At 40.3% G+C, this 72,089-nt stretch overlaps 1 protein-coding gene across 2 annotated transcripts; it reads right to left on the bottom strand.

The window, feature by feature from the left end:
* Positions 1 to 3,122: 3,122 nt before the first annotated feature.
* LOC131223899 (ubiquitin-conjugating enzyme E2-17 kDa) lies at positions 3,123 to 36,963 on the bottom strand. 2 transcript variants are annotated; one of them, XM_058219467.1, is made up of 5 exons: positions 36,808 to 36,963; positions 34,254 to 34,332; positions 15,669 to 15,796; positions 12,761 to 12,865; positions 3,123 to 3,538 (listed from the first exon to the last, which is right to left on the bottom strand). In XM_058219467.1, exons 2-5 carry the CDS (start codon positions 34,321 to 34,323, stop codon positions 3,395 to 3,397), a joined length of 447 nt encoding a protein of 148 aa, XP_058075450.1. In that variant the 5' UTR covers positions 34,324 to 34,332; positions 36,808 to 36,963; the 3' UTR covers positions 3,123 to 3,394. The 2 variants fall into 2 exon arrangements, with proteins under 2 accessions (XP_058075450.1, XP_058075451.1); XM_058219468.1 differs by lacking the exon at positions 3,123 to 3,538 and adding an exon at positions 11,539 to 11,616.
* Between the last annotated feature and the right edge of the window lie 35,126 nt (positions 36,964 to 72,089).

Genomic DNA, 72,089 nt, shown 5'->3' on the forward strand with positions numbered 1-72,089 from the left:
TATGATGATCACTATGTATGATGGACCGCACACACTATGCTAGACATGCATTCATGTAAAATAGTTGCGCATACTGATACCACTCATAGTAGTGGAGTATGAGATGTATCAGGACCCTTATTTGATCATTATAAATCATTTGAATTATTCTAAATCTTAAAAGATAATCATCACTATGAATATGACATTGACCCTCTCCAACCATACAGACATTACAGGTGAAGCACAAAACAAATATGCAGGTAATAATCACTATATGGAAGATTATTTTGAATAAATGAAAAGTATCATTTCTTTTATATTTATTTTCCACTGCCAATTTTGATAATATAATAAGCTCCCACTGGAAAGGACAATAGACAGTTAGGTGAATTTTATGTCTTGATTAAATAAGAAGTACAGTTGATTTTATTCTCGTGAATGGTTACCTTCATGAATGTAAGTAGATGCAATCTAAAAATATAAAATAATAAAATAATAAAAATGTGCGATTTTGAAGCATCCAATTATTACTTTATTAACACCCGAAATTCTCGGGCACAAATATGTACTCGAGCTGTGAAAGTTTGGGGTGTTATTATTATAATATTTAAAAATGGCATCAACTATATATATATATATATATATATATATATATATATATTGTTTATTTCAAATAAAAACTTTTTTCGATTTTGAAAATGTAATTTTACCAAACGAGCATATTTAAAATAAGAGTTTAAATAAAATAAGTTTATTAAAGTAACTCTTATTGAATTGGAGTAAAGATGTCAGACAAGCCCTTGGACACATCAATGATCATAGAGAAGTTTCCTTGTTCGTTCATATGCTAGGCACAATTGAATTTTTGAAGGCGAAAATCCTTACAAGAGAGTAATTGTAATAACCCCAAATTCTTATACACATTCATATAAGTATACATATATTCATACATGACTGTGTAAAGTTAAAATTACCTAATCTTGACCATAGATTATGTATTAAATTTGTCAAAAGTGTGACTTTTGATCTATATGTCAGATCTGTCCTATTGTTGAATTATGTCCAATAATGACCATGATTCGTGTATCAAATCTATCTAATTTTGATTGTTGATTTCTATCTTAAATCAATCCAATTATTACCTAAGACCCTTGATCAATATACTAAATCAGCTCAACTGTGACTGTTAATTTGTTAAATTTATTAAATTCAGACTATTGAATTGCGTATAAATTTCATCCAGTTTCTACCATTGATGTATGTGCCAAATCAGCAGATTGTAAGCATTAAATTATGTCAAATAATTGTGAACGTTGATTATTGTTGTACCAAATCTGTCCAACAATGATCATCTATTTGCATATTAAACCTATCTAATTACAACCATTGATTTGAGCATAGAATCTATCCAAAAATTAATTGTTGAATCCGACGCTGGAACCAATCAAATCACTTCAATATTGACCATCGATTAGCACCTTTAATCTGCCCACCTGTGATCCTTTGTATGTGCATTAAATCTATCCAATCATGAAACATTAATCCATGCCCTAAATCAATCCATTGATATGTGTCTTAAACCCACCTAAAGATGACCGTTGATCCAAGTGATTAACCTATCTAATTGTAACCGTTGAACAACATGTTTAACATGTTCGATTGTGATCATTAATCATGTGTTCAAAGCTGTCTAAATTTGATAGTTGGATCACGTGCCATAACTGTCCAACCATCCAATCATACCTGACCATCTACCAACTTATCCATCCATCCATCAAAGCGTCCGTCCACCATACATAGCATCCACTCGCCTCATGCATCCATCACACACGTTTGGCACACGTGCAATGCACAGCGAACACGTGTGCGTTGATTTCAACCTATGCAGTGTGCGTTGTACCAGCGCACTTTCTTAAATAAATAAATAAATGAAACAAGAGAGAAATCTGAAGGAGAGAGCAGTAGGGCGTGAGGGCCACGCATGTACACGTGCGTACGTGAGTGCTAGCAAGGGGGGGTTAAGGCGGTGCTTAAGGGTCGGTGGACACCCTCCCTTAATTTAATTGCAATTCCCTTTAAATTATTATTATTATTATTATTTACATGAAAATATATAAGCAATGGGATACTAAGATCTACTATGCAAAATTTGAATCACTGCACTGTAATTTCTTGCCATTACAATGACTTCATAATGTTCAGAAATTATAGGCACTTTATTATATTTATTCCAAAACCCTGCACATTGTATTGTTTGGATTCATGAACTCCTACACACTAGTGTAGGATTCTGAAATTTCAGAAATAATTGTGTAAAATTCCAAATTATAGATTTAATTTGTTATCTTAATTTATTTATTTTACTTTGGACTTTATAATGAAAATATGGATCTCATGCATATTACTTCAAATTAAAGTTTCAATCATCAATCAGGGAAAGAATGATTATTATTTTCAAGAATTTCATGATTTAGATAATTAATAAATTGGAAACACTAAAAATTAGGTGAGGCAATAAAATCCTTTATATATATATATATATATAATGCAAAACACATCTCCGGATTGAATGCAGTGAGGACCAACCAAAGCAAAGTTACGGATCATGGACATCATGCCACAAGTCCATCACGGATCATGGTCCGATTCACTCACTACATTATCCCCGCATTGTCTAGATCTAGAGCCTTGACTAAAACCAAGACGTTCCCAATCAAAGGCCCGTTGATGGATCCTAACCAACAACATCAAATGAGGACATTACCAATCGAGCCTGGCCCAACTACCTCAAATCAGAAGATTCTGGATCAGAGCCCCCTGGATGGAACCTGGCCCCAACAATCGAAATTACAGGCTATATTAACCATTCAACTAAAGATTTGGCCTGCTGCACGCACTTTTTAACCCCTGACCAATTATCAGATAGTTGGTATCAAAAGAGAATAGCAACATCACTGATATGACTATTCAAAGTTTGGAAACTATCATCTTTTCATAGGCAACCATGAAAATTACAAAAACCAAGGCGCGCTAGATCAATGGGGTCTATAATTTGGATTTGGCCACTTGAAATCTGCATACACAGCTGGGGTAATTTAGTAATCCGCCCCATTCATGAAAAGAAAATGTGCAGCTCTATGTAACGGTTTGGACAAAAGCCCCTTCCAAGCAAACACTAAATCAAAAACACGAATTAGCAAACACAGCATGAAAACCAACATATTCTCCCTACAAGTACAGTTTACAGTTTTGCATCAGTACTCTTTTTTCTTCCAAAGGTCTATGGGAATTAAATTTCACAGGAACATGAACGAACCAAACATCTTACCAACGGAACCAGCTTGCTCCCCCTTTCTGCACAGAACACCCAATTCCTACTTCCCCTCTTTGAGACAGTAACTGCCCCTGGGTTCTACCCCATGGCATATTTCTGGGTCCAGCTCCGAGCAGTCGTCTCATACTTGGACCTGTCGGTCTTGTACATGTGAGCAATCTCAGGCACCAGTGGGTCATCAGGGTTTGGATCCGTCAGGAGTGAGCATATAGAAAGTAGGACCTGATATCATTATGTCAACTGTTTAGAGAGAGAGAGAGAGAGAGAGATGAATCCATGTAGAAATAGCAGAACATGCATCCTGACAGGTCATACAAATCCAGTCCCCCTTACCATTGCTGTAGGATTTTGGGGTTAGCCATTTCTGGCAGTCCACCCAAATCAGTAGAGATTTTGGAGCACAGGAAGGTGTGAAAAGATAATTAAAAAAATTTTAAAAAAAAGTTTTTTGTGCTTCACAGGCCACCCAAACAACAAAGGCAACGTTCCCACCAATAAAACAGAGCCAATCTCATTTCAGCACATGGTTTAAGTTTCAAGAATATCAGTGATATTTCATGTGGAAAAAAACCCTCCATGCAATACATATTTTACAGAATATCATCGAAACCTGGGGGTTCAACTCAGGTGGGTTGGGTTGGGTTGGGTTGGGTTGAGTTGAGGGTCAACCAAAGCCCAATCCAATTTCCAGATGAGTCAGCCAAAGGCCCGACCCAACCCAAGGTATCGAATACTCAACCTGATGCAATGCAATTTAGTTTGGGTCAGAGGTTAACACCTGCAACTGTTAAACTAACTTACAAAATCAAACATCTAACCATCAAATAACACCGTTAAATATCTAATAGCATCAAATATACCTGTAACTACTGAAATAGACCTTGCTCAAATAATCAATATATAAGCCCTCCTTAAAACTAAATGTGGATGTGAGACCAACTTAATTTTTTACTGATTTGAATGATATGAACTCATTTTTAATTTTACCAAGTCATTTTTTAATGACTTAATGATATCATGTAAACTCATTTTGGATATAATTGCATTAGTCATGGCCGATAATGCATAATGTTGTCACCCGAACAACGGAAATAGCATTTCTTGGGAAATCTTATTTCTGGAAAACTGGAGGAAAAGAATCATTGTTTTCCTTGTTTGTTTTTCAACAAGATTTTCCTAGAAAACTAGGGATCTATTTTCAAATTTGTTGTTTGGCAAAATAAAAAAATTTCTGGATAATAAAATTCTAGATAGTTGCTAGCATGTGCCAGGCTAGCACATGTGGGATGCTTGAAAATGAAGTGGCACATGTGGCTGCTCAAAGCTGAATGGTGGCACAACTTCAAGTTGCTTGAAGTTGTACACTAGCACATGACACAAATCATGCATTGGCGCAGTTGATGTGGCCACTTGAAGCCAGATGGCGGCGCTTATGCTCGTTGGCACCATTGGCACATGGCATATTTGGAGAGATTGAAAATGGTCAATGGCACATGGGGTGCTTGCACATGTGGGTGCAATAGAAGAATGGTGGTACATGTGACATATTAGCACATGTGAGGCATAAAAAAAAAAGATGGATGGTGTCATGTGTGGCACATTGACACATGTGGAACACTTTACACGCGAGGCATGAGAAGATGAATGATGCCACATGGCACATTGGCACATGTGGCATAGTATCACATGCGAGGCACAACCGATGATGGACATTCACAAATATGGCACTTGTGAGGTGATTGAGATGGGTGGTGCCAGATTTGGGCTCAACTCTTGAGAAATCCATTTTCCCTCCATGCAAAAATGCCTTTCTTAGAGGTGGAGGTGGAAAAATAAATTGGTTTATTTTCCTACAAAGATAGAAAGTGGGAAATTGTGTTACTGAGGAAATATGAATTTCTCAAGAGTGGAGGTGTGGAAATAAATTGGTTTATTTTACAACAAAGAAAAGCAGGAAATGGTGTTTCCCACAAATTCCAACAAAAAAAGGGTTGACAAACAACATAAATTGAGTTTCATGGGAAACAATGTTTCCTTTTACTTTCTATGAATCCAAACAGGCCAGAAGTTTCCTTCGAAGCTTTAGTGCCATATCAAAACATTTTCTGATATTTCCAGAAAAATTCCCCTTTCTCGATGAAACGATATTTAAAACCTTTATTTTGTATACACACCAATAGTGCCCATTTATTCTTGTCAAATGCATCAGCTGTCAGCAACATGAAAGACTGTAACGGGTTGAACTAAAGCTCGAAAAGGAGCATACAAATACAACGGGTGCTCAACCAGTTGCAAGATCACACTCATCGAAAAACCCCATGCAATACGTATTTTACAAAAGTATCATCGGAACCAGGGATGCAACTCCTACAGGTTGGATTGGGTTGCGGGTCGATCAAAGCCAAACCTCAACAAAGTGTGCCATAATGGTATCGGTGGGCGTGACGGTTCCCCATTGATACCGTAACATGTATCCAGCCAAATAAGTTCAAACCTAGATCGGTTGGGCCACCAAATTTCTTCTAGCAGTTCTAACAGCAATTACGCCCTCCATATCAGCCATAAACGCCAATACTCATAACGGTATTGGTGGGGACCATTACGCCACCGATTCTGTTACGACACGACTTGGTCATGTAACTTTGGCATAGAAAAGTTAGGAGTATGACTCATCGACATCTGTCAAACATTGTATTGTGATAGCATTCTACGATTTTTTGTGTAAAAAAACCCAAAGATAAAATTATAAATACTAATAGACGTAAAACCTAATTACTTTATCTAAAAGGATGTCTTAAATAGAGGTCGAAATATAAAGTACCTAAACCTAATCATAGTTATGTGCATGGATGTCTCCGTTAAGGTAACATATAGTGTAACATGTTAAAACCATTTATGACTCTATTTCGTGTAGTCAGTTATACGGACCTGTACACACCTAGAAATGCATATTTACCTCATACGGAATATAGTGGAAACTTAGACACCGTGAGTTAGTATATCATCAATCATATACATGATCGAAGTAATTAAATTTCGAGGACGAAATTATTTAAGAGGGGTGGATTGTAACATCCCAGATGTTACCGTTTTAGCCTAAGTTCATCTTGTTGTGTTGTTTGATATATATATATATATATATATATATATATATATATATTCCCCTTAATTAATGAGAATTTTAACTTATTTGGTGAATAACTCTTTATCTCTAATGATTTAGATATGAGTTCTTTTCTAAAAACTGCTCAGCCTATAACCATGTATTATAATTAGATTTCACAAAACTCTTATATCAGCAAAAATTACAAAAATGTCATTAACCTAGACTCTTCAATTCTAAATCACATGTTTTCATAATCCGTTTGATGTGAAATTTTGTTTCATGCCTATCTATTATAAATTAAGCATACGTATCGAATTTCAACCCTTGGATCATAGTATAAGTGGTCCAATTGACAAATCAGTCCCTTAACCATTGATTTTGGTGTCCATCAAGTAAAGAAAGTCCATAAGTAGTCGTGGTGGGATATTTCTCTTCATATGAACAACTTGAATTGCCCATCATATGGACCGAGTGTGAAATGTGAGAATCCCACATTGGTAGGCTTTTCTTTAGGCGTGAAGTTAGCCGTTTTAGGCTTATCAACTCTTTATAAATCTGGACCTTCTGAATTCTCCACTTTCCACCATCAATCACAACTAAAATTTGGACTTCACTTTGGCCTCATATAACTACAAGATCATGCAAAATTTACACCCCGATCTATGATCCTACACCGTTGAGTGATGATCGCCTTGAAGCTAATTCCTTCCTTTCAGTGCGACAGATGAAATTTCAGATTTAGGCCTTTCCCATCATCGATCAACCACCAAATTTTGTCCAATCGTTTGCCTATCTTGACTGCACATTTTCCTTAAAATTGAATCATAATCATTACGCGTGGATCGTTAATTAAGATCAAGTCCGTTTTGGCACCCGCCAAGAGAATTTTCAAGATAGGTCAATCTAAATTTCGGGTTACCGGGAAAATCATGTACTCCGGTTCTATTCGACGACACCGACACCGTGAACGAGTTATATTTGAAGAAAGATTTCTGATTTAAGAAGAATTGATAATCACGATTTAAGTGGGATGCAACACACATCTTCTCACACCCACCCTTCTCTACTAAAAAACCCACGCACACCCACGTCCAAGGGAGAGAGAGAGAGAGAGAGAGAGAGAGAGAGAGAGAGAGAGATCCAAGCCTAGACACTCATCCCTTCTCCTCCTCCACACATGTAGTGTCTCCCTTTTGCTCGAGTAACGTCATGGTTCATGTAGAAGCTCTTCTACATCGAGATCTTCCTACGGTTTGTAGCTAAGGCTAAGGGGAGGGATTCCTTTACGCTTACACCAATTTAAGTTAAATTTATACATAGTTCTTTTATTTTCTCGTTAAAGTTGTGTATAGTTTGATTTTTTAATGTGATTTCCATGTTACTAAGTTGCTGGATAATTATGAATTATTTATCCACGTTGGAATTATGTTTGAGATATGATTTTGATCATGTTGGACATTTTGTAGGTCGGATCTCAAAATTATGCCTTAAATCATGAACCTACACGTGTTTGGGTCCCGAACGGTGCATAGTTTGCCCATACAATGGACCTGATAGTTATGTCAGCAAAACTTATGATTTTACGGATATTAATTTAACCTAAAATCCATATTTTAAACCTTACGGCAGCGGGACTCACTTTTGGAGTAATTTGGACTTATCGAGTGACCCGTCTGACACAAAATTGCACTGTTGTGCCTATGAATTCACTTTGAAGTGTATGGGATATTTTCTACATTATTGGGGCTTATTTTATTGTAATTCCAGATTAATTAGTCAATGAAAACACCGTTGGACTCTTTTATGAATTCATGAGTGATGGATACAAGCTTTGCCCTTCATCAATTTTGAGAGTGACGCGTGTTTCCACTCTGTATGAGTTGGCTTTTGCTCATCTTTCCTTATTTTTGTTAAGTTAGTTAAATGTTACTCTTCTCTTCTATTGAGTTAACTTATTGCTATATTTCTCCTTTATTAGGTTAGTCTTGTGCTACCTCCCTTATTTTATGGCTTGGGCATGTCTTGGAATTCCAAAACTCTCATGGTTCGAGTTATTTTCTTATTGATGCAAGTGATGTGTTGAAGGTTTCACAACTAGTGACTTATATGTATTTATTGTAGACGTAATGCACTCTAGATAGTAACCCTCTTGGTCGATGCATAAATCATTGGATGTGGTTAGTGGTGCACACATCGATGTAAGTAATCTGTAGGCGCGTGTTACATCAATTTCTCGGGATTGGATGTCGCAATTAGTCACTCCATAATCAAATCATGTTACATAATTCTTTCAATCTATATGTCGTACCATCTTGAGGTGTTACGTAAATCCAAGGTAGGATACGCCGATAAATCTCCGTAGTTATGGGATACAGAGCAAGCCGGATTTTTATAAATTATATTCCAAAATATAGTGGTCATCATGTATGATGAGCCACACACACTATGTTAAGCATACATTCATGTAGATTGGTTGTGCATATCAATACCACTCGTAATGGTGGAATATGATGCGTATCGGAACTCTTACATTGTTATTTTGATGAATCACTTGAATTATTGTTTATCTTAAGGAACAACAATCACTATGATAGGGTGTTGACCCTTTCCAACCATAGAAATGATACAGGTGATGCACAGGTTGAAGATATGGGAGATGCATGATCTCCCTGTGAAAGACTACGAGTGACGTGGGATTATGTTGTTGATACTTTCAGTTTAGTTTAGCCTTATTTAAGTTTCATATTGCGAATTTAGATATTTGTAATAAGCTCCCACCTGAGTGAGCATTAAATGATTACTTGAACTTTTATATTTAAATGGAATAATATTTATAATATGGTTGGTTTTATTCACGTGAATGGGTACTTTCACCAATGTGATCTGAAAAAGTTAGAAAAAAAATGCAATTATAAAGTATTCATTCATTCATTTCACTAACACCTGGAATTTTAGTTACATTCACAGAGGTACCCAATCACAAGAATAAACCAACCATATTATAAATCTTATTCCATTAAAATATAAAAGTTCAACTAATCATTTAATGCTCATTAAGGTGAGAGCTTATTACGAATACCCAAATTGCAGCATGAAATGTAAATAAAGTTAAACTAAAATGAAAGCATCAACAACATGATCGCACGTCACTCGTAGTTTTTCATAGGGAGGTCATGCATAGCCCATATCTTCAACCATAGCCCATATCTTCAACCTGATGCATCACCTGCATCATTTGTATGGTTGGAGAGGGTCAACGCCCTACTCATAGTGATGATTTTCCTTAAAGATTAACAATAATTCAAGTGATTCATCATAATAACAATGTAAGAGTTCCGATACACCTCGTATTCCACCATTATAAGTAGTATTAATATGTGCAACCAATCTACATAATTGCATGCCTAGCATAGTGTGTGTAGCTCATCATACATAGTGACTACTACATTGTGGAATATAATTCATAAAAATCCGGCTCACTCTGCATCTCATAACTACGGAGATTCGTCGGCGTGTCCAATACTGTCGTAGATTTACGTAACACATCAAGACAGAACAACACATGGATTGCAAGAATTACGTAATATGATTTGACCATGGAGCGACAAATTGCGACATCCAATCCCAAGAAAATGATGTAACACGCACTCGCAGATTACTTACATCGATGTGTGCACCACTAACCAAATCCAAGGATTTACACATCGACCATGAGGGTCACTATCCAGAGTGCATTACGTCCACGATAAATAATATATGTCATTAGTTGTGAGACCTTCAACACATCACTTGCATCAATAAAGAAATAAGTCAAACCATGCGAGTTTTGAAATTCCAAGGCACGCCCAAGCCATAAAATAAGGGAGGTAGAATAAAGTTAATCTAATAAAGGAGAAAAGTAGCAATAAGCTAACTCAATAAAAGAGAAGAATAGCATTAGGCTAACTCAACAAAAACAAGAAGAGATTATCGAAAGTCAACTCAATATAGAGTGGAAACATGCGTTGCTCTCAAAATTGACGAAAGGCAAGGCTTGTATCCATCACTCATGAATTTATAAAAAAGTCCAACATTTAACATTCAACGATGTAAGATCATATATCGGGGTCTAAAAGTTTGTATGATCTCGTAGTCATATGAGGCCAAAGTATGGTTAAAATTTTATTTGTAATTGACGATGGAAAGTGGGTAATTCGGAAGGTCCATATTTAGAAAGAGTTGATAAGCCTAAAACGGCTAACTTCGCGCCTAAGAAAAAGCCTACCAAGGTGGGGTTCTCACATTTCATACTCAGTCCATATGATGGGCAATCCAAGTCATTCATATGAAGGAAAATATTCGACTATGACTACCCACGATCTTTCATCACTCGATGGACACCAAAATCAATGGTTAAGGGGTTGATTTGTCAATTAGGTCACTTTTACAATGATCTAAGGGATGAAATTTGATGTGTGGTTAATTTATGATAGATAGGCATGGTATAAAATTTTTATCAAATAGATCATGAGAACCATGTGATCTAAAATTCAAGGGTCTAGGTTAATGGCATTTTCATAATTATTATTGATCTGAGAGTTTTGGGAAATCTAATGATTCTACATGATTATAGGCACGTTTCTAAGCAGTTCTTAAAAAAGAACTCATAAATAAATCATTACAGATAAAGAGTTACTTACCAAATGAGTTCAAATTCTCATTAATTAAGGGGAGATATATATATCAAACAACAGGATGAACCTAGGCTGAAATGGTAACTTCTGCGATGTTACAATTGGTCAGATTCTGTTTAGATTATATATGTAAGGTTATGATAAGCTAAATTGATAACATGTACATGTATATACTAAATTAAATTTCATGATGACACTCAAGAACTTTCAATACTTGAATATTGAAAAATTCGAGGTGTTACAATCTACCCCCTTTAAACAAAATTTCATCTCCAAAATTTAATTACTTCTACTATGCATATTGATTCATTATGTTTAAGTTTTCACTGCATTCCTCGTGAGGTAGATATATATGTCTAGGTGTGTATAAGTGTGTATAATTGGCTACACGAAATCAGGTCCATCTCCAAGTAATTGTCTCATACTTGGCCCTATCAGTCTTTGTACATGTGAGCAATCTAAGGCACCAGTGGGTCATCAAGGTTCGGATCCGTCGGGAGGGAACAGATAGAAAGGAGGACCTGATATCATTTAATTATGTCAACTGTTTAGAGAGAGAGAGAGAGAGAGAGAGAGAGAGAGTAATCCATGTAGAAATAGCAGAACACGCATCCTAACAGGTCCCGCAAATCCAGTACCCCTTACCATCGCTTTAGGATTTTGGGGTAGCCATTTTTGGCAGTCCACCCAAATCAGTAGAGATTTTGGAACAGAGGAAGTTGTGAAAAGATAATTAAAAAAAAAAAAAAAAAAACAAAGTGGTTTCTGCTTCACAGGCCACCCAAACAACAAAGGCGACGTTCCCACCAATAAAACGGAGCCAATCTCACTTCAGCACATGGTTTAAGTTTCAAGAATATCAGTGATATTTCATGTGGAAAAAAAACCCCCCATGCAATACATATTTTACAGAATATCATCAAAACCTGGGGGGTTCAACTCAGGTGGGTTGGGTTGGGTTGAGGGTCAACCAAAGCCCAATCCAATGTCCAGATGAGTCAACCAAAGGCCTGACCCAACCCAAGGTATTGAATACTTAACCTGATGCAATGCAATTTAGTTTGGGTCTGTGCATGGATGTCTCCGTTACCATTTGAGTTAAACCACTGGCCTCTTTTGACATGCTTTCAGTCCAGAAGATATATATTCAAACATTGTGCTCCTTTGGAATGCATATACCAATCAGTTCAGTCTCGGGTGAATGAATTCCATTAATTTGGATTCAAATTAGCTTCTAAAACATATGCTCCATGCATGTTTAATATTTCATCAAGACTTCACACATGATCATGTATCTGTAGGCTCTGAGCATGATTGTTGGCAGCAGATGGGCATTCATCAGAAGATCATGTATTGGAAACACGAATAAGAAAATCAGATTGTTCGGATGCAAGGCTGAATTGAGTAGTGAAAATTCAGTTGTATAAGCCAGAAATGAGCAAATTGTAATGGCATTTTACTGGTACTCAGGAGGAGCAAGTAGCCCTAAAGTGCTTCAAATCCAAGTGGAAAGCAATGTAATTGCAATTTACAGAATGATCGCTCAAAATATGATTACCAAGTTACCCATGATTTAATTATTTCATTCCTTGTCGAACTAAGTTGTTACAACTAAATTCAGTAGTGCATCCAAATGCAAAGTAAAATAAATAAACTGAAACAAACCTTTGAGATGGTCAGAGCTGGGCTCCATTGTTCCTTCAGGATATCTAGACAAATGCTTCCGTTGCTGTTGATGTTTGGATGGAAGACCTTAGTCCTAAATGCAACCTGAAACAGAAAACTATGATAATCCTCGTTCCATACTTGAAAGGAATTATCCAAAATAACAGGGGGGAAAAAAGAGCTTATAATTATCAGAACCAGAAAATATATAGGGAAGACGATTAACAACTGAAGATGCAGCCAGAAAAGAATTACTCGTAGGTGCCATCTCTATAGCGCATCGTATGCATGAGAACACATGACAACATTTGAAACTCATCACTGCATAGATGATTACAGACTAGTATAAATGAAAAAATGGTGTTGATTAACATTGAAATAGGCATCCACTATGCTCTAGCACAAACAATTCATACCCATCTAACAGACCATAAGTCCATAATACAAGAAAACTAATGGCTTGCTATACATCCATGATGCATACCCAAACTAATGGCTAAGTATACATCCATGATGCATACCCAAACTAATGGCTAAGTATACATCCATGACGCATACCCAAACTAATGGATCCATAAACATCCATGATACAATGCAAACCCTGAACAGACTGATAGAGGGTCTAATAATCAAGGTATCCCAGATCAGTTACGTATCGGCCGTTACGGCCGATACGTAACGGTAACGGTAGGGCCCGTTACGCGATACAGGGGCGTAACAGGCGATGGGCCGATATTGTAACCGTAACAGCCGTTATGGGGCCGTTACAGGCCATAACGGCCGTTACGAACCCGTAACGGCTGTTAAAACTTACCTTTTTCCTTTCTTTTCTTCTTCTTCTTCTTCTTCTTCCTCTTCTCAGACAGCTGCGGCAGCCTTCGTCTTCTTCCTCCTCCTCTCTCTCTCTCTCTCTCTCTCTCTCTCTCTCTCTCTCTCTGTTCTTTCCCTCTTTTTTCTTTTCGGTTTCCCTCTCTCCTCTTTCTCTTTTTTTTTTTTTTGCAGGTGCACCACACACCAGCTTAGCTGTTGTAGGTACGTGTCACGCTAAGACGAGCGCTTACACTCCTCGAGCTCCGAGTTGTACGAACGGTTCAAAGGAGATCAAAGTTATATGGGCTCCACGATGACGTATTTATTATATCTACACCGTTCATCTATTTTTAAATATCATTTTAGAGCATTACCCAAAAAATGAATCGTATCCAAAGATCGTCTGGACCACACCAAAAATAGCAGTGGAGATGATGATTTTCACCGTTAAACAATTTGTAGGCACACCATAACATTTATTTTCCATCCAATCTGTTCATAAGGTCAAAAAGACCTGAATGAAGAGGAAAAACAAATTTCATATTGATCCAAAAGTTCTGTGATCCCAAAAAAGGTTTCAATGGTAGACGTTCAATCCCCCACTGCTTTTTGCAGTCTGGTCCACTTGATAATTAGATCTGTATTATTTTTCGTGTCAAGCCTTAAGACGACCTCGTCAAATGAATGGACGGTTTAGATATAACACATTCATCACGGGTGGGGCCCAAAAAACTTTGACACGTGTGCTACACTTCACAATCCGAGTCCCGCCTAATTCGAGGCCTTAAAAAATTGTACACGAGACATATATTAACTTAAAATTTACCAATGAAACTATGAACTGCAATTGCTAACTCACAATGCCAAAATCAAATTATTTGAACAGTTTTAATTGTTATTTTGTGGACTTTTATTTTTTAAAATAGGGCCTTTTGATTTATTTTTTTTCATGATTCACTATCCAATAAATGTCCACCAATACATTAAGTGGGATAATGGTAATAAATTGCATGAATTTGAGGCTATTTTGGGGCATAGATTGGTCCTCAAGTCAGCCCGAAATTGGCAACGCCATCTACCTGAATTTAATTTCATTTTTTTAAAGAACTATTGGGAGAAGGATATTAAATTGTTAAGTATATAAATTAGATATTTAGAAAATTAAATATATGAATTTTGTAGTCAAATTCAGGTTACCTGGTTCAAAAATTAATCAGACAGTCCGATACAAGTTCTCACCAAGGAGTGGACCATTACACCACCATAAACATGTTCTAATTTATAAATGAATGCATATTTGGAATGTTTAAAACATTCCGGATTTAATCCATATTTTTTCATTTTTTTTGGCAAAAAAAAATAATTTGCGCCGTTACGGGCCGTTACGCCCCCGTATCGCCGTTACGCCCCCGTATCCGTATCGGTTTTGGAGGGCACCGTTACGCCAACCGATACCGATACGGGATACCTTGCTAATAATAGGAGCACTGGTAAGTTGAAGAGAGAAAGAAAGGTGCCAAAAAGAAGGGGCTTGTTCTGATAGACAAGATGAAGTACATGCAAAAGCAAAAGGCCATCCACCACAGCTATGGTGCTGAAATAATCTCTACACATGTCACAAAAATAACTGTTTTTCTTTTACGAAAAAAAAAAATCATGAATTCTACTCTTTTTAACTTAAGGTTTCTCAAAGAAATCCTGAATAATTTGTGAATTACTGAATAATCTTGCAAATTGTCTCGATTAACTAGTTATTTGCAAATAATATGAGAAGTATTTGTCTTTTTTTTAAAAGAAACTATATGTGAAGTATTCATGAATCATTTGATATTTTAAGAAACGCCCAAAAAACTGAGAACTTCTATTTATTTTGAAAAGAAATTTCCTCATTATTCCTTTTTGTTTTTCTGGATTCATTCCAGAACTTTCTTAATAGAGAATAATTGCCTTGACGAGTAATTCCTGAATCAAAACCTTGTAACGGTGCTCACACCAGTTTTCAAACTGAAAAGTGGAGAAGTGCCATCTTATGCAATACAATCCGGTGAAAAATAAATGAACTCATATATGAAATGGACCAGTACAAAAAACATGGTACCTTAGGGGGCTTAAAAGGATAGTCCGGCGGAAAATGAATGGTGACAAGAAATACGCCTCCTGCATATGGACTATCAGGAGGTCCCATAATTGTTGCTTGCCAGTGAAACATGTCTTCAGCCACAGGACCTTTAGGAAATACACATGAAATCCCAAATATAATATGAGAATTGAGAGCTAAATAAATGTAGAAGCTACAAACTTACAATGCCATGCCTGGCAGTAAAATAAAAAGCTGCCAAATCAGGAAACATAAAGTGAAGATGGCAACTTTAATTAGGCCAAGCAATTGAAACACGTGCATCTTTCCACAGGCTGTTGGAGTGCATCATTGTGCATATCAAGTTTAAACAACATTTTGGGAAGAGAAGCTTAAATGCAAAAATAGTAAGGATAAAAGAGGAGACTAAAAGTCAACCAAAGAACAAGAATTGGTCAAACATCGAGGCAAATAAAGATCTTAAGTACAGTACTAGAGTTCTGTAGTGCACGCACAACACCATAATCATCTAAAACACTAGCCAATATCTTTTTATGAAACACTGCTGAGTAGCTAGTATATTTTTGAAGTAAAGGAAAAAAAGCACTAAAGGACAACTTATTTGTTATCCTTCCTAATTTGTGTTCAAAATATTTGTCTGATACAACTCAGTATCATCTGAATCATATTGGTCCCAATTGGACAGATTCCGAGTCATACCACCTAAACTAGCAACTAGGTCTGTCTTGTCCTTGTACAATACGCATCAACCAATCTTGAAAAAATTGGTCCCTATCAGGCTGTATCAGCACTGGTGTCATGTGCATATCGATCATGCCAATATAGATATAAAAAGTCAAGACCATCGCTAATTTTTCACTTTTTTCCCCTCTTTTCCTTCTCGTTCCATTTTTTTTTTTTTTTGTTCTAGTATTGTTCTTTGCCCAATTACAACTAGATCTACAATTGTTTCTAAGATCAAAACAAGCATTTTGAGCTTGAATCGAACATCCAGTGCTTGATTGGGGGAAAATCAAAAAACTATTAAAAAAACCTTATTATCTTTTTTTGTTTAGATTGAAATTATTATTTAAGGGAGCCAAGGGCAGCCCAAAAAGAGCAACAAGAAAAAGAAAAACAAAAACAAAACCACAACCAAAGCAACGATACAAAAAATAAAAATAAAAATAAAAAGCCAGAGAGAGTAAACTATACAACACAAAAACCCAACTATAAAGCTCGAAGACTGCACTAGACAACACGAACACCCCAAACAAAGGAGACAAAGCCCAAGCTAACCCAGGAAGGAAGAGATGACACTACCATCCAGCCAAAGAAAACTAAGAGCCCAATCTGAAGCTTCATGGAGGATTCCAGCCAACTCATCGGGAGCAGAAGAAGATAAATCTCTGAAGCAACATGAGTTTCGTTCCCTTCCAAATAGCCCATAGAGTTGCCATCTCAACAAGGCGCTATAAGGGCTAAACTAGATCGTCAGATCCAACATCATGCCAAGCAAACAACAATCCAAAGACATCTGTAGGCATGACCCAATGGGAGTACCGAATCTTTGAAGAATGGAGGACTAGATTTCATTCGCGAAAGGACTAGATGAAGAGATGATTAATTGTCTCAGTTTTGAGGAGGCAAAGGAGACATTTGGGAGAATCAAGCCACGATAGAGGTTATCCACCGTGAGAATCATGGTGTACCATAAAGGTCGTTACAGGGCCATAAAGGTTGTTACATAAAGGTGACGGTGGCAATTGTTATACATTACAGGGTCATAAAGGCCATAATAGCCATTACGGAAAAAATGACCTGTAAAGGCCAATAGCCCCCATAAATACGGTCCCCATTGCCTAGAGCAAAAGAAAACCCATTCAAAACTAGGGGCTTGAGAGAGGAGATGGCTTTCCAAATGGAAGAGGCCCAATCACCCTTATTAACATTATATTTAGCAACTATAGTCTATCTCCACCATATGCCCCCTTCGGAACCAAATCTCCATACCCATTTACCAAGCAAGGCAGAGTTGACATTAGAAGTACCCAAATCCCTACACCCCCTTCAGAATGTAGATCACAAATTTCAAGGATTGATTTCGAAAAGCGGAATAAAGAAAGAAAATAAGTAGGCATATTGGAAAGGATTGTTTTAATAAGGGTCAAGCACCACCAAGGGAAAGAAAATGGCTACTCCTAGGGGGAAGTTTCTGCTCCACACGCTCAATCACCACATCCCAAAGGTGATTAGCTGGCTCCTTAAGCAGAAAGGGAGAACCAGATAGGGAGTTAGGAAAGAACCAGCTTTACATCCAAAGGGCTCAGCAAGATTAGAAAGAATGGGCATGGAGGTATTGATACCCAACATGTCGGTTTTAAAGAGGTTAATTTTGAGCTAGAAACTGCTTCGAAGCAACAAATATGTCCGTGCTACTTTTGCCATACATTATGACCATGACAGCATTTTCCTAAGCTTGAGGTTGGCATTCTTCATTTCCTAAATGAAAGTATTGGTATGGAGAAGCCATAATGATGCATTGCAATCATACATCCAAAAACGACCAAGAATGATATGGCGTCAACCAAAAAAACTTATTGATTTGATTCATCCCATTTCATTTGGGCGAGAGGGAGGCAATGAATCACCTAAGCAATGGATTTGTTGGTTGGTTGATTCTTAGAATCAACTTTGGAATTTAAAATAATAATAATAATAATAATAAGCCCTCAAGTCCCAACCCACAAATGAATTGGATGGGGGTGGCCGCATTGCATAGCCTTGGAAACATGGTGTGTCGGAAGGGCCATAAAAGGTAACGGTGGCAACCGTTACACGTTACGGGTTCATAACGGCCTTAATGGCCATTATGGAAAAAATGACTTGTAACCGCAAGGCCCCCATAACAGCCCGTTACACTCCACATAAAGGCCATAACGGTCCCTTATGAGGCAAATACATGTTTTTAAGGTTTGTTTTTCAAAAAACAATGAGACCATAACAGTCGTTACAACTCGTGTCATAAAGGTAACGGTAGTGTCGTTACAACCATCGTTATTGTTACGAAATACCTTGCTTTTTGAAAAGGAAACTCTTATTTAAACAACGCCACACCAAATGCCATTAATGTAATACGGTGCAAATGTCACACCCCCAAACTCGATTCCCGGCGCCCATTCGCCATAACCCGAATCCGGAGGTGACATCCCCCGTAGTACCCTGATTACGGCTCCTAGCTCCCATACGAGAAGTTCCAAAAGCAAAATCCCACAAAGATAATTTAGGAAAAATTATGAAACCAAAGAACTTCTCCATTAATTGATGGTTTAAAGTACAACGCCAATAAGTAAATATATAATATAACAAAAATCTCAAAAGATCAGGCACGCACTCCAACCTTAATATTACTAATATGCTCCATCTTAATGATAAAAGATGGACGGTTGGATTAGAGATTGGGTGGTCTGGATGGTGATCGGGGGGTCCTCCAAGCTCCTCTCTCTTCCTTTTAACCACCTCCTACAAGATCTCCCTCTCTATTTCCTTAATCTCTCTGTCTCTCTTATCTTTTTCATCTTTTCTTTTCTTTCTTCTCTCTTTTTCATTCTCAATGCTAGCTAGAGAAATATGGGAAGACTTTCATATGTATGGGGGGTTTTGTGTTGGAGAGGCCTTAGGATAGAGAAGGTATTAGAAATGTAGAAGGGAAGAAAATGAGGGATTGCGCCAATGATATCATCTTCCAAACTGGGTATCGCAACAGGGCGCATCGCGCGGTGTTGGAATCGCAGTGCACACGCGGTCGCCAAAGTATAGCTTCCGGGGCGTTGCGGTACTAAAACAGGGTACGTGATTGGTGCTTGTCGATCCGGTCTGTCCAAGGTGTGTCGGCACAAAAAACTAAGCGTATAGAGGTCTTACAAAGACATGGGTCTCACATCTCTCCCCTACTAACAAAAATTGTCCTCGAAATTCACACAACCAACCCAAACCCCACGTAAAGCGCACTTGCCAAGGTTCTATGTCAGAAGTTTCTAAGTTCTCAAACGGGAACGCTAATTTAGACTAAGTTCGCAAACCAAGAAATCTAAAGGTAATTCTCCAAGTCCTCCAAACCAGGGATTCCAGTGATTCCAAGTTTACAACCATCATACAGTGAAAGAATAGCATAAATATGGAGTCGTTTACAAGTATTCCAAGGTTATGCTCTAATACCAACTTCTGTCATGCCCCAAACTTAATTTCTAGCACCCATTCGGCGTAACTTGAACCTTAAGGTTACCTCCGTAGTACCCCCATTTTAGGGATTGTGAGACATGTGTCCCTGTAAGACCTCCGTACGCTTAGTTTCAGGTGTCGGCACACTCCGAACGGATCGAAAATTATGCGTAAGGAGGTCTTCCAGGGACACGGGTCTCACAACAACTAAAATTGGGGTACTATGGAGGTTGTCACCTCCGGATTTAGGATACGGTGAATGGGCGCCAGAAACCAAGTGTGAGGCGTAACAGAAGTTGGAGTCGTTCGCAAGTATTCCCTAGCGACTGTGCAAGCGCTGCAATTCCAACAACGTGCAGCACGCACCCCACTTGTGCAAATTCCTAGAAATCTTGTCAATCAACATCAATCCATCACCCATCAACCCCCATCACTTCATCACCCATCACCTTTTCCTCCGTCACCCATCACCTTACTAGTGGTTAGAAGGAAGAGGTAGAGGAGCTTGGAGGACCTCAATCACCATTTGGACTAGCCGATCACCGATCCAACCCCATCCAATTGTCCATCTTTCATCATTTAAGCTGGAGAGTCTCAATAGCATTGAGGTTGGAGCGTGCGCCTGATCTTTTGGGATTTTTGTTATATCATGTATTTACTTTATCAACATTGACCTTTTTTTTAAAGTTTTTTTTATATATTTTTTTATTTTTTATTTTTTACACACGCACTCACGTTGGTGGAATTTCACCACCTATGGATACTCGAACCCTTCACCAGGTGTTGAACCCTTATCAACATTGACCTTGAACCATCAGTTAGTGGAAATGCATGTTGTTTGTGAAGTTCTTTGGGTTATGCTTCGTTTCATCGTTTACCTTAAATCCTCCTTGTGGGGTTTCGCTTCCAAAACTTGGTGTATGGGACCTAGGAGCCAAAATTAGAGTACTACGAAGGCTGTCACATCCGGATTCGAGTTATGGCGAATGGGCTCCGGAAACCGGGTTTGAGGTGTGACACTAAATGAGCATTTCGCTAAAAAATTAGTGGTTCATTGAGAAACTGATGCAAGACAATTAACCACTTGCTCTAAAAGCTCAAACTGATAGAGCATGGCAAATTAATCCCTTTATCTCATTAGCCCAAGCCCCACACCGCATGGGTTAGGACCTCGGCCGAACCCCTCTCGTGAGCCCCACATCACATGGGTACCGCCTCACACGGGCCGCCCACCCCAAGTGTGCCCATGCATCCCATAGGCAACCCTACTCGAGCCCAGTGTAAAAATGCCCTTGCATTAATCACCCCCGTGAGGAGTCTCGAACACGAGACCTCTTGCTCTGATACCAATTTGATTCAAGACAATTAACCACTTGCTCTAAAAGCTCAAACTGATATAGCATGGCAAATTAATCCCTTTATCTCATAGCCCAAGCCCCACATCGCATGGGTTAGGACCTTGGCCGAACCCCCCTTGTGGTCCCACATCACATGGGTACCACCTCACACGAGCCACCCGCCTCACACGGGCCGCCCACTCCGAGTGTGCCCCTGCATCCCACAAGCAACCCCACTCGAGCCCGATGTGAAAAAGCCCTTGAGTGGCATCAAATGGATGTAGGGACATCCAATTAGCATGAGGTATAGTTTATTTCAAAATAAGAAACCTAATACAACCTAGGGTGAAAATTAGGATTTGAGTAATTTGAAAATTTTGGAAAATTAGGAATTCTAGGTTTAGGGTTAGGGTTTCGGGGATGGAAAAAAGGGGTTTTGATATAATGATGGTGGGAAACCAAAAGGGGCAAGTAGGATTCACACGCGTCGTCATACGGCCACACGTGTGGCGTGGGGTGGGTGGATTTAGGTCAGTTAGGGTTTGGATTGTGGATGGGTATGGGAAAGTTGGGTTTAGAAGAAGACAAATTTGGGATGGGAGAATTAAGAATCTAAAGAAAATACTTGGATGGGGAAGAAAAGAGAAGATGGTGTGGGGATAAATGGAGACCCCATACCTTCGTTGATAAAGATTAGCCTCGCCCCAATCTTCCTTTCAAATTTGATGGAAGTATCTTCAAATCCCATGAAGATGGGAGAAGAAAGCAAGAGCTTTTTTCTTTTTCTTTTTTTATCACAAAATTCAATGGGCAACCCCACTCATTGTTTGCCCTACCAATCTTATACAATCATGGGTGTTTTTCCACCTTAATTATCAATTAATCTACTATTCTTTGTCAAGCTATGTTCGTGCTACTTTTGCAGTTCATAATGACCATAAGAGCATTGCCCTCACAATGGACCCGTGTGTGAAAGTATTGTTACACAACCAATCCTTCATCTTGAACATCTTAAGGAACGATTTAAATTACGCATGTTAGTAATGAAAGAAGTTCATCTTTTTTATATAGTATGTTTCATCTCTATGTGACGCAGGACAGCCCTAATTATGATGCATGCTCATGGAGATAATTAAACAGCGGAAATAAAAGGAATAAATGATCTAAAATTCTAACAGTAATCATCATAACTGAGAAAATCATAAAGGAAACATGCAATGGATCGGGCCGTCACTACAACCATGGGTTATGGAATTCAATTACTACTTAGGTTGGATCCGGCGAGGGATGAGACCTCCCGATCTTGCATGGTCAACACCCAATCGATCAATGAAGATCACTAGTCCGAAGAACCAAGAAGTTTCTCGGATTAGAGATTTGAGAATTTGGTGATTTAGGGTTTAGATCGGTTCTTAAGATTTTGATCGAAGAAAGATTAGCCAAAACTGGAAAATAAAAGGAAGAAAATTATTACCTTGAAGAAGTTGGAGGGACACAAGAAGAAATTAGAAGAAGAAGATCAAAGGGAGAGAAGAAGCACCATTAGGGAGAAGAGAGGAAGGAGGCAACCAAAGGGTTTGCTTTTCATTAATCAATAGTTGAAATTCGAGTTTAGGGCTTTACCCCACTTAAATAAGCAAATAAAGACATAAAATTACTAAAATACCCCTAGGATAAGCAAATAAAGATATAAAATTACTAAAAGACCCCTAACTCAGTAAAAAACGCGCAAATAACATAAGTATGGGAAAGTTTGGGCGCTCGGTCTTCTTTCTCCAATCTTCCTTCACATGTGTCTTCCCTAAGTGGGGTCTTCTTTATGTCCAATCACATGTGAAAGGTCTTCAGCTCCTCAATAGTCGCCTATCCACAAGGACGGCACTTGTGGTTGGCGCTTTCTTCGTTGGTACACCTTGAATGCACTTGTGTCCGCATCAATTCCCCTCGGGTGAGAAAAACTCGACTCCGACGAGTTGAAACTTTTGTAGCGCTCGAGTAGATCTGGATCAATACCCTGCAATGCGTCGCCCGACAGCCACGTAGATTCAAACGATGGTTTGTTCTTCCACTTGACAAGATACCTTTGGAAATCCCCATCTCTCGTGGATACTATCTCGTCATCCAAGATTTCCTCAATTGCTTCTTTATGGGTAATGGGTGGAGGAGGGGGTGGAAGGGGTTAGGTAGCAAACTCAGAAAAAGGCCATGAAAGGGACGATGTATCAACAATGGGAGTATGGGCACGGACTAAATCTTCCACATTAAAAGTTGGATTAATGCTCATTTCAGATGGAAGGTCAACCCGATACGCGTTGGACCCAACCTTTTGTAATATCTTGAATGGTCCAGCACTACGCGCTTGTAATTTCTTTGCAGATCCTTGAGAGAATCGCTCTGGCCTTATTCGCACCATTACAGTCTCCTTCTTGAAATTCTTGCACTCTACGATGAGAATCAGCTGAAACTTTATAATCATCATTGCTCTTATTTAACCGCTGTCTAATATGTGTATGCAAATCATGAATATGGCGTGCGAATGCATCGGCTGACTCAGAAGACCTTTGGGTAACAGACATAGGTAAGAGATCTATGGGCATTCTAGGTTTATAACCACTTACAATTTCAAAAGGACTCAACCCTGTAGATCTATTAACTGACCCATTATAAGTAAGTTCAGTAGTTGGTAAAATTAGGTCCCAAGTCTTAACATGTTCACCCACAAGACAACGTAGAAGATTTCCAAGGCTACGGTTTACCACTTCAGTTTGACCATCTGTTTGTGGGTGGTAAGCAGTAGAAAATTGCAAACGAGTTCCCATAATGTGCCACAATGTCTTCCAAAAATAGCTAGTAAATCGAACATCACGATCAGACACTATGGTTTTAGGTAACCCATGGAGACGCACCACACCATCAAAAAAGAGACGAGCAACATAAGACGCATCTGACGTCTTCGAACATGGGAGGAAATGCGCCATTTTAGAAAAACGGTCCACAACGACAAAAACGGAATCGTGCTTTTTTATAGTCTTGAGAAGCCTGAGCACGAAGTCCATACAAATGTCCTGCCACGGAGCATGTGGCACTGGCAATGGCGTGTACAACCCAGTATTTTGCTTTCTTTGCTTTGCCAGCTGACATGTTCGACACTGCCCTAAAACTTTGGCTACGTCTCGCTTGAGGCTTGGCCAATAGAAACGATCTTCCACGAGGGCAATGGTCTTATCACGACCAAAATGGCCAGCTATCCCTCCTGAATGAAGCTCCCAGATGAGGAATTCACGAAGGGACATACGGGGAATACAAAGTCTGTCTCCCTTGAAAAGAAAGCCATCTTTAAGAACATATTCACCCATAATATGCTGGTCACTAGAGAGCGACGTCTAAGTACCCCCAAAATCAGGACATATGGGGTATTCATCTTTCAGTTGCTCAAATCCGACTACCTCTACACTCAAGGAGTTGAGCAATGCCACTCTCTTACTAAGGGCATCTGCTGGTTTGTTTTCAACCCCGGCCTTGTGTTTCAAAACAAACGAATATTCCTGAAGAAACGCTACCCACTTGGCATGCCTTGGGTTGAGTTTCTTCTGAGAATGCAAATATCTCAAAGCCTCATGGTCAGAAAACAAAACGAATTCTTGCGGTAGGAGGTAGTGTCGCCAATGTCTCAGGGATTGCACTACCGCATAAAATTCTTTGTCGTAAGTGGAGTATTTTTGTTTTGTCTCATTCAGTTTCTCACTGAAATAGGCCACTGGGTGTCCTTCTTGACTCAACACTCCACCTATACCGACACCAGACGCATTGCACGCTACTACAAAGACTGTAGAAAAGTCAGGTAGACGCATGACAGGAGCTTCCACCATCTTGCCCTTAATTTCTTTAAAAGCCTTGACGGCGGCTTTAGACCACACGAACTCTCTCTTTTTCATGCACTCGGTAATGGGAGCCATGATCGTGCTAAAGCCCCTAATGAACCGACGATAAAAAGTTGCTAGGCCGTGAAAACTTCGCACCTCATGAATGTTCCTTAGTTCTGGCCACTCAACTATGGCCCTGACTTTTTCAGGGTCTGCGCACATCCCTTCAGATGACACTATAAATCCTAAGAACAGAACTTGGTTAGACATGAATGCACATTTCTTAAGATTAGCGTACAACTTTTCCTTCCTAAGGACACTACAGACCTTCTTTAAATGTTCAAGGTGTGATTCCTTAGTGGTACTATAAATAAGAATATCGTCAAAGTACACCACTAGGAATTTTTCCATGAACGGCCTCAAAGTTTGTGTCATCACCCGCATGAAAGTACTGGGCGCGTTAGTCAAGCCGAAGGGCATGACCAACCACTCATACAGCCCATCTTTCGTCTTAAACGCCGTCTTCCACTCATCTCCCGGGTGTATACGAATTTGGTGATATCCACTCTTGAGGTTTATCTTAGAGAATATAGTGGACCTGGCCATCATGTCAAGCATATCATCAAGTCTACATATAGGGAACCTATACTTGACAGTAATTTTGTTTATGGCACGGCTGTCCACACACATGGCCACGTGCCGTCTTTCTTTGGGGTCAACAATGCAGGCACGGCACACGGGTTCATACTCTCTTGGATGAAACCCTTTTGCAGAAGCTCATCAACTTGCTTCTTCAACTCTGTATGCGCTGCAGGGTTCATCCTGTAGTGAGGAAGGTTCGGTAGAGTAAACCCTGGGACAAGATCAATGGCATGCTGTATGCCCCTCATAGGTGGCAACTCATTCGGTAAGTCTTCAGGAAATACATCACTGTATTCCTTCAGGACCGAGGTCACCTCACAAGGCAACTCTGATGGAACCTCAGGTGTAATTTCTCTAGCCACAAGGGCATACACCATAGAATCCTCCTTAGCCTCTTTTTCAAACTCTCTTGCGCTGATTATATGTAAAGACTTAGGTTTGGATTTCCCCATTTCTCTAGGCTCACTTGCCTTCTCATCCTTCTTCTTCCCTAGTGTATTCTCAGGTGGCATGGGATTAAGTTTGATCTTTTTACCATTATACATAAAAGTACACGCATTCGAACGGCCAAAGATCGTGACATCATTATCGAATAGCCACGGTCTACCTAGGATAACATGTCCCACATCCATAGGTAAAACATTATACCACAGGGACTCTTTGTATGACCCAAACTCGATGGGGACTAGACATTGCTGGGTGACAGGTAGGGATGTCTTGTCAACCCAAGAAACTTTATACGGGTCTAGATGAGGTGTGGATTTCAGTTTTAAGCGATCTAAGGTGCTAGTGGAAATCACATTCTGACAACTTCCACTATCCACTATCACCTTACAATTCTTTTCACCACACTTGGCAATAGTGTAGAAGATAGTGCTTCGACGCCAGTCGGCACTACTTCTAAACTGAGCTAACACACGCCTGACTACTGCAAGCGTTGCTTCTCCATCCACTTCTTCATCAGTAAGTCCTCCTTCAGGGTGATACTCTTCAACTTCATAATCACCCTGGTCATCTCCACCCTCGTGGGACTCGCCTATAACTAAGGCTCTCCCACGGCTCTTCGTAGGACACTGATTAGACATGTGGCCAAGGTCGCCAACTCATAGCACCTCACTTGGCTCATGTTACTAGGACCGGCACCAAGAACCCCTTTGCCCTTGTCCTCCCTAGGCCTAGGCGGAATGGTCGCCTGTGCCCTAGGTTGATTACCAATATTAGGTCTAGTTCCTTGGGAATTAGATCTAGCATTGGAGTCTCGGGACTCAAAACGACGAACGACAGGAGCCTTCAGATATTGCTCTAACTCCTGCACGACTTGATATGCTTCATCTAAGTTCGTTAAGGGCCGAGTAATAAGCTCGCGCTGAAGATCCGCACAAAGGCCTGTCTTGAAACGCGAGAGCGTTACTAGAGGGTCTTCTCGGATATCACATCGCATCACATACTCTTCAAATTTAGTGATGTAGTCAGCGGCAAGCACTGACCCTTGGCGTAAGGATTACCATTGGTCAAGGAGCTTCTGACGGTATGAGAGAGGAAGGTACTTCTCCTTTAACTTCTCTTTCATCTCATACCAATGTGTGATAGGGGCTCTACCAATTCTCTCTATCCTACGCTCAGTGTTAGTCCAGAAGAGCTTGGCTTGACCCACAAGCTTCATCTTAGCAAACCGCATTTGACGGTTTTCTGACATGCCATACCACTCAAAGTAGTGGTCCATGTCAGCAACCCAGTCAAGGAACGCCTTGGGATCCAAGCGTCCATCAAAACTCGGGGCCTCAACTCTCACACTCTTCATCGCATGCTCATCTGGATCATAACGGTCTTGATGACCACATCTGGCTCGTGCCTCTCGCACCACACCACGACCGTTACCACGATCTCTATCCTCACTACCACCACGTGTGGCAGCACGTTCTTCAATGATTCCTTCCACTTGGGAGTGCGCATCTTCCCCTACAGCGGGGTTTTCCTTTTGGGACGCCTCTAGTTGCTCCACCTTAGTCATGGCAATGGTAATTTGGTTCTCAAGGCGGGCAAACTCACGCCTTTGACCCGCTTCTAGGGCGGTTATCTTTTGTATCAATTGAGCAAGTTGCTCAGATAACTGCTCGTTTTTCATGGTAGGTTGAAGTCCGAAACCTCTACCTCTTCTCGTGGGCATACAATGAAGACTTGAACCAAACTCTACCTAACTAGACTACTAGGAGTTATGACTTTCAAGATGAATGCGATGAATGCAAAACTACTATGAACTGACACAATTAAGTTGAAACAGGAACAACTCGAATCTGAAAATTTTCCAGATTAGGAACTTTCTAAAATTGGAAAGTTTCTAAAATTGAAAACTTTCTAAACCTAGAACTTTCCCAAGTTAAACCTAAAAATCAAAACCCTAATTTGATAACTCGATCTAGACAAAAACCATGCAAGCCTAGGCTTTGATACCAAATTTGACGCAGGACAGCCCTAATTATGATGCATGCTCATGGAGATAATTAAACAGCGGAAATAAAAGGAATAAATGATCTAAAATTCTAACAGTAATCATCATAACTGAGAAAATCATAAAGGAAACATGCAATGGATCGGGCCATCACTACAACCATGGGTTATGGAATTCAATTACTACTTAGGTTGGATCCGGCGAGGGATGAGACCTCCCGATCTTGCATGGCCAACACCCAATCGATCAATGAAGATCACTAGTCCGAAGAACCAAGAAGTTTCTCGGATTAGAGATTTGAGAATTTGGTGATTTAGGGTTTAGATCGGTTCTCAAGATTTTGATCGAAGAAGGATTAGCCAAAACTGGAAAATAAAAGGAAGAAAATTATTACCTTGAAGAAGTTGGAGGGACATAAGAAGAAATTAGAAGAAGAAGATCAAAGGGAGAGAAGAAGCACCATTAGAGAGAAGAGAGGAAGGAGGCAACCAAAGGGTTTGCTTTTCATTAATCAATAGTTGAAATTCGAGTTTAGGGCTTTACCCCACTTAAATAAGCAAATAAAGACATAAAATTACTAAAATACCCCTAGGATAAGCAAATAAAGATATAAAATTACTAAAAGACCCCTAACTTAGTCAAAAACGCGCAAATAACATAAGTATGGAAAAGTTTGGGCGCTCGGTCTTCTTTCTCCAATCTTCCTTCACATGTGTCTTCCCTAAGTGGGGTCTTCTTTATGTCCAATCACATGTGAAAGGTCTTCAGCTCCTCAATAGTCGCCTATCCACAAGGACGGCACTTGTGGTTGGCGCTTTCTTCGTTGGTACACCTTGAATGCACTTGTGTCCGCATCACTATGGTTTCTTCTTTCAGCTCTTCTGGTTCATCATCCTCAAAAATCTTTACATGGAAATCAAGATTCTCATAGGCACGCAACTGCAAAGCATTGAGTGATTGGTTCCTCTATGCTTGTAACAAAAACCTGTATAGTCCCTTGGCATGCACTGAAATTTTCAACTCGTGACAGCAAGGTGCAAAGTGTGGAGCTAGTTGCTATTAGTTCATATCCCACTAGCTAAGGGCAATTATGTCGAACAGCAACTTTTCTACAAATTCATATGCCCTTGGTGTCGCGCCTTGAATCCAACATCCGGTGCCCACATACTGAGTCCCGAGTTCATCGCAGGACATACAAAAATTTTGGATTTTTTTTTTTTTTTTTTGCAATAATAGATATCAGGCATAAAGATTAGCATTTCCAACACAAGCAAAATAACTAGTTTTCACTATACAATATATTTACAATACAAGTGCTTTCCAAAAGTACATGATCTCTACTACAGCTTCTAGCATTGTCCTGAAAAATTATAAAAAGGCATTTACTCCAGCATCCAGGCGAGTCCCACGTCCGAGTGAGTCCACCAAAGTGAAATGCACAACATGGATTAAGCATATATTTCAAGGTGGTTCTGACAGTCTACTAAAATGGACTGTTTGCACTGATCTTGATGGTGGGATCCACCCATACTTGGAATCAAGTTAATATTTGTGTGGCCCCTCTATTCGGGTCTTTGTGACCTTACCAATAGGTTGGATTACTGTTAACATCATAGTGGGAGCCTACATTTAGTGGGTCCCACAAACAATTTAGATCAAGCTAATACGTGAATTTTTCCTTTCATCCAGCCATTGGATGGCCCGAATGGTTTATGATCTTTCATCATAAGGTCCACCATGAATGGGTCTCACACCTACATAACAGAAAGAAAGAAATCAAGAAAATAAAGGTGAGGGAGGTGCACTCCCTTTGATGTAGGGATTGGATCTTACTCCTCTTAATGGATGGTTGGGATCACTTGATGTGGATAGCCCTCTCTCTCTCTCTCTCTCAAAGGATGAACTTAGCTTAGAATTGAGCACTAATGTGCCCAACATTGGCTAAAGGGGTGGCTATGTATAGAAAATGGGAATGATCAAGGGGAGAAGACTAAAAGGGTGATGTGACACCCTCTCCTTCCTGCATTAGTTAGGTGATTAAGGGCTTATAGCTTGATTAGGAGGGGCATGGGAGAGTATGAATTGCTTAAGTCATAGGTATTAGGTGGCGTGGAGAAGTGAAGAGAGAGTTGACTTTGTTACACATGAGATGATGTAATGAAAGAGGGAAGTATGTGGGATGACCTCATGGAGATATGGTAGAGATTCTCTCCCACACATGTGGGGTGTGAGAGGCATGTGTGACCCACATGTGTGGCTATGGAATATATGATACCATACGCACACGAACGACGTTGGACTCTTCGCGGTGTATCATGCCAACGAACCGTCACATGGACGCACGCGTGGTACCTCCGCGACTGCGACGACGGAGCGATTGATATGGCAAAGGTCTCAAGATTTCAATCACTCGGGTGCGCATTGTGCAGGCCAGTCCGTGGCCCTCCAGGGACATCGGATATCGCGCTCATACATGCGAAAAAGGTACGAAAGGTACAGGGTCATATCACACTCATTATAAAAAGGAAATGTACATGGTTATTTACACTGTACACAATATATATATAGATCAATCAAATAGGTGGGGTTATCTCTCGTGTTGGTGCCCCCGCTGCACCTTCATTAACAGGGTGGACTTGGTATGAAGGACCCACTCCTTCCAATCCAGAATACGAACTAGATGCTCCACATAAGATGCATCCTCACAAATCTCTATTGGCTACCAGTCAATCACAGGCAAGGTGCCTGACTCGCACTTTCTCAACATCGAAACATGGAATGCATTGTGCACACCAAACATCTGAGAGGGTAAGGCACGATGATAATCTACTACACCAACACGCTCCACAATCTCAAAGGGTCCAATGTATCTTGGGGCAAACTTCCCCTTACTGCCGAATCGAACCACACAGTTCATGGGTGAGACCCCGAGAAAAACTCGGTTACGTATTGCAAACTCCAGGTCTCTCCGCCAGAGATCAACGATTAGCATAACTCTTCTATCGCATCTGGGCTGCGCACATCCTTTGCCTGATGATGTCAATCCTCTGAGACGTCCTCTGCACAGTTTCAGGCCCTAACAAGCGGTGCTCTCCCAATAGCTCGGGGACCTACAAGGCCCACCATACAATGCCTCGAAGACAGTCATACCAATAGTCGCCTGATAACTATTATTATACACAAACTCGGCCAAAGGCATATACTAGTACTAACTACCGAAGAAGTCCAACACATAAGCTCGAAGCATATCCTCAAGGATTTTATTGACCCTCTCAGTTTGCCCGTTAGTCTGCGAATGATATGCAGTGTTGTACTTTAGTGCGGGCCACAGCCTTCTGAAAATCCTCCAAAATTGTAATGTGAAATTTGGGTCTCGGTCGAACACGATCAAAATCGGGACACCATACAGTCTCAAACCCTTTTCGCACATATGAGTGCGACATCCTTTCCTCAATATGACCCCGTACCTTCCTTTCCACGCGTATGAACGTGATATTCGGTGCCCTTAGAGAGCCACAGATTGGCCATGCGCAGTGCGCGCCCGAGTGATCGTAACCCCAAGACCTTAAGACCCTTACCATATCAATCGTTCTGTCGTTACGGTCGCAGAGGCACTAGTCACGCATCTATGCGGCGCTCCATTAACATAATAAGCCGTGAAGAATCCAACATCATTCATGTGTGCATAGCATTGTATATTCAATACCCACACATAAGTCACACATGCCTCACACCCCACGTGTGGGAGAATCTCTATCATACCCCTATGACATCACACCCCATACCTACCTCCCATTACATAATCTCGTGTATAACAAAGTCAACTCTCTCATCACCTCTCCATACCACCCTATACTTATGACTTAAGCAACCTATACTCTCTCATGCCCCTCTTAATCAAGTATTAGGCCCTTAAACACCTAATTAAGGCCCCTAATCACCAATGCATGGAGGAGAGGGTGTCACATCACCCTTATAGTCTTTTCTCCCCTCCTTTGTAAGAGGGGGGGAGTGGGACATTCACATCGTGATCTCGACCATCCAATAAGAGGAGCAAGATCCAATCCCTATTTCACAATGAATGCACCTCCCTCTCCTTCACTCATCTTTAATTTCTTGATTTCTTTCCTTTTGTGATGTACGTGTGACCCATTCATGATAGACCTCATGATGAAAATCATAGACCATCTGGGCCATCCAATGGCTTTGATGAAAGAAAATTTTCGCATACTGGCTTCATCCAAATTAGTTGTGGGACCTACTAACCATGGGCCTCATTGTGATGTTAACAGTAATTCAACATATTAATAAGGTCACAAAGATCCAAATGGAGAGGCGGGGTAAAAAAATATCAGCTTGATCTCAAGTGTGGGTAGACCCCACCATCAAAATCAATGCGAACAGTCCATTTTAGTAAAATGTTAGCACCATCATGATACATATGTTGAAACCATGTTGTGCATTTCACATCAATGGGATTCGCCCGAATGCAAAAGTAGATACATTTTTATAATTTTTCAAGAATGCTAGAAGTAGGAGCAGCAAATGAGACCTGCTGCATAATTTTTGAACATATCATCTTTTGATACATTTTGTTAATCACATATTTTTTAGAAAATCATTATATTGTAAATATATTGTATAGTGAAAAATCATTATATTGTAAATATATTGTATAGTGAAAACTAGTTATTTTGCTTGTTTTGGAAATGTCAATCTTTATGCCTAATATCTATGATTGCAAAAAAAAAAAATCACCCCAAAATTTATAAGTCATGCGCCGAACTCGAGACTCGGTATATGGGTGTCGGGTGCCGGATTCGGGGTGCAACATTTGAAGGTTGAGTGCTGGTTTCAAAACCATGCATCATATCATTCAACTATCCTATTTTTACATGGTGGTCCATGAAGTGTTGACTAGACCTAATACACAATCCAAATCACGTAATACAGAACCAAGTCGATTGATCAGACCGTCCATTCCAGTGCAACTAGAACACCATAGCTTATCTTGCTTTAAGAGCAGTAGCCTATACTTCTTTACAAAAAATTTTGCATGCACATTTGAAAACCTATTATATATTTTTCTCCCATAGTACATGTCCTCCATCTTTTGATTCATTTCAAACACCAAGTAATTATATGAAAACAAGATACGTCAATATTTCTCTAAAAGCTTGACAACACAACTAATCCTTCCAACACAAAAGGCATATGCATTTAATCAGATAAGGCAACATCAAACAAACCAAATAAATGTAAATCCACTGTAATGTTTTCACCATACCCGTTAATAACAATTGACAGCAAAACCACTACACTAGTAATAGTAAGAGTACGTTTCAACATATTTCGTAGTAAGAGTATGTTTCAACATATTATGGACATGAAGCACAAACAGCCTTCAAATCCAAGTGGAATATTCGAAACAACCACATGTAAAAAAGTAACTTCAAAAAATGAAGCTTGAATTTAACCATAAATAAGGAAAGACAAAATAGCTGCAAGTCCATCCTAGTTTTGCATACACCACCATCTCACAAAGCAAATCTAGACCATTAACTCTACAATCTTGGCATATTATGGGCATGAAGCACGGATAGCCTTCAAATCCAAGTGAAATATTCGAAACACCACATGAAAAAAGGAACTTCAAAAAATGGAGCTTGAATTTAACCATAAATAATAAAAAAAAAGATATACTAGCTGCAAGTACATCCTAGTTTTGCATACACCACCATCTCACAAAGCAAATCTAGACCATTAACTCTACAATTGTAGCTTCTCTACCAACCAAATCACCAAAATAAGACCCATCTTCACCATGAGACAACAACAAAAATGAGATATAAACCATCAATACAGCTCCCGCAAATACAAGTCCAAAATTCCAAATATCAATATGAAATTGACTGATAAAGACTTTCATGAGAAATTAATACAATCATATAACATTGGGAAAAATATTATATCACCATAAAAATAAACTCTCAAAACCCATCAATCATATGCACATCTTCCAATATAAAGAGATGCAGATATCAGGAAAAAATAAAAAATAAAACTCCACATCAGATCTCGAGAATTATCAGACCTGCACTGCACGAGGTAGGAGGATCCTTTTGTAGGTCCTTAAGCTCCTTCAAGATGCGCTTTGATGCCATGAGTAATACCTGTAATATCAGTGGGCAAACAAAGAAATGAAGACCCAAGTACTGCAATCAAGTCAACCCTAAAAAGACAAAACAATGCAGTACAAGGATCCAAACTCTGAGGACCATATATAAACCATCCAATTGCAAACTTGAGAAATGACAAATCTCCCCATTGAAACCCGAAATAATAATAATAATAATAACAATAATAATAAAAGGCAATAATTTTATGAAACTAGATAAATAAAAATAAAAAAAAATAAAACTAAAAGGGTTTCGAATTCCTCACAACCAAATTGAAAGCTATAGAACTTTAGATCACACTAAATGTCTAGAAATCTTGAGATTGTGGAGCATATTAAAGCTTAAAACCTAAGGGGGTGTTTTAGAAGGTGAAAAACTGGAGAAATGAAATCAATTTTCATGGAAAACCTACCTTTCCCCCACCTAAGAAAAAAGTAATGTTGGAAAGCAATTTCCATTTCCCAGCTTTTCCTCAAAAATTGTGCATATCCATTTCTCCCCAAGAAGAAGAAGAAGAAGTAAAAAAAAAAAACCTAAAATTAATTTCGGAAACAAAGAAGACGAATAAGGTGAACGTACAAGGAAACCTTGTAAAACAAACAAGGGAAGTAATTTGAAATCCATGGTTTTCCTTTTCCCTAGAATTCCGGGTTACTTTTCCATGTCCAAGCTTTTGTTTTCCTCCATTGAAAGACCCCTTCAGAAAAAACCTATAGTTTTTTTTATCGAATTCAATCCCGAGAAACCCAAGGACTTCTAAACCAAATATCAAAACTCTAATATTTTTGAAGACTCAATTATATCAAAGGATCAAATTTACATTTTCAATGTATTGTATCACATGTTTTAAATAGCGAATAGCGTGTAGCGTAGCATTCACACCTTTGAAGCGTGAGGCGTAAGCTACATCGCGTGTAGCATAAGCTACCCCCTACTTATAGATTTTTCATCAAGGTTGCACTTGGTCCACCAATTTCATGATATTCACAAAATTAGACCTATTAATAATGAAATTTAACAAATTGCATGATATTTAGTGCAACCAAACCCAACCTAAAGTAATAGGAAAGGGTAAAAGTATAAAGGTCAAGAAAGAGCAATAAAACTGATTTAATACTGTTAGTCTATTACTTATATTATTTTTACTTAAAGCATTAAAAGATAAACTAATTTTTATTGAAAATAGAAAAATGTAACAAATCATTGAAAACATTAATCGATTTTCATGTTGTAGTGAAAAATAAATTGTAATGTGAGCTACATAGCTTGTAGCATAGTCTATGTAGCGTATATGCAAATTATCATGTTGTGTAGGCTACACACGACTTGAGCTATTTTCATGAGCTACATAGCATTAAGGCTAAGCTACATGCTACATAGCATAGCTATTTAAAACATTGATTATTGATTATATCACCATTCAAAATTTTCCCAAAAATATATGATACATTCTTATGCTAACTATCATAGGATAATTTTGAATTTCAAATAAATTATTTGCAAATGGATGTATCGACGGTACATCCCCACACTATGCATGTGTCATAATGCAATGGCAAAACAAAGAACATTTTAATCATATACCAACTTATTTTAGGGGTCGTTTGGATGCCTGATAGTTTTAAATTTGTAAATGACTTTCAGCTAAAAGTGACTTTCAGCTGTCCCATAGAGGGAAGTCACTTCTCACCCCAGCCCCATGAAGTTTCCTGCCAGTCTTGCCTGCAAGTGACTTACAGATGAATTTCCTCCCCCAAACACCACCTGTAAGTGACTTAACTGTAATCAATTCCCACTTACAGAACTTACAAGCATCCAAACGACACCTTACAGTAATACATTCCCAACGCAATACAACACATTCTGATCTTTCACACCTCGTTGAAATCTTATAAAGAATTAGGATTCACAGACCTGATCAAGCAAAATGAACCCTACAAATCCACATGAACCAGAAAAAATGTTGAGCTTTGGGATCAGAAGCATGCCCAAACATTCCCAGAATGCCCTGAACAAAATCTCGAAACACTACAATTTTGCTCTATCAACTAGGCATACAGAAGCCAAGGATTTTCAGATCCGATCGAGACAAAGCAAATCCTAGATCTTCCGGACCAGACTGGATCAAAACCCTAGAAATCAAACAAACCTCAAGGAAAATATCAAGGCTCGGATATCAGATTCAAAACCACAAATTCGGCTCAGATCGAGGCAAAACAGCCCCGCGATCGGATAAAAAGACTAGAAATCGAACAAAATTACACAACCAGAAGCGAAAAAAATGAGGATTTTGAGATCGGATTCAAGCTATAAAATTTAAATACCTGGAATCACCAGAAAAAAAGGATTCCAAGCCCTGAGATTCTCCAAGACCAAAACGGAATCATAACAAAAATAATCTCAAATAGAAATTTCCGGATCCGATCGAGATGAAAGGAAATCCTAAAAATCGAGAAGAATTTCACCAACCTGAGATGAGATTAGGGTTCTTGTGAGAAGATGGCGGGAAAAAAGGGGCCCTCTGAGCAGATCCGCCTCTCCACCGAACCCCTCTCACGCCACAGATTCCGCCGATTTTCAGAGGGTGGGGGCGAGGCCCTTTATAGAGACACAATGACGATACTGCCCCCGGGTTTATTCGAAATAGTAATCCATCTTCGGACGGGTAGAGCGTAGTGAGGCCAGTAGCGCGACGAGACATTGAAGTGGCGATTCGCGCGACGAGAGACCGAAGTGGCGCTTATTTGCCATCGAGAAGTTGAGTAACAAGACTCGCTACTTAAAACGTCATCAAGTTTTGTGGGGCCACATGTTTTGCATCCACACAGTCCATCCATACGAGAGATCATTTAAAGTCATGATTCAAAGAATGAGTCAGATCCGACCCATCACAGAAAGCGGTAAGGAAACTTTGATCATGTTCTTATCGTGTTTTCCCTTCTTTCATGTATTTGTTAACTTATGCCCAGGTTGGATCTCAAATAAACATCACAGTAGGCCTTGGAAAGGTTTTAATGGTTAGTTACTCTCTCACTGTTTTTTATGGTGGGATCCATTACATTTTTGGATATAGCTAATTCTTTAGCTCATGTCTAAAAATGATCTCTCCAGAAGGATGGACGGGATGGATGCAACACATATATCATAGTGGGCTTACAAAACTTGACATCACTTCATGGTCTTGCTACTCAACCTGTAAGTAGCTACTCCGCGTCCGGTGTGAAGGCGATCACGAGCGCTGTGGAGCCAACAATAATCTATATATTCTGTTCACGTCAAACATCCAATTTGACGGATTGGGTACTACCGCAAATCACAAGCACTGGGGAGCCCACAGTAACTATATATTCTATCCACGTCATCCATCCATTTTGACAGATATTTTGGGAAAAGAAACGATAGAGGAGACAGATTAAAGGCTCAAGTGGCCATAACAAAGAAAGCATTGATACCAAAGTTGAAAAGTACTTACATATTGCACAAGTGGAAAACAATCGATTGTTTTAATATGAACCAATTGAAATTACTTAAATATTGCACAAGTGGAAAACATTCGGTTCATATTAAAACACCCAAATTGTATCTTCACGGTTTAGATGTATCATGAACCAAAAATGTAAGCCTTTGTGATTGACTGATTTGTGGATTAGTGGATATTATTGGACGGTTAAAATGAAAAATATCCATAGTTCAATTTCAACAAACAAGTGTCCACGAATCAGAGGCTAGGAGTGCTTGATAAATTTGATTTTGGGATTAGGATTTAAAAACAGCAGGATCCACAATTTAGTATGTTTAATTCCAATTAATATGTGCCACGAGTATAGTTTCTAAGTGCCTGCATATCAAGGGTGGTACTCTTTCAGAGTATCAATTACTCCCCTGCTTGAAAATGGATGTGGACACCTCTGACACCACCCTCCTCGTCTCTCTCTCTCTCCTCTCGACTCCCTTCCACCCTCCTCTTCCAAGCCCGGTGACCGCCATTACAGCCACCCACCACCATCACCAGATTCACCACCATCCTCCTCTCTCCCCTCTCCACTCTCTTCGTCCCTCATCTTTCAATCCAAATTGGTGGCAACTCGAATCGACTCGGTACTTTTTACCGGGTCGAACTCGGTTCGAATTAGTCCAGGCCAGACCTAGATTCAGATCGATTCAGGCATGTTAGACTCAGTACCGAGTCGAGTCGAGTTTGGGTCAGGGCTATTTCAAAACTAGATCAAGTTGGGTCAACCCTAACTCGGTCCAACTTGACTCGATGCCCACCTCTACATACTTATAAGTAAACATCATGCTTAGTGCAGTAAGGAATTTAATCCCTACTATAGCCCACTAGAGCCTTCAATATACCTCCTATTTGGGCTTGTGCCCTAAAATGACTTGTCAAAATAGATAGACGGCATAGATAAAATATATACATCATGGTGGGCCCCAAAGACCTCATGATAGTACCGTCTGTCTTTAACTAGGTGCCAGTGGGGCAGTACGCAATCCATGTGTGATGTAGGATTAGAATGGAGTTGGAGCGATCGACCGGTTTCTTGACCCCCTAAACTTGGCTTCTATCACTAAGTGGGCTACAGTTATATTGGTTAAAGATACTTGTTATTGATTTATATCAATGTAAAATATAATCATTAAATCCAAGTGTTTACACCCATTTTCAGTTCCCTGATGTGGACTAATGAAAGGTTGCCACGTGTTAACATTACGGGGCTAATACCGGTAAAAATCGTACTCTCGTCTTGTCAAATCTTCCTTTGACGCTACGCATTATATTATAAATGTAAAGGTATGGACCCTTACACCTCTTGTGTAACACTCCAGATTTTTGCCAACTTGGAGTTAGGCGTCCTTAGGTAATGGGTCGATCATAACACCTTATTAACTTCTCAGAACTCAATCACAAAGTCTAAAATCGCTTTTTAACCCATTTCCTTCAAAATCTCACCTTTCACCACCTTATTCTTCAAATTTTTCTAAGTACTTTCATATTAGACACAAATCCTAAAGTTTAGGTGATGAAGAACAATACTTAAACTAAAATTTACTATAAATAGTAAATAAATAAATAAATAAAATGGGTTTTTAACCATTAACCTTTTAGAATCTCATGAAATAAATAGGTTATTTAGATAGAGCAGCTTCTCCTATCCCAAAATCATATATTACACGTCACATAACTCATTTCGGTTTGCAAAATACACCTGTTTCAAATATCGAGTGGCGAAACCACCACCAGACATGTAAGACCCGTATCCTAGTCCGTACTATTCCGTCGACTCCCGTGATCCTTCCCATCGAATTCCGAAAATCTGTAATGTATAATCGACGTTTGCGCGCAACTGTAAGTCGTATCCTGTAGATTTGAGTCGGCTTAATCTCGAACTTGTACCATTGCGGCCGCACCGTCACCGTGGTTCCAACGTCGCGTTTTGCATACCGATCCGATACCCTGGCAGGGAGATGTGGGCCTGTGTTCAGTTCGAGAAAAAATACCGCACATTTACAATCCCAAGAGAATCTCTACAATATGTCCCATCAATCAATCAATCAATCAATCACCTCATGTCAAGTACACACACCCATGCTTTCTTTCTCCACAAGTCAAGCAAACCCCAAAAGTCAACCAATCACTCACCTCACATCCATCACTCCATCGCATCCATTACCTCTCTTACAACCACCACCTCTCTCTCTCTCTCTTTCTCAACACACTTTCCAAGCATTTCCAAGGAGAAAAAAATGGATGTCCAAGCTCTTCCTTAGGTGAGAGAAAAGTGCATGTTGTGTGGCCCACTTCCCACCCCAAGAACCTTCATCCTAGCCCTTTAAACCTCATCATCTACCATTAAAGTGAGACACACGGATATTGGTTTTCCAACGGACCAAGAAGATTGAACGGTGAGTTCTTCTATAGGCTAGCTTTCATGTTTTTATGATGGGCCAAGTGAGGCTTACCGACCAATGGTATGGATCTCACTTTGGACCCTAAGATGTGGCCAATAGCCCACCTTGATTATCATGATCATTCCAGGATGGGGCCATTCTCCATAGACCCCATCATGATGTTTACTTTTTAAGTGTGAAAGAGGTCATCTAGACCTTCCATTTTGGTGGAGAAGGAATCTCCACCGTTGATTTTTGATTTGGTGGGCCCACATGTATTGGGACCCACTTGATGTATGTTTTAAATCATGCAGGGGAGGGCCTATAGTGGCGGGGTCCCTCCATTACTCGATCTTCCTCTTTTTCTCTCTCTCTCTCCCTCTCTTTGATCATTGTGTGGCCCACATGATGAGTGTATGTGGTGTCCTAACCGTCCATCAAGAGGACCCCATGGCCATCCAAGTCATGTGGGCCCTACCCTTTGATAATGGGAAAAACACAAACATCAAAATTATACAGGTGGGCCACATCCACGTGGGGCCCACCTTACATGTATATGTGTTATGGCCAAGCCGTTCAGCGTCTAGGTATGCTGGACGTGAATTGTTAAAAAAAAAAAAGGAGAGATTTCCTTGGTTTTCGGGTGGACTGCCTATGCAGGCCCCACCTTGGTGCGTGTTTCAAATCCAAGCCGTCCATTCCATTCCTTAAAGCATTTTAGGTGTTGAGTCAAAAAAGGGGGCCCATCCGACTTTCAGGCGGGCCATAGCATAGCAAACGACGTGTTACCTTTGAAATACCCCCTATCGTTGCTATACACCAAAATATATCGAATATTAGGCTTGTTTGGCTTGTCTTGAGCCATGGGAGCCAGTGAACGGGGTGGATTCACCTGATGCGGGCCCCACGTATGAATAACCGCAAAAAAAAGAGATTTTAAAGAAAAAAATACATGCAGCAGCTGACACTGCTGCTGTCAAAGGCGCAGGCAGTGCCCGCTACGTTGGCGAGCGGACGAGCAGGGACCCACGGTCCCAGTCATGGGCCCCACCATGATGTGTGTTTATGATCCCCACCGTCCATTTTGTGGGTCCCTTAGGGCCGAGGGCCATCCTCAAAAATCAGCCATATACACGGCTTAGGTGGCCCACATCATAGGAAACAGCGGTGAATGAATGTTTGCCATTGAAATACTTTTTGGGTTCACAGAAGTTCTGGATTAAGATGAAATTTGTTTTTCCTTTTCATCCAGGTCGGTATGACCTTATCAACGGATTGGATGGCATATAAACATTATGGTGGGCCCCACGTGGGACCCACAGTGAGGTATGTGTTTTATTCTGGACGGTGGAACCCACGATGAGGTATGTGTTTTATTCACACTGTTCAGGTGGACGGTGGAAACCACTCTGACGTATGTGCTTTATCCATGCCATCCAGCCACTTTAGCTGGACTGCTGGACAACCAGGGGACCCCACCATGAGGCATGTGATTTATCCATGCTGTCCAACCATTTTGAAATGTTATTTTATGGCATGGGTAAAATGATGAGTTGGATCTATAGTTCAAGCATACCCCACCATTGAAAATAGTAGGGACAGTGATATCGCCTGTTCAAAACTTCTCAAGGGCCACGGTAGTTCCGATTAAGTTAATGTTTTTGCTCTTACTTCATTTACCTCTATGTTAACTTATGAATAGGTTGGATCTCAAAAATACATTAGGGTGGGCCCGATTGATATACATAAAGCCCATTTGATTCGGCCCGTTGATACGACCCATTTAATGAGGCCGATGTAGTGTATTTTGGGCCCATAGGTTGAGGCCCATTGTGATGTATTAGGGCCCATGGGTTGAGGCCCATTGTGATGTATTCAAAGGCTCATGGGATATGGCCCATTGCAATATACATAGAGCTCATTGATGTGGCCCATTTGATGTATCTGAGGCCTATGGGTTGAGGCCCAATGAGATGTATATAGGACCAATGCAATGTGTAATTTTACCTTGGTATATACAATGATGTTTTATGGCGGGCCATGCCTTGGGAACAATGTTGGTTTAACGTCTACATTGTAAGATTAATGTTGGTTAAATGTCCGTAATATAACTCTCCCTTAGGGCCATTGATAGGCTCATACTTGTTATGTGTTGGCCGTTTAGGCCCATCCTTGTTGGAATGATAGTTCATTACCATATAACATGCTTAGTATAGCTCCATGATTCATGCCCATACGCATCATATGTATGCTTGATATGAGGAATGTTTGATCATAGCATACGTTATTGGGTAAACTATTTACGGGACTCCTTATGAGACGGAGTACCCACATTATTGCGCCGTACGCGCAGGATTCTGCATGACTGGATAGTGTGACTCATTCATCCCGTATATATGTGACTTAATCATTGTATGCCCTAGTGACATTAGGGTCGTGGCCTCCATAGACACATTGTGGATGGCCAAATAAGACACCAGAAATGCTTGGTTCTAGCACTGTGGGCACGTAGGATATCCTTAGGTGAAAATCTCAGAACCTCCTTGGTACCAGGAGATGCTCTAACGTCTAGACCGAGTGGAATATGAGCGACAGTGCCTATACCATGAGGCTGTGTCTCCCACTGTATCGTGGTCGGTTGGAAGGGGGTGTGGCCTTATTCGCCTGAGTGAGGGAGCTATAAGCTAGGCTGAGTATGACCAGCTTGTAAATGGGTCCGCTATCAACGAGCCGAGTAGGTATTGGCAGATTACTGACTAGGCGGATAGTGAGGTCTCTTCCACTCACTGGGTTGTGCAGCTAGGGAGGAGGCAGTTAGTGTGCAGTGTAATAGACCCTAGTGATTTCCTCAGAGAGCAACCGTGCTGATATATGAATTTATTAAGTAGGAATTGCATATCCATTCATTCATTCATTCACTATCCACTTGGGCTAGTGGTGCGTAACTATTTGTTACGTGTACCTTCACATGGCTAGGATTTCGGTTGGGCGCGCGACTAACCTGAGATCAGGAGTTTACCACATTGAGCCGGACTGTCACGCCCCAAACCCGAAAATTGGATTCATAGGAATCCCGATTGCCGAATCTGGTGCTGACAGCCTCTGTAGTACCCCATTCTCGGCTCCTAGCGTCCATACGCCAGATTCTGATCCTTGGGTCATACAAGGAGGGTTTTTTTTTTGTACATTTAACTCGTAATAAGCATAACCACAAGATTACCCAATTCACAAAGGTAACATCATCATCACATATCCACTAATATAATCATTTGAGTGCAATGCTGAAAGGAAAATACATAAATCGAAAATCAAGCACCAGAAGACTGTTGCACGCTCCAAGCTCAACATTGCTGCAACCTAACCTCACCTGCACCCATCTATCGTGCATAAGCTTATAGAAAGCTTAGAGGGTGGTGTAAGTGTGTGCACAAGGTAAGTGCCAAGTATGCAATATCAGAGCAATGCGGAAACATGCTGGCAAGTTCATAAATACCATTGGCCTTATCCATGCTATGTGATGCAAAAACATAATAAGCCAATATAATATACTGAGGAAGCAATGTCATAAATCACACAATATCGAAAGTACTGGTAATCCATAAATTATATAATGTCGAAATAAGCAGAAATACTGACAAGAGCGTGAATTATCATAGTAAACAGAATATTGACAAGATCATAAATCATTCGATAACAGAGTAAGCGAAAATACGGACAAGTCCATGAGTCAATCAATGTCAGAATATGTAATGTAGAACAACTATGCAAATGAGGAATCATAGATAGCCAAATATCAGATGTAACACAACATACATTCCTGATGAGTAACACAAATAGTATCAGCCGTACCTAGGCCGTATAAATACAGAGACACAATAACTCAAAATGCCATATGCCGCGGATGTTATGCAATATGCGGTGCGAATGGAATGATCATACTGGAGTGTGAAGCCGAGATGATAGTACGTAGTATCGCAGGCTATGGGGTCTATTACAAGGGACTTCTATCCAAACTAGTCCCATACCTAAATTTGGATAATCAGACTCAATATGGTAAACTCCTAATCTTAGGTTAGTCGCGCGTCTCAACCGAAATCCTGGCCATTGCGAAGGCACACGTAACAAATAGTTGCGCACCACCAACCCGAGTGGATAGTGAATGAATGAATGCATGAATGAGTATGCAACTCCTGCTCACTAAATCTACATATCAGTACAGTTCATTTCTGGGATCATCACTGGGGTTTAGACACTCTAAATGATACCGCCGCTCTCCCAGCCGTACAGTCCAAGTGAGCGTAAGAAACCTTGCTATCCCCTGGCCAATAATCTATCAATACCTATTCGACATGTCGATAGCGGACCCATTCACGAGCTGGTTAAACTCAACCTAGTAATGCCCCCACCCTCAGGCGGGTAAGGCCACACCCCCTCCCAACCGATCATTACACAGTGGGAGATGCGGCCTCCTGGTATTCGGCATTTGGGCGCTCATGTATCCACTCGGTCTCGATGTTGGGGCGTCTCCTGGCCATGGAGGTTTAGAGATTTTCACCCAGGGACATCTATGGCGCCCGTATGCTAGAACCAAACATTTTCGGTGTCCCATTTAGCTATCCACGATATGCCTGTGGAGGCTACGGCCCTGATGTCGCTAGGGCGTACAGTAATCATAATGCGAGATGCATGAGTCATATAATCCAGTCATGCATCAATCCTGCGCATACCGCGTGCTCATGTGAGATAACCTTCGCTTATCAGGGAGTCTCATAACAACATGCTCAATGACATATGCAATGATCAACCGCATCTCATAACAAACATGCAGATGATGCGTATGGGCATGTATCATGATGCTATGCTGTCACATACTCATAATCGGTATCAATAACCGGCATCGACAATCGACCTCGACAATGTGGACATTTAACCAACATTGCCCCCGAGGAATGACCCTCATAGATCCTAACATGTAGTGGACCCATGACCTCACACAAGGGCCAAATATACAACACCATGGGCCTCGCTCAAGTGCTTAATACATATCACGATTGACCTTTCACATGGGCTTAGCATACATCACATTGGCCTCCACCGCCTGACCCTAAAATGCATCACAATGGGCCTTAATTACAAGTCGCATATACACCATATAGGTCTCGACAAATCGGCCTCGACAATTGAAATTGGCCTCGACAATCGAAATCGACACTGGGACTCGGCCTCGACAATCGGAGTCGGCCTCGATACTTGGCCTCGACAATCGGGATCGATCGATAATCAGAATCGACAAATCGGTCATCAGAATCAGCAATCGGCCACGACAATCGGCCTCGATCGATAATCGGCAATCGGTCACGACAAATCAAAATCGGTAATCGGCCTTAATCGATGATCAGTAATCAGCCACGACAAATCAGAATCGGTAATCGGCCTTGATCGATAATCGGCAATCGACATCGATGAGAATGGCCTAACAAGGCCTAAGAGAAGGTCATAATAAGGACATCTAACCGTCATTGCCCATCAATGTGGACATCTAACCAACATTGCTCCCAACGAGTGGCCCACATAGGGCTAAACATATAGTGGGCCCATTGCCTCATATAATGGCCTAATATACATTGCAATGGGCCTCATACAAGGGCTACATACCCATCACTATGGGCCTCGAATATATCCCAATAGGCCATGACATATGGGCCGAAAATACATCTCAATGGGCCACGACCCATGGGCCTCAGATACATCAAGTGGGTTGTATTACATGGGCCTTATATACAACACGTTGGGCCTCATGGATGGGCCACAAATACATCGAGGTGGGCCTCATAGATGGGCTATAAATATACCAAGGTGGGCCTCGTATACATCAAGTGGGCCGCATCAATGGGCCGCACCAGTGGGCCTCACCAAACGGGCCATAAATATATATACCGATGGGCCTCGCCAAATGGGCCATAAATACACAATAGGTGGACCCTGCACATGGGCCTTAAATACATTACACGGGCCTCACTAAATGGGCCACATATACATCATATTGGGCCTTGCCCATGGGCCTCGAATACATCACAATGGACCACAACCCATGAGCTTCAAATACACAATAGGTGGGCCCTACACATGCAGCAAATGGGCCCCACCAGATGGTCGGTGTGGATATAGAATGCATACATCAGATGGGTCACACGTCCCATAGACAGTGTGGATCAAACATACATCGAGGCAGGCCCTGTATGACCTAAATGGTTAGGATATAACATATATCATGGTGGAGTCCTCACCGTCACAACCTGATGGACGATGTAGATTAAATCATACATCAAGGTGGACCACGTGTATAGGGTCCACGCCCAATACATGGACGGGACGACGTGGATAAAACACTTACGTCATGGTCAGTCCCACATACAGATGGACGGCGTGGCTGAATTCATACACCAGGGCCCAGTTGGACAGACGGCGTGAATATACAATGCATGTATTATGATGGGGACCACTGTCCACTGGACTGAATGGTGTGGATCAAGACATATATCATAGTGGTCCAATCTGGTAAAACAAGTGGATGGCTTGGGAAAAATATAGATATCAGAGTGGATTTCCACATGCTTGGCCATCTCATGGTCACACGTGTTACATGTGTGGACAACACATAACTCAAGGTGGGGTCCCACGTCAGTTGGATGAACGGTGTATACAAAACATACTTCAAAGTGGGCCTCCAAGTACGGTGGTGTTGATTAAATCCATTCATCATGGTGAACCCCACCATCCAGCTCATCTGGACGGTGCAGGTATACTAGCCATTCTGCTTCCACGTCAGAGTAGGCCCCACGTGTTGGTTGGGTCCCCACCGTCCCAAACAATGGACGGTGTGGATGGCCCGCACAAACATTAGAGGCGAGCACCCCATCTTAGCATATCAAAGTGGAGTCCACACATGTGTGTGGATCCCACGTTGCTGGGCAGTAAGGACAAAACACATATAGCACGGTGGTCCCACGTAGGGCCCACCACATTATATATATATATATATATATATATATATATTATTTAATATACTAACACCGTCCAGACCCTGATGGCCTGGACTAACGCATACATCCAGGTGAGCCCCACACCAGGGGTGGGTCCCACCGTCCAGTTCATCTGGACGGTGCGTATGCCACATGCATCATGGCATGGCCCATCTAATGGATGGACGACGTGAATGGTCTCATGGACCCTGCTGACAGTAATAGAGGTTGCACACTGCAGCCTGCAGAAAACAACAGAGGTGGGTCCCACGTAATGGGCTACCCCCCTCTATAGTAATATAATATATTTTATTTATATTTCATGCAGTAGGTGAGTACACCCCACTGTCAGCTAACACTTCACTGTCATCCCCCCCTCCACTGTCAGTCGTACTTCACTGATAGCCACACCCTGGACGGATGGTGTGGATATATATCTCATTAAGGTGGGTCCCACATGGCCACCTGCTTTGGATCCAAAACTTCTCTGAAATCCTAAAAGGATTTCAATGGCAGACGTTTAATCCCTACTGTTCCCTGTGATGTGGGCCACCTGTGAACCACATATGACTGATTTTGGGAGGGCCCACGGTTCCAGAAGGGGCCTATTAAATGGACAGTGTCGATGTACGACACACATCATGGTAGGGCCTATGCATAGGGCCCACGGCTCCCCGTCCATTCACGCCTAGCAGCGCAGGACGTTGCTTGTGCGTCCTCAGGTAGCAGCAGCGTCCTGCTGCATAACATATATATTTTTTTGGGTTTGATCGGGGTTTTTCCTAGGTGGGGCCTACATCGGTCAGATCCACTCCAGCCATTACATTCCATGGCTCGAGACAGTCCGAATGAGCCTAATATTTCAACGGTAAAATAAATATTATTTTCTATGATATGGCCCGCTTGAAAATCGAATTCACTTCATTTTTCGATTCAATGCATAAAATGAGCTGGGGAATGAAATGGACAGCGTGGATTAAATTAATGCATCAAGGTGAGGCCTGTACGAGTGACCCACCCAAAAATCTAAAAAGGGACCTGACGTTATATATACATATATTATTTATTATTATTATTTTTTTGTTAGCTTGTTAGTACACACCCATGTCAGCACACGCACTCACCATGCTTCACGTCCAGTGTCCAGGGACGTTGGACGGCATGGATAAACATGGCCTCATGGTGGGTCCCACATGAACGTGGCCCACCGATGGGTCTGATATTTGTGTTTTCTCATCATCCGGAAGGTAGGGTTCACATGACTTGGATGGTTTGGATAACACATACATCAAGGTGGGGTCCATCTGAGTGGGCCACACATCACACAAAAGAAATGAGAGAGAGAGAGAGGCACCCATCTCTAAATCGACTCCTTCCTCAATTCCTCAGGTCCTCAAGCCTTTTAGGATCTTTTTCAACGGTGGAGATGAGCTTCTAATGGCAGGATTGAAGGGGATCTAAGGTGAATGTGGCTAGAAATGGGAGGGTTTGGGTAAATGATATAAAGGAAGGTGATTTAACTAGGATTGATGACCCTATATGGATTATTGTTTGGGTAAATGATATAAAGGAAGGTGCCTTAGCTTCCCAATCCTGTTGTATGAATATGTTTAATTAAGTATTGGCTAACACGATCATGCACCACATTGTATGTGCTTTGGCGATGAAGCGCATATTTCGGGAGGATGCCATGCGCGAACGTGAGATGAAGTTGCTGAGGGAGTGTCGGCGAGGGCATGCATCATTATCATATACCATGCTTGTATTAACAAGAGTAATATAGGACATGATTGCTGTACTGTGTTATCATTACTGCTTGACTGAATTGATACATGTTAACCTTTGCCTTATAGTTCCACTGAGTTGATTACTCACTCCCACGTTCTAGGACGGTGTTTTAAAATACCAACCAGACTCTGGTTTAGTTGCAGATGATGGCGATGCTTGCATGGCGGAGCCTGATTTTTATGATGACAAGGAGGAGCTCTCCTACATGCAGTTATCAGGCGGGTCTATGTAGGCTCTGTTCTGATCGACGGGGATCACTGGGATGATGACTAGATGACATTACATATTCTGTATATTTTAGAATTTTACATGTAATTAATTGACCTGGTAACATGATCATACTCAGGAGACTTACAATTACTTATATGCTTTATATACTTTCCACAGTCTTCCACTTGCGAAATTTCAAATGTCTCTAGAGTATTGTATGCTGTTTTAGTATAATCCCACTCATGTTTAAATGCACTAATATGAATAGCATTCAATCATCATTATCTATGTTGCATAAGTGATGCGTTGGAACTCGGGAGTAGAAGTTTGCTCGACCCCTGATTTTTAGGGCGTTACATCTTGCTATAAGAATGAATCAACAAATGCCACGTGGCCACATTTATTATGCCAATTAATGAGGCAACGTGCCCAACACGACTATAAGAGACTCACTAAAAGAACGGATCCTATTACGTATCCAACAATGACACTCTCAACGAAGCCATAGCCCACGGTCCTTCCAAAACAGGAGATCTTCCCAGAGACATTCGAAGACTATGTAGTATTTAAGAAGGTTTCGAATATCAGGAAATCGAGCCAATATCCTGTCAAATCTGTTTTCAGTTCAGGCCCAAGTTAAGAGAGACAAACACATAAGCTAGGTCAGGTCCTAAATCGTGGTTTGATTGAGATTAAGAGAATTGGAGAACTAGATCCAACTTGGTCCAATAACAGGTCTGTATCAGGTGTCAAATTCCATTGGTATCCCAAACCATCGAAACCACCCAACATCTTGAAGCGAATGAGCAGGCAGGCCACTAGATGAGTGGTCATGATCAATTTTAGGTCCGAGATCAGCCCTTGAGATTTCCTTATCTCGGCTTGGTCATCTTTATTAGAGGAATCTTGACCTTCCTTAGCTTGACATTTAGTGGGCCATGAAGATATCCGGAGTGGGACCAACTACGAGAAGAAGATCCAAGAAGCTAGCAGCTCTAAATCCATTTAGAGCTCTTTCTTTCCAATGCAAGTCAGTAGTTCAAGATCCATATAAGATATATCCAAAAAATGTAAAAGACTCAGGATCAACAAGAAAAACCAACGAGGGTTTTGTTGTCTCGACGAGCTCTAAAAGGAGCACGCAAAGAAGCTCTTGGGGCCCTACGCTAAACACATCTATCTACTTTACATTTATCTTAAGTATAATATAGCTTAGTCCTATCATAAATTGTTACTACCTAGTGACTTCTTCTACAATACCTTATAAGCATATTCAAATATCTACAACCGTAAGTTGTAGGATCACGATTAATTAATTTTGGGTTTAACCGATTATACCCATTCGATCACATCTTGCTAACCACCCACCTCGATCGTCCATTTCGATAAACGACCTATGTATATATCTTTTCTTTTCATTTATTTCATTTGGTTGAATAACACTTTGTTGACTGTAAATGACCATACATTTAAATATTAATAAGATTGGCATTGTTAGCCTTCTTTTATTTATCTGTACATTCTTGTTCCTTTGAGAAATATCGAGTTAAAAGTACTAGTAAAAAAATGGGCATTAAGTCTGGAGACTCACGTCTATTGTCACAAGGCAAAAAGAATCCATTCGGAATGGCTAACCCCTAACCTTTTCACAATCGCCTGAACGTTGAGCATAATTGGTGGTTGAAATGATAAGTGGATCCTATGTCGTCTCAAATATGTCCGTATCAATGTTAGGGAACACCAACGATTCAGTCAAACCTTGTGTCAAGTAGACTCAACACGCCTGTGCGTCTTACCCACACACAAAAATGAATATAGGCCCCCTTTCACATGAATGGCCTAGTTTGATTAAATTGGCAACAACACTCTATTAGCATGCCCAATGGGACCCAATAAGTTTTATATTTCTTAATAGAATAAGATGTCCGGTGGGACCCTGTAAGTTTTATATTTCTCAATAGAATAAGATGCCTCCTAGATCGAAAAAGGATAGTTCTATTGCTAATGTTGTAGAAGAGTAACAAGACCTATACCGGTATTATGAGTCTGTCGTCGACGTTGAAGCAGGATCATCTTCACTTAGATCTCTGGTGACTTCACTACATTCTTCGACCAGTTCGCCGGATGCATGCAACATGTTACTAACATATGTTAGCCACAGCTCAAGATAAGTAAAAAATCGGCCCAAAGTCTCATTGCAAGACTTAAGGCCTTTAATAAATACACTTCCTTATTTCAGCCTATTAAACATGAGGAAGAGCAGATCATTAAGCTCCCAACCAGAGCCAATTAAATCGAACCGCAAGGTTGTCTTTCACTGCCCCGACCGGTGACAAGGAACAACTAAGATGGTCAGTTTTTTAACTAGCCAGAATACCCCGACCAACAAAGTACCCTATCAGGAGTTAATACTTGGTCGGTCCTAGTGGGGGGGACACTAGCTACCCATTCGTCATCTTATAGCCACGTGGTAGAACTGCTTGAGGTGCAACCTGTGGGTGGCTCAGTCAACCACGGAGGAATCCAAAGGGTCGGATACTAATGGGGGGCAACCCCCAAATGGTATCGTCCACCTATCATGGATATCATAGGGCTAAGGGGCTCAGGGGCAACCATCGACTGCATCTCCCTATCATAATGGTTATTAAAGGATGAAGCCACCTGAGGGGCCACCACCGGTTGTGACTCCACACTACCAAGGAACAAAGGATTGATGCATTCGGGGGGTAACTGTTAACCTTACCTCCCCTCCACAATTATTGTCAAAGGGTGGGGGTGCCCAGAGGGTGTGTCACACCCCGAAATTCGGTACCTGAGTTGGCTAGGCTTGAATCCGAATTACAAGACTGTGAATTGTATTTAAATAAAATATACATTGCAACCCACATAATTTATATACATTTTCAAGGCAAGCAGAGCAACTAAAAGGAAAATAATTATTGTCATTAAATGTCTACTAATTAATCCTTGAATATTTAATTACATTAATATAATTAAAAAAATAACTAATAACAAAATACATTAAATTTCAACTAATTCTCTAAATAAACAGAAGGAAAAGTCTTTTATCTTGCACATTTGGCTTCTTCATTCACAAATCCTGCAAAACAATCTATGCGAGTGTGAGCGCGATGGCTTGTAAGGTCACATCATTACCAAAATTGAAAATTTTACATCAGCATATAACAATGAATACATAAAGACAGGTTGGGTCGTAGTGCATAGTATCGCAAGTCGGTAAGGGCCTTGCACCAAGGCTCACAATTCACGTTAGTCCCATACCTAACGTGTAAAGTAATTCTAAGATGGTAGACCCCATATCTCAAATAGTCACATAGTTATTGGGGGTCGTGGCCCATGAATGTATACATCAAAATTGTATTTACGCATTTACAACCCGAATATAAGAGAACATTAATATTCCAATAATAACCACTGAAATTCTGCTAATGAAGTCAAATAAAATAAAATAACTTCTAATCCATTTTTGGACTTTGTCAAGGCAAAGCACCTGTTCACCCATTTTAAGGATTAACCTAAGGCAGAGCACCATGGTAGTTTTGGACCTCCCAGGGCATGGCACCGTGCATCTAACATTTTAGGGAGTCCGAGCAGAGCACCCACGTGTACATTCACTTAATCTTAAATAAAGAAAAATATGACTTTTATCCTGTAACACAGGCCAGGGATTGAATATTTAGATATGACACATCCTGAAACACGGGCTAGGGGTCGAATGTCTACAATTGCTAAAATTTAAAATGCACTACAAAACTAATATCCCTTTTGGGAATAACCCCAGGCAGAGCACCCATAACAAAATAACATGACTATCCTTTCACGGCAAAGTACCCATCATTTAAATACATTTAAAAGAAGTTAACAACAATCAAATGAATTTATTTCACATATCAGAAATCAAATAAATGCATTCTACATCATGCAAAACTAAAATCAAATAACTCAACTCAGCAATACGAAATAAATAATCAATGAAATCAAAATATATACCAATATAGTCTTTTCAATCGGGAAGATCACCTACCTGTTATGAAAATATATATTGATGTAGGTCTGATTTCTACGTGAGATAGTTTTGGGCTCTTGCTAGTTTCCAACTCGAGAGTCGTTTGATATAGTTAGCCACTAGGTTGATATCTGATGCACAGTATTAAATTCCCTAAAGATAAAATACAAGAACATCGATTTCGATTATTAAGGTTCCCTACTCCCCCACCCATATTCTGGAAAACAATAATCCGACTCACTAAGTCAACATAATGAATCATGGTATAACAAACAGGAAAACAATGCAACCACGTTATTGATGCAATGGGTTGTGTTTCCTCTATGGCCAAACCTTGGACCTTCTAACTTATATGGGCCTAATCTGATGGTTTAAACACGAAGGGACTAGATCATGATTAACTCAAAGTGGATATGATGAAGGAGATCATTCTGAGATTTAACATCAAATCACGTTTGACATTGATAGGGTTTCTAGTTCTTGAACATTAGAAGGCTAACTCACTGAGTTAACTCAGTGAATCATGCTAGGTGGTGTAAGAATTGAAACCAACGCAATAGAGAAGATACATGATCTAAGCAGATGAGGAATAACTGACCTGAGATTCAACCAATGTGGGAAAAGATTAACCAAATTCAGTAAAATCATATATTGACTTTCTAGGTATAGAGATCAACTCAGTAAGTTGTACATGTTGCTTCTATGCCCATTGCGATCTGGTGCATATATGGTAGATAAACACGGTTGTTAGATGACTCTGCAGTTATTGGTTCTTGACAGAGGAGAAGGCCCACCTCCAATGGCGGATTGTTGTCTGGCAAGGATTTGAGGGCTTTAATTCTTCCAACTGATGAAGATCAATACTGGGGAGCTTAGTGCAATGAAAGATCAAAGTTCTTAATGTGTTTTGCTGGTGGGTTCAGAAAATTTGGGTTTCGGCTTTCGGTTGTTGTGTGCAGTTGATAAAGACAAGAAAATGGAGGAGAAAGAGAGGAGATGAGAGCTTTTTTATTAGCTCTCTGAAGTGGGGATGTCATGCCCCAAACCTGGAAATCAGATTCATAAGAATCCCGATCGCCGAATCCGGTGCTGACAGCCTCTGTAGTACCCTATTCTCGGTTCTCAGCATCCATACGGCAGATTCTGATCTTGGGATCCTACAAGGAGGATTTTTTTTTGTACATTTAACTCTCTAATAAGCATAACTACAAGTTTACCCAAATCACAAAGGCAACATCATTATCACATATCCACTAATATAATCATTTGAGTACAATGCTGAAAGGGAAATACATAAATAAAAAATCAAGCTTCAGAAGTCTGTTGCTCACTCCAAGCTCAACACTGCTGCAACCTAACATCACCTGCATGTATCTATCGTGCATAAGCTTATAGAAAGCTTAGAGGGTAGTGTAAGTGTGTGCATAAGGTAAGTGCTAAGTATTCAATACAATGCCATAATTATACAATACTGAAAATACTGGTAATCCATAAATCGTACAATATCGGAATAAGCAGAAATACTGACAAGATCAGGAATTATCAAAGTAAACAGAAATACTGACAAGATCATAAATCATACGATAACAGATTAAGCGGAAATACTAATAAGATCATAAATTATCAAAGTAAGCAGAAATACTGACAAGATCAGGAATTATCAGAGTAAACAGAAATACTGACAAGATCATAAATCATATGATAACATATTAAGTAGAAATACTGACAAGTCCATGAGTCATACAATATCAGAGTACGCAATACCGATCAGTTATGCAAATGAGGAGTTATAGAGAGCCAATTATCAGATGCCAAGGATGTAATGTAATATACAATTCCTGATGAGTTCATAAATATGTCAGCCATATCTAGACCATATAAATGCAGAAACACAGTAACCCAAAATGCCATATGCCGTGGATGTCATGCAATATGTGGTGCGAATGGAATGACCGTGCTGGAGTGTGAAGTCGGGATGATAGTACGTAGTATCGCAAGCTATGTGGTCCATCACAAGGGACTTCTATCCAAACTAGTCCCATACCTAATTTGGATAGTCAGACTCAATGTGGTAAACTCCTGATCTTAAGTTAGTCGCGCGCCCCAACCAAAATCCTGGCCATTGCAAAGGCACACGTAACAAATAGTTGCACACCATCAGCCCAAGCAGATAGTGAATGAATGAATGAATGAATATACAACTCCTGCCCAATAAGTCCACATATCAGTACTGTTCATCTCTGGGATCATCATCGGGGTCTAGTACACTCCAAATGGCACTGCCCCTCTCCCATCAGCACAGTCAAAGTGAGCGTAAGAAACCTCACTATCCGCCTGGCCAATAGTCTGTCAATATCTATCTGGCACGTCGATAGTGGACCCATTCACGAGCTGGTCAAACTCAGCCTAGTAATGCCCCCTACCCTCGGGCGAGTAAGGCCACACTCCCTCCCAACCGACCATGACACAGTGGGAGACGCGACCTCCTGGTATTCGGCACTCGGGTGCTCATGTATCCACTCGGTCTCAACATTGGGGCGTCCTCTGGTACTAAGAAGGTTTAGAGATTTTCACCCAAGGCCATCTATGACAGCCCGATGCTAGTAATAGATTTTTGGTGTCCCATCTGGCCATCCACGATATGCCTGTGGAGGCTATAGCCCTGATGTCGCTAGGGCATACAGTAATCACAACACAATGCAAGATGCATGAGTCATACAATCCAGTCATGCATCAATCCTGCGCATGCCGTGCGCTCATGTGAGATAACCTCCACCTATCAGGGAGTCTCATATCATCCTGCCCAATGACATATGCAATGGTCAATCACATCTCATAACAAACATGCAGATGATGCGTATGGGCATGTATCATGATGCACTGCTATCACATATTCATAATCGGTATCGACAATGTGGACATTCAACCAATATTGCCCCCAAGGAATGGCCCACATAGAGCCAAACATATAATGGACCCATGGCCTCACACAAGGACCTAATATACAACACATGACCCTCACTCAAGAGCTTAATACACATCACGCTGGGCCTTTCACATGGGCCTAACATACATCACAATGGGCTCCATAGCCTGGCCTTAAATGCACCACAATGGGCCTCATACAATCATAATGGACCACATCACATGGGCTGTATCACATGGGCCTATATATATCAGATGGACTATGTCCCATGGGCCCTGAATACATCACAATAGGCCACAACCCATGGGCCCCAAAACACATCGCAATGGGCCTCTCACACGGGTCCATTATGCATTACATCAAGGAGGGCCTCAATGGATGGCCATAAATACGTCACATTGGGCCTCATATACATCAAGTGGGCCACATCGCATGGGCCACATATAAATCACAATGAGCCTTTAACACGGGCCTAATATACATCACCAAGGGCTCTATCCTATGGGCCTTATATACATTACATTAGGCCTCAACAATAGGAATCAGCCTTGACTAAACGGAATTGCCTTAATAATCGGAATCGGCCTCGACAAACGGAATCGGCCTCATGAAATAGAATTGGCCTCGACCAAATGGAATCGGCCTCGATAATCGAAATCGGCCTTGATACTTAGCCTTGACAATCGGAATCGACCTATATAATTGGCCTCGACAAATCGGAATCGGCTTCGACAATTGAAATCGGCCTCGATATCATCGACCTCAAAAATTGTAATCGGCCTCGAGATATCGGTTGAACAAGGCCTAAGGTAAGGTCACAATGTGAACATCTAACCATCATTGCACGTCAATGTGGACATTAAACCATCATTGCTCCCAAAATATGGCCCACCATAATCATCATTATATACATCATGAAGTAATCACACATTGCAATGAACCTCATATACATCACATTTGGCCCCATACAAAGGCCCCACATGTCTCATTGGGCCTCACTCATGGCCCTTATATACCTCACAATGGGCCTCAACTATGGTTCACATATACATCAAGTGGATCGCATCCACGAGCCACATCAATGGGCCTCATATATATCAAATCGGCCATATCACATGGGCCGCACCAGTGGGCCTAATACATATCACAATGGGCCTTGCCCATAGGCCTCAGATTCAAGCAGGTGAGCCCCATCATATGGGCCTTGTATACATCACATCGGGCCTCACTCATGGGCCCAATATACATCACAATGGGCCTCTCCATCTGGGCCACAATTCCATCATAATGGGCCCTATCCTGTGGGCCTCAAATACACCACAATGGGCCTCTCCATCTGGGCCTCACATACATCACACTGAGCCATATAGCAGGTGGGCCCTGCACAACCAGCAGGTGGGTTTGCACCTCCCAAATGGGCCCACCAGATGAACAACATGGATGTACAACTCATGCATCAAGGTGGACCTTACCATAATGTTTATTTTCCATCCCGTCGTTCACAAGGTCACAAGACCTGGATAAAGAGGAAAACAAATTTCATACTGATCTAAAATTTCTGTACTCCCAAAAGGAGTTTCAATGGTAGGCGTTCAATGCCCACTAGTTTTTGTGGTGTGTTCCACCTAATCAATGGCTGGATTGCACGGTGTGGCCCACCGTGATGTGTTTGAGATCTAACCTATTCATAAGTTAACATAGAGATAGATGGAGTGAAAACAAATTTCAGTTTGATAGGAAGCTAGTGTGGCCTATTGAAGTTTGAACGGTGGATGACACTGTCCCCATTTGTACATGGTGGGGTCCACTTGAACTTTGGATCTAACTCACTCTACCTCTCATGCCATAAAACGATCTCTTAAAATGGTTGGACGGTATGGATACAACACATGCATCAAGGTGGGTCCATAGATGGACAACGTGGACAAAACAGATGGGACACGGGACTTGCTATCGTCAGTACAGCAACTATATAGCTGCTGCACGTGTAGCCTAGCAGTAAAAAGAGGGCAGAGGTGGGTCCCACGTAGGGCCCACCACACCACTAAATTTATAATATATATATATATATATATATATATATATATATATGTATATAATTAATATTACATTAATAAATCATTAACGTCCAGGCCTTGGACGGCCTGGACGATGCATCACAGTGTGGCCCCACACGTGGGCCACCAATGGAGGGACGGTCTGGATCTAAGCCATACACTATAGAAGGTGGGCCCCACCTGCTCACTGACGTCAACAGCAGCAGCTGCTGCCGTTGCAAAATGGGGGGAGGGGGGTGCACAGTGAGGAAAAACACATGACATGGTGGGGACCCACCGTTCTCAATGGATGAACGGTTAGGATGTAACATATACATCACGGTGGGTCCCAGATTGCTGTCGTACACAGCAGCTCCTAGCTACAACGTCCCCACCGTCCAACATAGGCCATGGTGGGACCCTCATAACTGGTGACGTCAACACCAGCATTTACTACAGCAGGGGGGAGAGATACATCCAATCGTTAACCACAACAGGTATATAGCGCTGCTGTGGTCGTACACCAGCTAATCCCCCACCCGAAAATATGTGGGTCCCACATGGGGCCCACACGTATGGATACATGTTAACATGTATATTATATTCATAATATAATATATAACATATTATAATATTATAATATAACATAATATTATAATATAAATGCAAATCATATACATATATGAATATATATTATATACCACATCTGTCCAGCGTCCAGCCACCGTCCAGCAAGCTGGAACAGTGCTGGATGATGCACTTCATCATGGTGGTCCCACGTAGTGGGCCATGGGATTATTGATCAAGCTAATATTTGCCTTTCCCTCTCGTCTGGGCCTATGTGACCGTCCGGTCATGTAGGCCCCAACCGAGATCAAGGTGGCCCATTTGTTGGACATCATAGATAAAATACACACATCATAGGTGGGCCATGATCATAGAGAAAGAGAGAGGGGGGGGGGGGGGGGAGAGAGAGAGAGAGAGAGAGAGAGAGAGAGAGATCGGTAAGAAGGGGAGGGACCCCGCCACTATGGGCCCTCCCTAAATACAAAGCATACATCAAGATGAGTCCCACCATATGTGGTCCCTCAATCATCAAATCTAAGTAAAATGAGACGAATTTAATCCTAGAAAGCACCCACCTTTAGATCTTGGACTCATTCTTCTACCGATGCGATCTAGAGCTCTATAGGATGCATTTCAACGGTCGAGATGAAGCTTGGAGGGTAGAATTGAGTGCTTGGAAGGTGGGCCACACTAGCTCTTCTCATGCAGAGCTTGGATGTCCACCTCCCATGGGGATTTGCTTTGGATGAAATGAGAAATGAGAGAGAGAGAGAGAGAGAGAGAGAGAGAGAGAGAGAGAGAGAGAGAGAGAGAGGAGATGTAAGGGAGATGGGATGGAAGGTATGGGCTCTCTTAACTTGTTGGTAAAAAGGGAAGGCTAAGCATGAGTTGCTTTGAATTTGGGTAAGAAAAGGTAAGGGTGAGTGATGGCTTGTGATGGGATGTACTTGACTTATGATTGATGTGATTGATAGGACATGTCGTAGAGATTCTCTCGGAATTCGCAATGTGCAGCGTTCTCCTCGAACTGAACGCGAGCTCACATCTCCTGGCTTGGGTATTGCCTCGGTGCGCGAGATGCGGTGTCGGAACCGTGGCGACGACGCAGTCACAAGGATACAAGTTTCGAGTCGAGTCGACTATGATATACGGGACACGACTCAGGATTGCTCGCAAATGCTGATAATAGATCGCGAGTCGCCGGAATTCGACCGGAAGGACTGCGGAAGCCTATGGAACGATATAGTCTAGGATACGGGTCTTACAAAGAAGGTGTTGGAGTCGTGGAGCATTGGATGAGGAGAAAATAACGGTCACAATTTGAGGAGAGAGCCTTACACGAATTGCCTAGTTCAGACACATGTGCGATATTGCCGCTGAAACCAAAAGGGAAAGTCCATTAATAGTTATAGAAATCCAGGCTAGTGAGATGAGGCGGGGTCCACGGAGGCATCATATGTAAAAATTTATAACGTCCATTGGTTTTATAGCAACACGATAAGACATCAAGTTTAAAATTGGATTGATCAAGGTTCAAGGTGGGCCACAATAGAGGTTTCTGGGCGAGAGATATCAATGGCTGGGGTTATACAGAGGTGTCATTCCAATGAATGGTTCGGATCAGTTGGTGTGTACCAGTATGATGAATGATGTGGATCGATAGGTCAGGGTAGTGTGTAGCTGTATGATGAAGAAGAAGGAATGAATGAGAGAAAACTTAGGAGTGGTCACCTTCTTTTTCTTTTTCTTTTCTTTTTCTTTTCTTTTTTTACACAGTGGGCCCTATAGCAAGTATATGACAAATCCACTCCATCCAATAGTTTTGTCCAATCATGTTAAGGCATGGGCCTAAAAATGAGGCCAGTCCAGAGTTAAAGTGGGCCACACCAAAGAAAACATTAGGATGGGTGGTACCCGTTGTTAATAAAGAGAAAAAAAATTAGGGTTGTCATAGGGTGATTTCTGGCTGAACCTTACCCAATGATCATTACTCATGTGGCACATGCTCCAAAACCTGAACAACCACATTAACACTCCGGTCAAGAAAATCCACCCAGCCTATAAATGGCCACTTGGTCAGAACAATGTTATGTGGCTCATCTAAGAGTATGGAATACAACTAAACAGTTGACGCGCTGTTTGGCCGACCTATAGAAAACTATATCCTAAGTGAGGCGACTAAAATATTGAGTTCCTTAGAGTTTTAGGTCCCCCGAGTTCACTCTATTTTTAGGAGATAACAAGGCCTCCACCATTGAACATATTGCCTGCTTCACCATACAATGATGTGAGGCATCTCGCAATAACTTCCTAAAGCTCAGATTATTCAGAAATTCCATAACAGAAGCTACTTTTACCTTATAAACCTATCGGCTAACTCGGTCCAGACTTGGACTGAGATGGAAGAACAATTTCACATGTAGTTCCATCGTATTGAGTTAGAAGTATCAATGACCGACCTCTCTAGGCTAAGGTAATTACTGAAGGAATTGACCGAATAGTTTATTGCCCGATTTACGGGCGCGAGAAACCATTGTTCAATTATTCTACCTGAGGTCAAGTTTGTCAGGTTGGCCATGAAAGGCATGGGTTTCAAGCTTTGTAAGAAGTTCGAAGGCATGTACCTCGAAGACCATTTTGAGTTATCAACCAAAGCCACTAGTTACGAGCGAATCCCCAGGGAGGAGCAATGGTGAATGAACATGTCTAAGGGCACATTTTATCGTAACCCAAACTATGAGTTGGTTGTGGCAGACATAGTGCCTACACGGCCGGGCAAAGAGTACAATGCCTTTTAAGAGGCAGCCATGGGTGAAATAATCGACACATGACCATGCAAGCGTCCAACCCTCAAGAAGGTCGAGTACACAACCTCGGCCATGGTAAACCCAAAAAGGGGTACACCTAAGGCCACTAAGTTGTATACATTCGATATTTCTAAGGCCGAGGAGATATTTGACATCTTAAGAGCAAGTTTATTAAACTCCCCACACATCAAAAATTCCTCTCGGCTAAGGACCTCGAAAATGGAGTTTATTGTATGTGGCAGGACACCAGGAAGCACTCTACTAAGAACTATTTATGTTTAGAAACCTAGTGCATGAAAACATTGACAATAAACTGCTTAAATTCCTGAAGATAGAAGGACAAGTCATGGGAGTTGAGGCTGTGCCTACCCCCAAGATGGCCATTGTACATCGTTCAAGCTAACATCACGACGATTGATCATCTAAAAGAGAAATAGTCTGAAGTCCTCCAAGACTCACCCAAATAGGAGAGCCCTCATGTTAGCACCCAATCAGTGGCATCTCCCAAACAGTAATGTTACCGCTCTTTGCTGGCACTTCAACAAATGAACTATTGATCACCATAACTGACAATACTGCAAGCCTAACTTCACCATTGACCAGGGTAGGTGAGGCCGTCAGGAGTATGATCAGCCCTTTGAAGGGAACTTCAAAGAAAAAGGAAAGACTCCAATGATGTGTCAAGACTTTAAAAGCTCGGATACCCAGGAATCTGACTTGGAGCCTCAAACCTTCATTTACCATGAATGCTAGAGAATTTGGAGACAGAGCTAGGAATGGTGCCAAGCACAACATAATTCGAGGACCAACCATCATAAGGGAAGGTCCAAACCCGGTGAGCGCTGTTGAGTGTTAAATATTGGATATTTTCCCCTGTTTATATTTTGGTTTTATGAACATGATAACGCTTAGTGGGTATATTTTATACATGTTTGTATTGCAAGGAGAATCTAAGAGCTTGGATTGAAAAGAATGTTAAAAACATAGATTTGATGCTAAAAAATCACCAAGAAAAGGGATGGATCTTAGGAGACCAAGATTAAAGATTCTAAGACCCCAAGATTCCAGGAAACCAAGTGGAGAAGGAAGGAAGTCGAAAGTGCAAAACGCAGAAATTCACAGAATCTGAACTTACTGTCTATGTCATTGACCAGCGGTTGATGACATTGAAGCCAGTGTTCAATGACATCGAACACAGGTCGATGACATTGAAAAAATACAGGAAAATCAAGTTTGGTTACTGGATAAATTGGATGTAGTTATTGATGACATCGAAGACCTGCTCGATGACATCAAAGGTAGTTCGATGACATTGAGATTTTTGAAGATTTCTGGAGCAACTCGCTGGAACATTGGCTTCAATGTCAAATTAACCTCAACGTCTAATTGAGGAAGTTGAAGATGAGAATGAGGTGCATCATGTACCCCCACCTCGTATTCTATGAAATTATTTACAACCGGCAGGGGTGAGTACACATTCCTGCATGATATTCCCATTAAATGCAGGAACCGTGGATGTTAAACATGGAATGATACAACTACTTCCTAAATTCCATGGACTAGAATTTGAAAGTCTATACTTACACATTAAAAAGTTTGATGAGATAGTCACCACATTACACTTCCTAAACGTATCTCAAGATATAGTGCAACTTAAATTGTTTCCCTTCTCATTGAAGGAGAAAGCTAAGACGTGGATGCACTCCTTAAAGCCACGATCTATTGGCACATGGGTCGAGATGACCCCGAAATTTCTCAAAAAGCTTTTCCCGTTTCATAAAACTAACACTTTAAGGAAGACAATCGTGAACTTTGCCCAGAAAGAGGAAGTGACCTTCTTCCAATGCTGGGAAAGGTTCAAGGATCTCATAAATTCCTGTCCACACCATGGCTACGAAATATGGCGAACAGTAAGCTTTTTCTATAACGAATTAACTTCACCATTGCTCCCGTTCGTAGAGATGATATGTAACGGTGAATTCATGAACAAGAAGGCCAATGATGCGTGGGATTACCTTGATTAATTGGCAAAAAATGCACAATCATGTGAAACCTCCCTAAGACCCACCCTAAACCTACTCAATCAAAGGAAATAGGAGGAATTTATGTTTTAAAAGAGGAAGATGGCATGAGTGCAAGGGTGGCCAATCTCATAAGGAAAGTTGAGGCCATGGAACTTGAGAAGGCGGAACTTATCATACTCGATAAGGCTGGGGAAGTTGTTTGTGGTATTTGTGCTTGCAACATACATATAACTGAAAATTATCCAACAATTCTTACTTTTCATGAAATATTGAATGAGCAATCGAATATCGTAAACAACTACTAAAGACCCTTTAGAGGACTCACCTCGACTACATATAATTCTAGCTAGAGGAACCATCCAAATTTTAGTTGGAGGAATGGACAAACGACTAGCCCACAAGTGGCCCTTACTCAAATTTTAAATCAAAAGATGTCTCAAGAGGATACGGTTCAAAAATTCATGCAAAACCAAAAGCTATTCAACCAGAATATGGTACAAGCATTATAGGATCTCAAAATAACAATGAGAATGTTTGTATCATCAATTTAAAGGATCGAGTCACACTTATCGAGTGGAGAGAAAGGGATACTTCTAGTCTGACCTCTCCCTAATCCAAAGCCACAATGTGAAATTAGTGACCCAAGCTCTTCAAATAAAATGGAGCAAAGCAAGTCTATCACCACTCTTAGGAGTGGAAAGATAATTAACAAATCTATTCGGGTAAGGGCTGAAATCTTAAAGACTCGGAAGAAGATAAGAATGATAGACCTAGCATTACTTCACAAGAGGAAGAACTGAAAAAAATGTGTGAACCGATTGCACTATTCCCCCAGAGGTTGATTGCACAAAAACCTCTAACTCTCAGGATATTCTAGAGGTGCTTAAGCAAGCAAAGGTCAACATCCCTCTATTGGATGTCATTAAACAAATCCCTTCATATGCTAAATTTCTGAAAGATCTATGCACTAGCTACCAAAAGATAGTAAAACATTCAAAATTTTTTTTTGTGCCATCCTTTAGCAAGATGTGCCACAAAAATATAAAGATCTTGGTATCCCAACTATCACTTGTATAATTGGGAATCACCAAATTGAGCATGCACTTCTTGACTTGGGAGTGACATTAATTTAATTCCCTTCTCGGTATATAAGCAATTGGGTCTAAGTAAATTAAAACCCACCCAGACCACATTACAACTTGCTGATCGCTCAGTTCGTGTACCAAGAGAGATGATTGAGGATGTGTTGGTCCAGGCAGATAAATTCTACTATCTAGTAGACTTTATTGTCTTGGATACTCAATTTATTGTAGATATGAGCACTTAAATTCCCGTCATTGTTGGTTGTCCATTCCTTGCTACATTAAATGCAATCATTAATTGTAGGAATAGAATTATGAATTTATCTTTTGAAAATATGACATTGAAGCTCAATATCTTTTTCAACATAAGTAAATAATTAGAGGATATTGATGATATCCACGACATTAACTGATAGATTCTTTTGTGGAAGATAGAGCATTTTTGACTTCATACTCTGACACTCTAGAGACGTGCTTGGCTCACTCCCCTGATTTAGATGATGACATGATCAGGGAGATAGAAGCCTTGCTTGATGCTACTCCGGTACATGAAGTTAACCAGTGGTAGCCACAATTTGAGAAATTATCCCAAACCGATGTAATGCCTCTACTATCTAGCCTCAAAGCACTAAATCTTAACCTAAAACCTTTACCTGTTAATCTTACATATGTCTATTTAGGTTAAGATGAGACATACTCGCTGGTGATTTCTTCCCACCTTAAGAAAGAACAGGAGAGTGTGCTTATTTCCACTCTCATTGAGTATAAAGGAGCCCTTGTATGGTCGATTGCAGACCTCAAGGGAATTAACTCTTTGATTTGTACTCACTGCATTTATCTTAAGGTTAACGCAAAAACCTCCTGGCAACCATAACATTGATTAAATCCAAACATGAAGGAAGTGGTAAAGGATGAGGTACTTAAGTTGTTGGATGTAGGTATGTAGCGTCCCGATTTCATATAATTAATTTTACGCACACTTAGACATATATATCCACCTCACGAGGAATATAGTGAAAAGTTAAACCAAACGAATTAGTGTAAATGATACAAGTAATTAAATTTTGAGGATAAAATTTTGTTTAAGGGGGGTAGATTGTAATACCCCGAACTTTTTAATAACCGAGTATTGAAAGTTTTCAAGTGTTACCATGAAATTTAACTTAATATGTACATATGTATTATATCAAAATAGCTATCCCAACCTTATATTTATTCTCCAACATGAATATGACTATTAAAAATGATCTTCATCCATAAATTAAGCCATCTGACCATTGATTTTAAGACAAGATCATCATATATCCAAGCATTCCCACTTGTCCATCATAACCAACCATTAAGTCAACTATCTACTAATAGGTAGAAATATCTGCCCATCCACTATGAGTTCGGACCACCCGATCATAATAAACTAACTACTTGATATATGCATCTGCTCATATACATATCAAATTGAGATTCTGATCTGTTCATCTTGTTCACCACTTATGAATATGTTGAACTCACTATCAAAACTATAATATGAGAAACTTACACATGTGAACAAGTCACTTGAATTTAACAGTATACATGTTCTGCCTGTTGATCACTCTAAAAATCAACTTGTGATCATCCATTTACAAAAATTGACCATACACCCACTTACATACATGATGAGAGTACTAACCATCAAGTTTTTCTATTTTTAACATGTCATCTGACCATCCATTATGTTGGTTGATATATGTACATTTTCTTAATTAATTTGGTGAATAATTCTTTATTCATAATGATTTAGATATAAGTTCTTTTGTAAGAATTACTTAGAAATGTGCCTATAACCATGTAGAACCATTAGATTTCCCAAAACTCTCATATAATCAATAATTACGAAAATGTCATTATCTAGACCCTTGAATTCTATATCACATGGTTCTCATGATCCATTTGATGTGAAATTTTATACCATGCCTATGTATCATAAACTAACCATACATGTCAAAATTTAGCCCTTAAATCATTGTAAAAGTGACCCAACTGACAAATTAGCCCCTTAACCATTGATTTTGGTGTCCATCGAGTGAAGAAACTTCGTGGGTAGTCGTTGTTAGTGCATTTATTTGCACTCGCGTTTATTAATCACGTGACTAGTTGTAGTCAGATGAGTTTTTGGCAAATGAATACCAATGACGCAACTGGATCAGAAGCATTAAAGCAACATTGAAGACAAAGAACTGCTTCTACGATCCTAACCTTGCAAATAGATGATCTCAACCCAAATAGGAAAACCTACTTAGGTCATCTATTCAAAGCTAATTCCGAGTTCATTTTTATATCCTTTAGTCTTTGCCAATAGCAAGTCCCAAGTTGATGAATGATTAAAAGGACAAACAGAAAATTCTATCCACTTTCGGTAGGAAGATGGTGTCACCGAATAGTACCTTCCGCATCACCGAAGATACATTTGGTGTTACCGAAGGAGCTCAAAACAGGCAAGCAATGTTACAAGGATAATTCGGTATCACCGACTGGATATATGGGTAACACAAATTGCCACCAACGAACAATGTTCAGTATCACCGAAAGGGACCTATTTTAATCAGCAACTTGAGAAATGAATTTGGTATTACTGAATGATATTTCCGTACCACCTAAGCAAGCTCAGTGATACTAAAGTTGGTTTCGGTAGCACCGAAAACTAGCCGTTTTCTATCCGTTGAAACTTTTTCTCTATATAAGCAGCTTGTAGAAACTTGCAAAAAGTGTGGATTTAGGCATTTCATAGTCTCTAGGTTGTCTCAAGCTCTTATCACTCATCCTAAACTTTATGCACATGAGATTCATGTTTTTTTTTATTGTTATTTATCACTCATGAGTATTCAAAGATCTTATTTATAAAGAACATGATCTCAAGGCTTCACTAGAGTATTGAGACTAAACCTATAAGTATATCCTTAGTCTCAACCATACTCTAGTGTATCCATCAGTTGAATCTCTCAGGAAATCCATTCATATCCTTTGTTAGAGATTAACCAACTCCCATTACCTTAGTCACCTTTATAAGTACATCTTATACAAGGTTCTTGATCGTGAAGTTGAGCCAACAGGAAAATCCAAGCTACGTGATTGGGGGAGCACAAGGAAGATAATTCAAGCACGAGAGCGCGAAGATCAAGCAACCCATGATGAGCTATAAAAGAAAACTCAATCTAACAAATAAGTGTCATTTTTAAGAGTTCAAAGTTTAGTCTCTTTCCTCGTGTATGATTGAGACTAAGAATTTGCTATCAACAAACTCAATTAGGTTCCTAGTGTGGGACCTTGGCCGGTGGGCCTAAACGTAGGTGCCTTGTGTGGACCTTGGCCGGTGGGCCTAAACGAAAGTGCCTTGTATGGGACCTTGGCTGATGGGCCTAAACGTGGGTTCTAGGTGTAGGATCTTTGCTCTTGTGGAGAGCATAAATTGATGTCCTTAGTGTAGGACTATAAAGGTTATTGGTAAACCTATTTTAAAACCATTAATAGTGAAATCTGGTGCACTGTGGGATTGAGTGTGGATGCCAGGAGTGGAGTAGGCACATAGCCGAACCACTATACATGCTTGTATTTGGAATTGTCATTTGCGCATCTATTTAATCATGCTTATATATGCTTGAATGTTTAAAATTCTTATACATGATTGAATGAACGTCATTGATTGATAGGTAGTACATCCTACACACAAGCTCACATTACTATAGGCTAGTTGCTCTATTTGTATATCTTGAGTAGCCTTTGTAATTGGATCCTCTATTGGCTTGGAAGCCCTAGAGTTAAATTGTCTTACTTTCTTTAAAGTGAATAACTATTTAAGTTAAGCAACTAGGATTTTTTAAATAGGAAAAATATTTAAAAAGTCCTATTCACCCCCCTCTAGGACATTGCCTCATATTCATTCTTTAGTATCAACGGTATAAATCGTAATTTCATTTGGTATCAGAGTGGGTTCCTCTTGAAGGGTTTAATAACCTAGAGGGAGATCTTGACAAAAATGGAAGATATGGATACTGAAGAAATAATTGAATATCAAATCAATGAGGAAAGAGAAGAAGAAGAAAAAGAGAGTATACATGATGCTTATGATCAACTCTACATACATAGCATTAGTATTCTAAGAAAACTTGGCATTTCAAAAAATAAAAACAAACAATTACAAAAAGATATAGAAGAAATATCACAAATAAATACACAATTGATAAATGATCTTTAACAATATCATAAAAATGATAAGCTTGAAAGAATTTCAATATCCCTTGAATCTGAAAGTCAAAAACTAAATAAACAGATCAAGCTTTTAGAATCAGAAAATGAAGAACTCAAAAATGAAAACGACAAACTAAGATTTGATTTAGAAAAGTCTAAATGGTCTGTTGAACTTAGTTACAAATTTTCACAAAGCAGTGAAAAACTAGATAAACTGCTAGGTATGGGAAGAAGCCATAAAGATAAAAGAGGGTTAAGCTATGAATCTAGAAAGCCAAGTCCTATCTCTGCACCACCTGTGATTAAGAAGACTGTTGCATCTGGGAGCAACACAAAACCCACTCCAATCTGTCACTCCTATGGAGACCTGAGACACTACAAGTTTGAGTATCTTGTATCCAATAAGTCTCACTTCATTTCTAGGCTGAATCATATAGGAAAATCTAAACCAGCAGGAAGATTAGTCCAAAAAACTAAGAGTCCTTCAAAACGTACATCAATTGAAGGTAGAAAATTCCCTACTCCACCCAAAATAACTGAAAGGATGGCGGAGCTGATAAATTAAGTGGATCAACTGAATCGGAAAACTAGGGAACTAATGAAACAAGGAAATTTGGTACAAATGTTTGAAAAATCCAAACAACTCTCAAATGAAGATAAAGTGACATCTCCTAAGAAAACTGTCACCAAATGGGTTGTAAAGAACAAGAACAACTGCTTTGTAATTCACACTACACTTAAGGCAGGCAGTAGTTCTAAGTGGTATCTCAATAGTGGATGCTCTAGACATATGACAGTAGATCGGGCCCATTTTTGTGAGTAATTAAAATTTGATGGTGGGTCAGTTACTTTTGGTGATGGGAGCTCGGCCAAGATTGTTGGACGAGGGACAGTAGTTGGGCCTGGCTTGCCCAAGATTAAAGATGTTCTTTGTGTAGAAGGACTGAAACACAATCTCCTAAGCATTTCCCAAATTTGTGATAAAGAACATTATATAACTTTCTCCAAAAATGTGTGTAAGATCTCTGATCATATAGGTAAACTTGTGATGAAAGGTCTTCGTACAAGTGACAACTGCTATGTAATTGAAAGCAGTGGAGAAAGTGCCGCATCCCTAAAATGCCACATGGCCCTAAACAATGAATCCAAGCTATGGCATCAAAGACTTGGGCATGTCCACTATCGGAATTTGGCGAAGTTAAGCTTAAGAAACTTGGTGTGAGGTCTTCCCAAGATCAGAAAGAAGGAGAAGATTGTGTGCGATGATTATCTTAAAGGCAAACAGATAAAAGTTGGACATAAAAAGACAACCACCATATTAACTTCCAAACCACTTGACCTATTGCACATGGATCTAGTGGGACCTACTAAAGTTGAGTGCCATGGGAAAAAGAGATATTTTTTGGTAGTAGTGGATGATTATACTAGATTTACTTGAATAGCTTTTTTTTTTGAGAAAAATCCAATGCTTTTGATGAATTCCAAAAGATGGCAAAATGACTTCAAAACGAAAAAGGATATTTTATAAGTCGTATTAGGAGTGATCACGGTGGAGAGTTTGAGAATGATCGATTCGAATCATATTGTGATAAGAATGGAATTCGACATGAATTCTTAGCTCCAAAGACACCTCAACAAAATGGAGTGGTTGAAAGGAAAAACAGGGTATTGTAGGAAATGACCTCAATAATGCCAAATAGTAAAATCATGGCTAAAAGTTTCTGGGCCGAAGCCATCAACACAGCTTGCTATATAATTAATAGAGTACATCTTAGGGCAGGATTGAATAAAAATCCATAAGAATTATGGAGTGACAAATAGCTTAGTGTAAAATATTTTCATGCTTGGTAGTAAATGTTATATTATTAAAGACAGAGAACATCTAGGCAAGTTTGACTTTAAACGTGACAAAGGTATTTTTCTAGGATATTCTACTAATAGTTGTGCTTATAGAGTATACAATTTAAGGACACTAACTATTCAAGAATCAGTCAATGTGCTTGTTGATGACCAACCACACGATGAAAATAGTCCTGAAATTGATATAAAGGATGAAGTAGACACGTTTACAATGGGCAAATCAGATAACAAAGTCACTTCACCTCATGAACCTCAACCATCGAATAACTTGCCATTCATTAAGGATTACCCCATCAATCAAATCAATGGAGATCCCACTAATGGTGTGAAAACTCGATGCTAACTTGAGGACATTGTTAGTTATCTGGCTTCACCTCGAAAATCAAGCCTAAAAATGTCATATAAGCTCTCCAAGATGAATTTTGGATAGCAGCTATACAAGAAGAGCTCCATCAATTTGAAAGGAATGAGGTGTGACAGCTAGTTCCCAGGCCACATGATACAAATATCATCGGAACCAAATGGGTTTTCAAGAACAAATCTAATGAATCTGGTAATGTAGTAAGGAACAAGGCTAGACTCGGGGTATAAGGCTACTCACAAATTGAGGGCATCGATTTTGATGAGACGTATGCCCTTGTAGCTTGCCTTGAGTCTATACGAATTCTCATCTATTGTGTGTACATTGAAATTCAAATTATTCCAAATGGATGTTAAGAGCACCTTTCTCAATGGTGTACTTGAGGAAGAAGTGTATGTAGAACAACCAAAAGGATTTCTGGATGCTAAATATCTTCAACACATATATAAATTGAGTAAAGCGCTTTATGGCTTGAAGTAAGCTCCTTGAGCATGGTATGAGCGCTTAACGCAATTTCTGCTCGACCATAATTTTTGTAGGGGGGTGTTGATAAGACACTATTTATGTAAAAGATTGGGAATATCTTGCTCATTGCCCAGATTTATGTGGATGACGTTATTTTTGGATTCACTTGTGAAGATGCAACTCATGAATTCGCTGAATCGATGAAATCTGAATTTGAGATGAGCATAGTTGGTGACTTGAACTTCTTTTTAGGATTACAAGTGAAACAAATGGCTAATGGAATATTCATATGCTAGTCCAAGTATGCAAAAGATCTAATAAAAAATTTGGACTTGACTCTTGCCGCACTCATAATACTCCCATGAGCACCACTCTTAAACTTTCTAAAGATATCAATAGGAATAGTGTAGGTCAGCACTTATATCACAGTATGATCGGCAACTTACTTTACCTAACC

This window comes from Magnolia sinica, chromosome 13 (genome assembly GCF_029962835.1).
Source record: "Magnolia sinica isolate HGM2019 chromosome 13, MsV1, whole genome shotgun sequence".
NCBI classification, from domain to species: Eukaryota; Viridiplantae; Streptophyta; class Magnoliopsida; order Magnoliales; family Magnoliaceae; genus Magnolia; species Magnolia sinica.

Coding starts and splice junctions, on each gene's coding strand:
- LOC131223899 (XM_058219467.1), bottom strand. CDS start 34,323: ATGGCATCAAAGCGCATCTTGAAGGAGCTTAAGGACCTACAAAAGGAT. Junction 15,797..34,253: donor TCCTACCTCGTGCAGTGCAG/GTCTGATAATTC, acceptor TATTTCCTAAAG/GTCCTGTGGCTGAAGACATG. Junction 12,866..15,668: donor ATCCTTTTAAGCCCCCTAAG/GTACCATGTTTT, acceptor TTTCTGTTTCAG/GTTGCATTTAGGACTAAGGT.